Consider the following 70,276-nt stretch of genomic DNA (forward strand, 5'->3'; position numbering starts at 1 on the left):
CATTAAATGCAAGCAGCTGTCCATTGTCGCTACATGCTAGTTCAGAAGTGAATGATGCCACACTAAGGCTCCATCCATATACCCTTATTGAGTTTGGATTCTTTTGCCACAGCGGAAGTGCGTCAGCGGTCACCATAATAAGTGCTGTCTGAATAGTGCAGTCAGTAAGGAAGGAGGTAGGAAAAGGAGCCTCTATGCTTCCTCACACGGCTAGTTTAGCTTATAGGAACCTTGCAATGTCCCTTACTGGCGCAAAGGAGCCCTCAATCCTTTGGGTGACATGGCGCAATGGATTGTGGGAATCAGAGAGATCCACAAATATGTCCAGACAGAGGAGAGCTTGCACTTTGTAGATCATTTTTGGAAGCTGTAGACTCAGATTTGACTCCCATATTTCATGATAATTTCTGTCACGTAATAACGTTAAAGTTAAAGTCTGTCTGAAATTGGCACGATGTGCGAAGCTCCTTTCCTCCCCATGATAGACTTCTTACTGTTGACCCCTTGAAAGGTAAAGGAACTATAGAGAGTGTTCAGATGGATCAGGAAGTACAGAAAGCCACCATCAGGAATGGAATAATCAGAGGCCATCCTTCAGGAAGAAGAGAAAATAACAACAGAACAAAATGAAAAATCAACATGTGAGAATCTGAACATAAACTTACTCCCATCTCTGCCAGATGATCCAGACTGTTCATCCAAATCTGAAAATAAAATTTAAACATTTAAAATCACAAAGACATCATCAGTCTATAATGCGAGTCTCTGAAAGAGTTTCTCACCATGATCAGACGTGTGTGAGGGTCCAGGAACGGTGAGCAGCAGCTCTCTGGGAGCAGCAGAGAGAACTGACACTGAACATCCAACCTGTGTGCTGCTGGAAGCTGACAGCAGAGCTGTGGTGGTGACGGTGACGGTACCGTTGCTGTTGCTCACCCTGGTGGTGTTGTAGAGGGACAAGCTGAGGTTCTGCTGTGGAGCAGTCAGTGTTACAGTGGGAGCAGGTCGACCTGTGGCTGAACAGGACACAACTGACCCTGCAGGAGAGCTTGATCTGCTGACATCAAGGACGGGTCCATGCAGCTCTGGACAGAGAACAACCATCATGATCAGCATCTAGTTCTAGAAGTTAACCCTGTAATACAGTCTGCTTCTCACCATAAACCTTCATCCAAGTTATCCCTGTCAGAGCTCCATCAGGGAAGGTGTTGAACAAACAGAGATAACATCCTTCATCCTGCTTTGTAACACGCCTGATGACTATGGAGGTCTTCTGCAGTCCAGCCTCTATGAACTGAACTTTATCTTTAAAGTCAGGATTCACTGTTTCATTAAAATACTCGCTGTAGGAGCAGACATTCTTCTCTTTGTTTCCCAAGAGCTTCTGCCAGGTGACCTGCTGGACATCTTTAGTTTCCTGGAGGAGACAGCTGAGAGGAGCATCTTCTCCCACTGCTGCTAATACGGTCTGCTGGGTTTCGATCAAAGCTGCTAGACCTGCATAAACATGAAATCATGAGACCATTATTAACAGAAACAGACAAATTGAGGAAGCATAACTCTCTTAGGGCAATGGGCAAAAAAATTACAAGGGGGTCCTTGGACCAAGTTTTATCACACAAAACTGACAAAATCATAAACTATTAATTTTAATTATTACAACGTGCACATATGCTTGTTAGAAATTCTGTCTTTTAACACTATGAAACCACTACGAAACAACAAACACCTACTACAGACAGTAAATTAGCTGCACCAGAAAGATTCCTGCACATTAAGTCAATAATTTAGCATTCTTAGCTGTTCTTGGCTGTTTGAATACAACTTCTGAGTAAAAGAATATGGGAAGCTGTTATTTTAGACAGGTGGTTTGCTAAGCAAACAAGTTATATTCTAAACAGCCAGGTAGATGGCATTGGCCTGGCTGAGTTAAATTTATATTAAGATCTATTGCTTTGAGCTAAATAAGCCACAATATGCCATCACAATCACCAGTGTGTTTTTGTTTCTCTTCTTCCACTTACAGTAAACAACTTAGGCTTTGCAGCATAGGACTAACTTCCTTTGCTAAGTTAAAACTGCATGAGCATCATTATAAACCTCAAAGTTAAACTCACCACTGTTGTTTTAAGTTTCTTTCTTTTTTGTCTTTTCTGTATATTTTTCCTTTTTGCTTGCAGAAGGAAAACTTTTTAACAGAGTCGATGCTGCTATGCAGCAGGGGACTGGTGCTCATGTTTGACTAAGTAAGAACAGTGCAGGGGGGCATAAGAACCGCACTGTCAATGAAACTTCTTTCTTGTCATGATTCTGAATCTGATCAGACTGTTGGCCCTCTGGGGGAACCAAGCAATTGCCTCCCCTGCCTATTGGAACCCAGCGCCCCAAAAGACCATCACTGATGCTCTTTACAGGAAGTGTCAGAGCAGACTGCACGTATTTAAGGCAAGTTAGATGTTTTATTACAAGAGGCAGCAGATTTGTCTGTTGCACTTCTAACCTTAAAACATTAAAAATGTTTTATCAGTTACTAAAATAATCCATGATTTAATCAGCAGTCAAAGGTGTAAATCGTTTACCTCTAGCTGTCAAAGCATTTAATCTTAATCTGGTATAACCTGAGGATAATACATACTAGGTAAAACAGGGTTGAAATGCAACTTGTGCATGAAATAACTTCATTTAAATAGAAAAAATATAATCACAGCATAAAAAGTTTCTCCCACCTCCGATAAGAAGCTCCAGAGCAAAAAACCACAGGACTGCACAGGACACCATTGCTCTGCTTTTGCGCCAATGGCGACAAAACGAGGGAAATTCGAATTTGAACCAAACTTTCACTTTCACTTTTCTTTTCTCCATAAGGCTGCAAGACTCAAGATCGGCATCTAGTGGCCATTCCGTCCAAATGCGCATCTGTTGTCGTGCATTAAAGATATTTATGACCAAATTGCAGCTTTGTGATAGGACTGGCTCTAAATATGAGACACAGACAGCACTTCACGATGTTATAAGAAGGAAAAGGACTTTTAATCACAACTTAGGCCACTCGTGGAACCCGAAACATTTTTATTTAACAAAATAACATTAAATAAATGTAAAAATAAATAATATTTAACAACACGTTGAAAAAAAAATCCTTAACAACGAATATTGGGTAAAATTATTTGAAGTAAAATGGCACATTTGCTGCACTAAACAACGATTGAAAAAACAAACAAAACAAAGACAAAATTGTATAAGTTAGTTTTGCCTTTTCTGTGCAAGCAATAAATAACATTTAAACCACAACAAAGACGTGCAAACTGCAAGAAGAGAGCCAAACTGCAACCAATCATCCAAGCAACATAGAAAAAAATAATTTAATCTAAAAAAAAATTCAACATAGAACTTGAAAGGAATACTTAAGCAGTTAGTGTATTTACAGCATGTTTGAACAGTGCAGAATATTTCAGTGACAATATCTACTGTTTACTTTATGTTCATGTGACCTCCAATTGGCTTAATGAGCTCGGCAGATAGAAAATAGCATTAAAATAACAAAGCTTGTGTACAAATAAGAAGTCTCACTTTAACATAAAAACTCTAGGTATTTGTCTCTCTGGTGCATTTTTGGTTAAAACAGGTTTTTTTCTTTATTCATGAAGTTCCATGCAGTAGGAAGGGTAGCAAGACATTTCATTCAAGTAAGAGTAAAGGTACTTGAGTGATAACATGACTCAAGTAAAAGTATAAAGTACTGTGCAGTAAAACTACTACTAGAAGTACATTTTATTCAAAAAGTTACTCAAGTAAATATAACTGGTTACTACGCACCTCTGCTCAGAGAAGATACAAAACCTTACAGGAAAGAAGAACCTGTCCAGGGGACCTCCCCATTTTTTGTATTTCCACTGAGATTATTTCTGCCATACAACATCATACAACTCTGTCTACATTCCACATTTTATTACCTCAATATTCCACAAACATGCATGAGTAATATATTGTGCAATAACTTCAAATATCACCGTGTACAAGATAATTTTTTGATATTGTCTTCCAGCAGTTAACGATAACCCAGAATGTACATATTGCACCTCAACTAATTCAAAGTCTTTTGGAACATAATTTTACTATTCATTCACATTATTTTGCGCAGTTTTCTCTACATTTTACCCACATAATCATCTGTAATTTTCCTGCATTCTAGGCTGCAGGAGTTACAAACGTGGACAAACGGTGCCATCTAGGGGCCATTTGGACCAAATGTACATCAACGCCCTTGGACCGCAGGATAATTGTTTTAAAGCTTTCGGTGTCTCTGATCTGTGTCTTGTATTTCCAGATTTGATGCAGATGGGACTGCTATAAAAAATATTGAATCAGTCTCACTTCTTGATGGTATACGAATATGGTGCTTAACTTGTTAACAGATGCAACATTTCATGTTCTATGTACTGATACTGTCATGGTTTAGTTTTTGGTTGGGCTTCTGTTTTACATTAGTTCTCATTTTCCTTCCTCGTTTGGGTTCTAGTTATGTTTTTGACTTTATTTATTGTTAGTTTTCAGTTTCATCCTCCCTTTCTCACTCAGCCTTCACTTCACTCGTTCTGCAGTCAGTCGCACCTGTTAGCAATTAACTAATCAATCAGTCAGACTCTTTTCACCTGTCAGTTCCCCTATTTAAGTCTCCCTCAGTTCTCATTTCCTCGCTGGTCCGTCATCGTTCTACACTCTCTCCATGCCAGTCTCCCTGTGTGCCTTTGGAACCCTGCCTCTTTTGTTTCTCGTTTAAGGTTAGTCCTGCTACCTCCCTCTGAAAAGCTGTGAACACTGCCACCCGTCTCTGAGATGCTGTGGACACAGCTTCCCGTCCCTGAGAAGCTGTGAACACTGCTTCCTGTCTCTGAAAAGATGTGAACACCGTTACCCATCTTTGAGAAGTTATGGACACTGCTCCCCGTCTCTGAGAAGCTGTGAACACTGCTGCCTGTCTCTGGCTCCAAGGACTCTGGCTCCGGGCCGTCAGCTCCTGCCATCACCTACACCCCTGTTCCTGTGCAGTCCTGCCTCTTCGATCACATCATCCACCACCCATCATTCCTTCAATATAAACTCTCAATTTTTAGTCCCGTATGTTGTGGGACACAGCCAAACGATGAACTCAGACTCCACACGGGGCTTACCTGCAGGGGATGACGACCCAGAGATCCTCACCTATGTTGAGATGTGTGAACGCCTGATGAGGGAGAGGTGGCCCAGGAAGGCTTCAGGCCAGGACACTGCGACGCCGATCAGGGCCGACTCCACCCCCCATGTGGTCCTCTCAGGCATTGTTTCGGCTGATCCGGAGCTCAGGAAGGAGTGCCGCCCAGCTCCCCGTTGTCTCGGTCACCATCACTTGGACTCTCAGCTGGTTCCTCGAGTGAAGTTCTGCCTTCCATCAACCAGAACCCCACGAATCGAGGAGGACCAGCTGTGGAAATTTTGTTACTGTGACCGAGACGACCTTCTTCCCTGTGGGCCTGCTGTTGCCTCTGAAGCAACTCCAGCTTCCCCATCTGGCTCCTCCCAGCGCAAATGTCGGAAACGCCGGCGCATTAAAACCTCCGAGGGAGCCTTTTCTTCTCCGTCCAAGACCGCCGAGGGATTTGTTCCGCTTCCGCCCAAAGCTGCCCTGGGATTTGTCCCGCCTCCGCCCGAAGCCGCCGTGGGATTTGTTCCGCCTCCGCCTTAAGTCGCCGTGGGATTTGTTCCGCCTCCGCCTGAAGCCGCCGTGGGATTTGTTCCGCCTCCGCCTGAAGCCGCCGTGGGATTTGTTCCGCCTCCGCCTGAAGCCGCCGTGGGATTTGTTCCGCCTCCACCTGAAGCCGCCGTGGGATTTGTTCCGCCTCCGCCCGAATTCACCGAGGGATTTGTTCCGCCGCCGTCCGGGGCCGCTGAGGGAATTACTCCGCCTCCGTCTGAGGTCGCTGAGGAAGCCGTTCCGCCTCCATCCGAGGCCGCCGAGGGAGTTGCTCCGCATCAGCCCCAAGTCACCGAGGGAGTTGCTCCGCGTCAGCCCCAAGTCGCAGAGGGAGTTGCTAGGCGTTGCACCACGGCGCCCGCCTCTGACTTTCCTGTTCGGCAAGAGCCGTCGAACGCGGCATCTGAGCCGCCTGGTTCTGCCTCGTCAGGGCCGTCCTCCTCGGTCTGCCTCGGCCTGGTCGACCTCCTTGAGGACTCTTTGTGGCTTTACAGCCGTTTTTGCCTGCGCCTTTAAGGCCAATGCCTTTGTTATTTTGTAATGGTCGGCCTTAGTTTTGTTTTACTTAGGGTTTTGTTTTTAGTTAATTAGGGGGTTCTTTGATTCTTTGAATTCTTTAGTCACTGTTTTGCTTTTGTTTTTCCTGCTCAGTTTTAGGATTCTAGATTTTGCCTTTAGTTTTCCAGTTTTGCTCTTCTGTTCTTATTTTAGCTTTAATTCCCTAGTTTTTATATTAGTATACTTGTTCCTGTCCTAGTTTCCTTGTCTTGCTTTAATTTTCTAGTTTTGCATTAGTTTTATAGTTTTGCTTTAGTGTTTTGCTCCTTTCCTAGTTATCTAGTTTTGTTTTGATTTTGTAGTTTTTGCTTTAGTTTTTTTCTTTTGTGTTTTCCCTGACCCTAGTTTTGCCTTTGTTTTCAAGTTCTTGGTTTGATTCTTTATTTTTGTGTTGCGCTCTATGGGTTCCTGCGCTCTATGGGTTTCTGCGCTTTATGGGTTCCTGCGCTCCTTAGGTCCCGGCGCTCCTTAGGTCCTAGCGCTCATTTAGGTTCTTATTCCTGGTTGAGCTTTTCATGCTCCTTAGTCTTGGCTTGGGTAAAGCTTCTTAGTTTTTGTTTTGGCCTCCAAGTTTTTCTGTTCCCCGGCGTGTTAAGACGCCCCTCGCCCCCTAGACTGGCGACCTGTCCAGGGATCCAGGGTGTACCCCGCCTCTTGCCCATTGACACCTGGAGATGGGCACCAGCACCCCTCGTGACCCCATAAGGGATAGGCATGTTAGAAAATGAATGGATGGAATTTTAATTATGTAATTAATAAATAGAAAATTAGCACCAGCAAACTTCTCCATTCATCAGGCATCTTCTCACCATCTAAGATCTCACTAAACAGCCTAGTCAAAGACTCTGTTTCTGCCTCACCTCGACACTTTCATACCTCCACAGGTATATCATAAGGACAAACTGTCTTTCCACTTTTCATCCTTTTTAAAGTCTTACTCAATTCATCCTTATCAATCTTTGTTACTACCTTTATCTACAAAGGTTGCTTCTTCTGCTCTCTTCCACTTTCCTAATTCATCACCCCTTCAAAGTACTCCTATCTTTTCACACCCTATTTACATTTGCTAATGAATTTCCATCTTGATTCTTAATCACTCTAACCTGCTGAACATCCTCCAATCTGTCTTTCTGTCTCGCCAGCCTGTGTAAATCCTTCTCTTCCTCCTTATTGTCCAACTGTAAGCCCTTTGTTTGGCCTTAGCTACCATTACCTGTCCACCTGGCAACTGTCTTCAGTCCTCACTGCATACCATCTTCTTTGCTTATCTTTTTCTGAACACTCTTGCACTTCCCCGTTCCACCACTAAGTCTCCTTATCAACTTTTCTTCCAGAAGACACACCAAGTATTCTCTGACTTGCCTCCGTGACGGCATTAGCTGTAGTTGTCCATTCATCTGGAAGCAGCTCCATGGCCACCAGAGCCACATAACATTCTTTCTTTTTCAACTTCCACCACTTTGTCATCTTCATCTTCCTAACCATCAGAGTCCTCCTACACACCACCACCCAGCGATGTCTGTTAACACTCACCACCCACTACTACAATGTAGCCTGAAGTCACTGAGTTCCTTCAGGCTACAATGTCTACACAAGAAGTAATCCACCTGCATGCCCCTACTTCTTCTGGAAGGAAGTATTCACTACAACCAATTCTACCCTTTTTGCAAAGTTTACCACGTCTGTATTTTTTGTTTTCCTATTTTCCTATTTTGTGGCATGAGTGGCCTTTGTTTGACAATAGACTGACAGAAAATGAGGTTGAGAGAAGAGAGGGTAAAAAGGTGGCCAAGGTCCATGGGCCGGGCACGTCAAGGGCTAAGGCCTTTGATCATGGGTCGCATGCTTTATCTCTATGCCACCACCACACCCACCTTCTGCATTCCTGCTCTGGATACCAAACCTGCCCATCAGTTCCTCATCACCTCTGTTCCCAGCTCCAATGTGTCCATCTAAATCTGCACCGATCACCCCTGTCATCTCTGTTGATATTCAGTATCACTTCATCTAACTCTCTCCAGGATGTCTCCTTCTCCTCTATCTCACCCCAGCTGTGGGGCATAATTACTAACAACATTGTACATCACACCTTCAATTTCTAGCTTCAGACCCATCATCCTATCTGACGGTTTTACCTCCAGAGCATTACTGACAAGCTCCTCCTTAAAAATAATTCCACCATTTCTCTTACCTTCTACATCATGGTAGATGTAGCATATGCTGCTATAGCCCCAACATTCAAAGTCCCTACTCTCAGTCCTAGGCTCTTTCCTTTCCTTTTCTCTCTCTGCTTATGACCGGCACAAATAGGACACATTACACTGTGCCCCACTTGAAGCTGCATTTTTAAAACACTTCATGTATTTAGAGAATCTTAATAAACCGATTAAAAACAGAATTGCACCAAAGTCTGCATAAGATCCAGTGTCTTGGATACATGTGGTACTATTGACTAACAGCCATTGAGTACATGTGGTGCTATGTACTATAAAAGTACAGAAAATGTAAGTGTGTTTACTCTAGATTCAAGAATACTTTATTATCCATTGTTATTAATAACCATACACTGACATTAAATAGGTTGGACTCACCTTTGTCATTCAATGGCTGTTCCTTATTTTTATGAGTTTTACATTGTAGATGCATAGTGAAGACATCAAAACTAAGACTCAAAAGTAAACAAACTGATATATTATACACAAAATTGTTAAATAATTCAAAACTTCTGATATATTTTAACTTTTTCTACTCTACTCAAGTGCACCAGAATTGTCAAAGATTTGACAGGTGTTGAAACGTTTTCAGAAAAATTGAACTAAAGTTCGTTCGCCTCCGATTTAAGCCTGGTTGCTGTTGTGTTGACCTCGACTGATAATTTGCACAAGCATGTTGTGTCAGGGTTCTCTGTGTTGTTCTGCTCTAATTCTACTCCTCAGGTGTGCCTAGTTGGCTGAGGGGGCGTGGCCCACACCTGCAGCTCGTTGCAGGCGGCTTCCTCTGGCTTCTTAAGCAGAGCGCTGACAGATGGAAGACGCCAGAGCCTTAACCAGTTGTGGTACGACGTGGCCTGTGACCCAACTCCTGAAACCCTGCTCGTGAGTTTTTCGTCTTTGAATTTTGACTAATTTTGCATCTCCCTGTTTTTGTCACAGTTTTTGGTGCTTGGATGCACTCACCCGTCTTGACGTCTTGTCCGAAGAGACAGAGCTACAGAATCCTCCTGCTCAGATACTCCCCTCATACTCCCTGGATGTTACCCAGCAGGGCCTGATATTCCCCCTCCCGGATTCTGCTGGTTCTTCCCTCACTCTGGTCAATCCATCTGTCACCCACTTCTGAGGAGGCTCGCTCTGGATCCCTCACCAGTAACATCTGCCGCCCTCTGCCACTAGCCGCCTAATCACCAACAGAGTAGGATCACAGAGTTCCCTCGGCGCTACTTCTCCCCGGTTAGGTCCGCCCAGCTTTATGGTAAGCAGCGCAGCTTCTAGTAGTTCTCCTGGTTCACCTTTCAGAGTCACTTACTCTCCTTCTCTTTGCAGTCTCTCCAGCCGTGACGTTCTGACCCTGTCGACGTTGCCTGTAGTCCCGTCCGTTATACCTGCCTGTTTCCTAAATAAACATCTTAAAACTGTGCCTTGCTTCTCGATCGTATCTGCATGTGGACTCGTCATCTGAAAACCATGACATGTTGTACCTGCCATTTTCAATTGTAGGGAGATTTTGACTTGTCTTTCAACATTTTGCCCAAAATAAAAATAAAAGGCCTCCATCTGCATAAACAACCTGTGCTGGTGGGCCAAATCATTCTGGATTGCAGTTTGGTGCCACACAAAATCAGTTCAGGGGAACTGGGCCGCACCCTGGACACCCCTGTCTTACTTGTTGTGTATCTTGATTATTAGAACTCTGATAATTATATTTAATTCAGTTTAAATTAAATTGTTACTTTTTAAAGATTACAGAGGACAATGTAATACAAACAAGTTCAGTTTAATAGTATTTAATATCATCCTTCAAAATACTACAGAAAACCTTCCAAACAGATTCCTATTCTATTTGTACATGAATTGTTTATATTTGGACTTTAGTGCATTTATCCTGTAAGGATCTCTGATATTTTCTTTCAGCTGCGTACAACCAGCTGCTTGAATAGAGGGGAACAAAACAACAGGCAGAGAGATGTAAAGGTAAACAGGAAAAAAGTAAATCGACACAAAAGTGAAAGAAACATTGAATTTTAACTGTCGTTACTGTGATTTGCCTCCTGTAATTTAAGAAGACGTACAATCAAAGGTCTCTTGGCATGAGCTGTAGAAATGGGAATCTTCTGGTTTGACAAGACACAAAAGCTCCTGTAAACATCAGCAGACTGATCATTAACTCTCACCCCAGGCTGACAACAAAATTGTTCACCAAGAAAGTTTTTTTTTCACTGAAGATTGGGGTGTCAGTTGTTTTTTTCTTTCAACTCTTTTGACACTTGATCGCTGTCTGATCTCGCTCTCCTTTGTCAACGCTGTTTTCATCCTTTAAATAAAGATATTAGTTAAATTCCTCTAACAAAGCAACATTTTGGCCAAATCACATCAAAGGGTAAATAATTAAAAATATAAAGATGACAAAAAAGTAACATTTGAGTTTAATATGTTTAACTTCCAACATGATATTAAAGTAATTTTACAGGAGAAAAAATAGTTTCAACTATCTTGCAATACAGCTAAAGTCGTTAAAAAACAGAAATAATAAATTAATATTATAATAAAAAGAGAAAAGTTGTTTAATTAGAATGTTTTCTTACTCATTTGGGTCTTGGGTTGTTTTTATTGGTGTTTTGTTCTCCTCCAGATCCCTGAGTGACAGAAAAATGGTTTATAGGTTTGTTTTATAAGTTTTGAAGCGTTGAATACATCCATCTACTCTTGAATTCTTAATATTGTAAGTGATTTATTTGTCCCAAGACAACAAATAGAGTAAAAGTGGTTATTACCTGTTTCGCCTTTTCTGTTTTAGACACGGAAATATGAGGACAAGAACCAAAATGCAGGTCAGCCCAATGGGTAGAGCTACCATAATGATTTGAGATTTCCCTTTAATAAAAGCAAAAAGGAAAAACATGACAACAGATTAACATTTACAATAACATCTGCAGGTATTTTAGGGTATCACTACAGCAGCTTTGCACATCTACAGATGTATCTATTTTTAGCTCATTCTTTGCAAAGCAGGTAAAGCTCAGATGAATTTAGGTCTGGACTTTGACTAGGCCATTCTAATACATAAATATTAATGCAATGCAATACTAAATTTAAGCAGCTGTCCATTGTCACTACATGCTAGTTCAGAAGTGAATGCTGCCACACTAAGGCTCCATCATCATACCCTTATTGAGTTTGGACTCTTTTTCCAAAGCAGAAGTGCATTAGCGGTCACCATGATAAGTGCTGTCTGAATAGTGCAGTCAGTAAGGAAGGAGGAAGGAAAAGGAGCCTCTATGCTTCCTCACACGGCTAGTTTAGCTTATAGGAACCTTGCAATGTCCCTTACTGGCGCAAAGGAGCCCACAATCCTTTGCGTGACATGGCGGAAAGGATTGTGGGAATCCCAGAGATCAACAAAAATGTCCAGATAGAGGAGAACGCCCACTTTGTAGATCATTTTTTGAAGCTGTAGGTTCAGATTTGACTCCCATTTCCCATGATCGTTTCCTTCATATAAAAACATCGGAGTTAAAGTCTGTCTGAAATCCGCACGATGTGCGAAGCTCCTTTCCTATAAAGAGTATTCAGATGGATCAGGGAAATAAAAGTGCAGAAAGCCACCATCAGGAATGGAATAATCAGAGGCCATCCTTCAGGATGAAGAGAAAATGACAACAGAACAAAATGAAAAATCAACATGTGAGAATCTGAAAATAAACTCACTGTCTCTGCCAGGTGATCCAGATCGTTCATTCAAACCTCAAAATGAAATTTAAATATTTAAAATCGCAAAGACATAATCAGTCTATAAATGTGAGTCTCTGAAAGAGTTGCTCACCATGATCAGACGTGTGTGAGGGTCCAGGAACGGTGAGCAGCAGCTCTCTGGGAGCAGCAGAGAGAACTGACACTGAACATCCAACCTGTGTGCTGCTGGAAGCTGACAGCAGAGCTGTGGTGGTGACGGTGACGGTACCGTTGCTGTTGCTCACCCTGGTGGTGTTGTAGAGGGACAAGCTGAGGTTCTGCTGTGGAGCAGTCAGTGTTACAGTGGGAGCAGGTCGACCTGTGGCTGAACAGGACACATCTGACCCTGCAGGAGAGCTTGATCTGCTGACATCAAGGACGGGTCCATGCAGCTCTGGACAGAGAACAACCATCATGATCAGCATCTAGTTCTAGAAGTTAACCCTGTAATACAGTCTGGTTCTCACCATAAACCTTCAGGCAGGTTCTCCAGCTGTCAGAGCTCCATCAGGGAAGGTGTTGAACAAACAGAGATAACATCCTTCATCCTGCTCTGTAACATTCCTGATGACTATGGAGGTCTTCTGCAGTCCAGCCTCTATGAACTGAACTTTATCTTTAAAGTCAGGATTCACTGTTTGACCAAAATACTCGCTGTAGGAGCCAATATTCCTCTCTTTGTTCCCCAAGTCCTTCTGCCAGGTGACCTGCTGGACATCTTTAGTTTCCAGGAGGAGACAGCTGAGAGGAGCATCTTCTCCCAATGCTGCTAATACGTTCTGCTGGGTTTGGATCAAAGCTGCTAGACCTGCATAAACATGAAATCATGTGACATTTATTAACAGAAGCAGAAAAACTGAGGAGGCATAACTCTCTTAGGGCAACAAGCAAAAAATTACAAGGGGGTCCCCTTGGACCAAGTTTAACCACAAAAAACTGACAAAATCGTAAACTATTAATTTTAATTATTACAACGTGCACATATGCATGTTAACATTCTGTCTTTTCATACTATCAAACTACTACGAAACAACAAACACCTACTACAGACAGTAAATTAGCTGCACCAGAAAGATTCTTGCACATTAAGTCAATATTTTAGCCTTCTCAGCTGTTCTTGGCTGTTTGAATACAACTTCTGAGTAAAAAATATGGGAAGTTATTATTTTAGACAGTGAGTTTGCTAAGCAAATAAGTTATATTCTATACAGGTAGATGGCATGGGCCTGGCTGAGTTAAATCTATATTAAGATCTATTGCTTTGAGCTAAATAAGCCACAATATGCCATCACAATCACCAGTGGGTTTTTGTTTCTTCCTCCACTTAATTTACTTCCTTTTTTTGCCTCCAGAAAGATACGTTTTTCCCTTTGACGCAAGTTAACGCCACAGGCTTATGCAGTAAACGAAACAGCCTTTGCAGCATAGGACTAACTTCCTTTGCTAAGTTAAAACTGCATGAGCATCATTATAAACCACAGAGTTGATGCTGCTATGCAGCCGAGGGCTGGTGCTCATGTTTGACTAATTAATAACAGGGCAGGGGGGCGTGAGAACCGTGCTGTCTATGAAACTTCTTTGCTGTCGTGGTTCTGAATCTGATCAGACCGTTGGCCCTCTGGGGGAGCCAAGCAATCGCCTCCCCTGCCTATTGGAACCCAGCGCCCCAAAAGACCATCACTGATGCTCTTTACAGGAAGTGTCAGAGCAGACTGCACGCATTTAAGGCATTTTAGATGTTGTATAACAAGAGGCAGTAAATCTGTGTGTTGCACATCTGACCTCGAAGCCTAAAAAAATTTTTTTTAGTTACTAACACCCATCAGATTAATCTGTGATCTAATCAGCAGTCAAAGATGTAATTTATTTACCTCTAGCTGTCAACAAAGCATTTACTCCTAATCTAGTAGAACCTGAGGATATTACGCACGAGGTAAAACAGGGTTGAAATGTAATTCATGCATCATACAACTTTATTTAAATAGAAAAAAATATGATCACAGAATGTAAAGTTTCTCCCACCTCCGTTAAGAAGCTCCAGAGCAAAAAAACATAAGACTGAACAGGACACCATTGCTCTGCATTTGCGCAATTGCCGCCAATTTTCTTTCTTTTTTTTATTTGGACCAAACCAACATTTTACATTCTGATAGCAAAAAAGCAGCAGCCCAATTGAAACCATAGACTACTACCTCTACATTAATTAAATATTTATAGAAACATTGATTATTCATTTCTATGATCCTGCTCAGATTCTTCTGTATTCTTTTATATTTTTCTAATCACACCCCCCCTCCACAGTGGTACTAACGCATTGAAACTTTCACTTTCGCTTTTATTCATAACGCTGCTATGTGATAGGACTGGCTCTAAATATGAGACACAGACAACACTTCAGTGATATTATAAGAAGGAAAAGGACTTTTAATCACAATTTAGGCAACTCGTGGTGCCTGAACATTTTTATTTAACAAAACAACATTAAATAAATGTGAAAATAAATAATCTTTAACAACACATTGGAAAAAAAAAATCCTTAACAAGTAATCCTGGGGAAAATGAACTGAAGTAAAATGGCACATTTAAACAATAAAGATTGAAAAAAGAAACAAAAATTGTATAAGTTAGTTTTGCATTTTCTGTGCAAGCAATAAATAACATTTAAACCACAACAAAGACGTGCAAACTGCAAGAAGAGAGCCAAACTGCAACCAATCATTCAAGCAACATGGAAAAATAATTTCTATATATTAGGAGGGAAACAAACTCCTCATGAAGGCTTTTGTAAGTGAGGTAATAGTTCTCAGGACAGTTTGTGCTGAAACGAAACATATTCACACACGTGGCCACCAGATGGCGCCACAGGCTCAATTCGCAGTCAGGACGTCAGCTTGTTGTTGGACTATTGCACAACACCTACTTAACAGCTCCTGTTATTTCTGACACTGCTGGGGTTCCTCAGTGGTTGGTACATTCAACAAAGCCCGCCGGCAAAGCTCAGTATTAAAGTGCAAAGTGCTGCAGTTTGAGAGAAATGTGATCTGTCCCCTATTAAATTCAGTGGATTTGTCGTCCAGAAAGCCAGTGAAGCGTCTGGCTTTAGCTTATTCACGTCACCGGTGCAGCAGCCTCAGAGGTCGTTGTAATGCTTGGATGCTCTGCTGCCTTTAAAAGTGGATCAAACTGCAGTGAACCTGTCGGCGCTCTTCTTTAATCTGCCACAGAGAGAGAACAGAGGTGTTGAAAATGACGCATGTGAAGCGTTACGACAGCATCCGTCACGTCGCTCCTTAGCGAAAGTGAAATATCTCACCTCTTGTGGATGACTACTGTTGCCACAGCGATGACACAGATGAGGATCGATAGCGCTGAGATGATCAGAGCCATCTGTGACCGCTTCCCTGAAGAGAAACAGCACAGTGTTAGTCTTCGCAGAAATTAGTTCAACCATATTTCCCCAAAAGAGGAAGTTGGGAATCCCACTCTGTCTTATTGTTACTGTAAAACTCTGATTAATGAACCTCTGGGGTCAGTTTAGTAACCTCAGAGTCCACCCAGGGGGGGGCGTGAGGATCAGCCCTGCACAGCAGAGTGTGACGAGGGGTTTCCGTGAACATGAAACTGGGCTAAAAGTGAAACCAAAGCCTCGTGAGTCACAGCTCAGCTGAGTAAAAGGAAGCATGACTCGGTTTGATTTGTTTCTGTCTTTTTGTCCTCGCAGGGCGAGCACAGAGTCCCGGCCCAGGCACTCCTGCATGCGACCTGAAATGAATTTCTGGCATTTCCTGACTTCCTGGTTAGGCGAACACAATGACAGCCCTTCTGAGGCGGAAATGTCTGACGAGGTATCTGACATCACTACCGGGCAGTAGGGAACCTTTGGGGGATTTCCTCTGTATCTATTTGACTTCCTTGAATCAGAGGCAGGTATTTATTTCCACATAAGCAGGATAAGGAAACAATAACTGGAATTTGAACTTCCAAAGTAGTGGCACTCCCTGGTTGGTTCCTACTCAGATAGCAGATCAGGACACATCCCTGTTTACGGTACAACTCCCCACATGATGGCTTGTAAAAAACTGAAGTCCTGAATGCGTACCTTCCACTGGGCCTGGTTCCGGCTGGGCAGGGAGAATTAATTCTTCCCGCCGCTCTCCATTCTTTCCTTTGTTCAGCACACATTCCACACGTCCTGTCCAGTCTTTATCCACTGTGATGCTGCTACTGCTGGTGAACGTCCCGTTGCTGTGGCTGACTTCAGCTGTCGGTTGGAGGACTCTGGTGATGTTGGGCGGGATGTCCCAGTCCACCGTGGGTGCAGGTTTCCCCGTGGCCGAGCAGCTGAGCACCTTCTGCCCGCTTTTCGTGGTAGAATTGCTTGTGGAGACAAGCGTGCTCACAATTCCTGCACGGACAATTGGAAACCGTTACCTCTGATGCACACGGTCTGACATCCTGAATTAAAAAAAGGTATGAAAGCAGCAGCTCACCTTCCACCTTGAGGCAGATCTGCTTCCTTTTGGAGCCTTCGGGATAGGCGTTGAAGGAGCAAACGTAGCAGTTCTCGTCCTCCCACGTCACATTCTTCAGCACGATGGAGGAGGAGCTTAGAGACGACTCGTTGAAGCTCACCTTTTTTGCAAAAGGCGAATTTATTTGCTCCCCAAAACGCTTGCTGTACGTTGCCAGGTTTTCCAACAGCTCCGGTTTCAGGCCCCGCTGCCAGGTAACTTGCAACACACCTGAGGGGGAAAACACGCAGTGGTTACGCCACCGGTGACCTTTAAAGGAGGCCATAGCTCTTTATTTAGAGCCAGTTCTCAGGAAGAGCTCCGGATTTCCCTGTGATGGAAAGACGGACTCACCTGTGGGGTCTGCGAGCGTACAGGTGAACCTCGCCTCTTCACCATACATAACTGTGGTTGTCCCATGGGAGCTGATATCAGAGGCTTGGGCTGCAAACAGAGCACAGCTGCAGTGTCAGCTAACAGGCTAGCAAGATAGAACTTTTTTAATTTGCATGCATGGAAAATGACCACAACTCACTAAAATGAAAAAGGTGTGACAAATTTCAATACTACTACTACAACAACAACAAATAATAATAATAATAATAATAATAATAATAATAATAATAATACATTTCTTGTAGCATAATTTGGTATTATATGAAATGTATATAAGCGTAAAATATCAAAATATCAAAATAGATAATCAACATGAACAAAAGTAATAAATTAAGTGAACAACTACAATAGAAAAACATAATAATTAATAAAACTATTACTATAAAGGAAACTGTCAGTAATAGTAATAAAACATAAATAATAATAACAGGATCATTTATTGTTATTATAAATAAAACATGAATCCAAGATGCTCATTTAATTTTATAATCAATGACAAGTATAAAGAGCAATATAATATTCAAAGGAAATGTAAATCCTAACATAATATTGATATTATTAATTAGAGCGAAGAATATTTTTACATATTTTATATGAACATCAACATTCTTACAAATCCTTTTAAAACAGGGTTACAAATATCGTTTTACTATATGATAACATAATCTATAAATAATAGTACAGCCGTTACAGGTGATGTAAAAATGAAGAAGTGTAATATGTCACTGATGTATGTTTGTAAGGGAGTAAAAAAGCTGCTAAAAATATCTTACCTTCAAAAGCCAAAGATACGATAATGAGAATCAGATACATGTTGTGTCACTGCTTGAGCCCAGCTGATGAATGGCTTGTGTTTGGGGCTGGAGCTTTTTATAGGGAGGAGGAGGAGGAGGGGAAAATGAAACCTAACACATGGTTGGAGGGGTTTCTCTCCCATGCTGAATCATGACTTGGACGGATTTGGGGTTTTCTTCTTCCTCATATCTTACCAGAACTTACCTCTATCCAAAAATCCTGAATAGATTTTACCCTCAAATACGCCATCAGTGCCTAATAAGTATTTATTGCAAGGCAAGATGGAAGCTTAGGAGTCAGATTTGAACAACCGAAACTAGATGTGAAATTGTGATCTTTATCAGGCAAGCTTAATTTTAGGTCTTTTCTGCGAGGTTTATTTTTATATTTCCATTAATACAAGCAAAACCAACCCTTAATATGTGTTTCACAGTTTTCCTTTCTCGCTACGGCCAGTAAATGCATATCGGACACTTCTGTAAGGTGAATATTCACTAGACTGTGCTGCCAGTAATCTTAATGGTCAAAGGGGGAAAAACATTAACGCTAAAAGCAGAAGTTCCCTGAAGTTGTCTTCTGTTTTGATGCTCGTATTCCCTGGCGAGTAAATGACCACAGTCTCATTCTCGTGTTGATTAGGTGCGAAATCGATCCTGGTTTTTACCGCATGCACCGCTCCCCCCAGAGCGCCCTTCACAATCACCGCAGCAGAAATAGCACAAGCCTGGAAATGAATAGCTGGGGTAAAGTCTGGGAGACCCCGATATGTCGTGACGATCAACCCACAATATGTTACTTGACTCGTGTTTTCTTGTCTTTCCCATTTTGAACAGCGGCAGTAGCCTTGAGGAAACACCAAGGCATGGATTTCTAATTAATAATTATCCTATTAACAGGAATTCTGTTTCCCAAATTACTTCCTTTTTACCGCATCTGGGTCATAAGTATGGTGTTTGTGGTGAACAATGTGTCACTTCATCAAAAAGAAGAAAAAGAAAAGCCACCCACAGTTTGCGTAGCTCATGTTTGGTAAGTCACCAGAGTGCCGTCGTGACAAGATTATCATCCAGGTTTGATCATCTCACCATGTCTGCTGGTTCATGAAACCGATGGATGACTCCAGGGAATTTGCTCAAACATGTTACTGTAACTTGTGCAGTAGCTCTGGACTATCGCGTCATCAGTTTTTCCTCTGTCAGAACCAAGGAAAGGAGAACAGGAAGAAGCGATTACTGAGCAGCAGCAGCCTGCCGGCTGATTACAGACCTTACATGCGGTATACTGGTTGGATCATGCTTGTTATTACGGTAATGTGTCATGCAACAACGAGCTGATTACCAGGTAAACAGGAAATTTGCCAGACCATGACAGGTATTTGTGAAACATCTTTTCCACTGTTTATTTGAAATACATCCTCTAAAATCCGAATAACAACATCACAAATGAGGGGGAAAAAGTGCTAAAAATATAAAAACTCCAACAACCTGGTTGATTAAGTGTGCACCTCTTTATGCAGCTTATAAACTTAACATCCATTCTATTAAATCTGTTATACCATGGTCAGGGTGAATACTCGATTCTGATTGGCTGCAGGGTGTCCATTAAAAAGTGTTATAGGACACCTAGAAAAAAGTTCTGGTCAATTAGCCTGATTGTTATTTATTATTGCGCTGGTGCAAATGTTAGCAGGTAATGACAAGACCATTGATGCTGGTTACCTTGGCAGTGCGTCACAACGAGAGATATTAAATAGTTCTCTCAGCTGCTTCTTGTGAAAATGTTACAATTTTAATGGTGAAAAAAAACATTAAAGTATTGATAATTGATTTGATATTTATTTATTTTGTATGTGACCATGGTATAAGCGTAATAACGCCATACAAGCTGTCCATTAACAGAAATTAATGGAACTTTGCCGAAGTCGGACAGTTCACGCCTCCGTGTCGTCCATTCATTTTTAATGATGGCCACCTTGCAGCGCGTTATTCCTCACTTAACAGCAAACTTCAGCCAGACTAGCAGGAGCGTCTTGATATTTTCAGCCCTAATCTACAGCCACAGTTTTCAGCCAGGTTTCAATGGATCTTATTGTGTAAAGGTATCAGTCAGGAGAAGTGTATAAGAAATACCAGAGTATGATTATGTAGAAGTAAGTAGTGAAAATATGGGACTACCGTGACATTGCAGAAACTGGACGTTGCTCATTAGTTCGTGTAAAGGCAGAAACTTTGTAGAAGAATGCGTCATGGGCTGACAAAAATATTCGGGCTAAATTATAAAAGGGATTTTGTGCAGCCAAAAATCATGAGGTTGGGAGATTAGCAGAGGGGTGCAACAACAAAAAAAAAGTCCAGGAGTGAAGATCTTTATGTTTTCATTGGAGCTAAATCAAACAAAAAGCACTGAACAATTAAATTCAAATAACTAAAAAATAAAAAAAAAAAAAATCCACCTCATGGTCAAGAAGAAAAAAAAAAGAAAAATCAAGAAAGCTAAACCATAACCATTCGTCTGAAATGAGAAACCTCAAATTATTTCCCCCTGACCACCAGGCGGGAGCAAACAATGATTCAGGATCAGCATGAGAGCAGAAACTTAAACCAGACAAGCTCAGTCCTTAATAAACCAGCCCCCCCCCCCCCCCCCCCCACACACACAGACACAGCTGTGAGCCCTAGTGGGGTAAGATACACCAGCTGTGACCCATTTAACTGCAGAAAACTACAGGAGGGTGAGGGCACACTCAAATCACCAGCTTTAATCTGACCTAAAGAACACCAAAGCTCACAGTGAAACGCGTTGGTGGCAGTATTATAATTCGGAGGTTTCGTCAAGGCAGATAAAATCTTTGTTTTGGCCCCAGAAACCTTCAAGTGTCTGCTATAAAGCCGCAGACAAAAGTCACGGCTAACTCTTTTGTTTGTTTTGTATCTTTTTAGAACAACAAATGGGATTTTCAGTGGAATTACACAGCAGATATTTCACATCCAAAGTGGAAAAAAGTTTGACAAATATTATTTTGATCTCCTTTTTTACGTTACAAAACCCTGTTGTTGTTTTTTTTCTAGGTGTGTTCAAGTTTATGAAAACAACATCACGCATTTGGTTGTTGAGTAATTTTATTCCCACAACAGTATTTATGGGGAAGTTCTTGTTCAATTCCACAGAGAGTAGTCACGGTGCAGGAAAGAACCTAACAGCTGGGTGTGGGCAATATAATAATATAATTGCGTCGCTGTTTTGTTTATATTGATTTTATATTATCTTTGTACAAATAAATCTAACTGAGTAGATAGTTTTGATTTGGTGCGTTTTCCTTCATGGTCTGCCCTATTTCAGTTTCAGGCTGTATCATCAGCTCTTACTCAAGCAGTGACTATCTGGTGGTGCTTAAATTACACAGATAAGGTTTAATGTAAGTGTTTTACAGTGGGTATTGAAACTGTATCTTAAATGGATTAACTAGTGTGCTGTTATTGCTTGTATCCTGGAATAAACAAGACTGGGAAGTACCTTTGATCCTGTTTTGATCTGTGGTTTTAAACTAGAATCTGGTTAGACAGGCTTAGGGTTTAGTAATATTACTATGAAACCAGATCAAACTTTGTGCCCAAAAGGCTAAATAAACCAGATTGAGTTGTATTTTGGTCACAGGTGTCACTTCTCTCATTTTACACTTATCTCGGTCTGCCAGTAACCGATGGTCACAGCCTGCCAGTCAGTCAGAAAGCAACTTCTGTTTTCTCGTTGTGTGTGCGGAGGCTTTCTCTTAACAGCTTTTATTGGTATTAGGACTTTATATTTGTAATCGCACTGGTTACGCATTTGTTAATTCCTCGTAAACTGCCCACTGTTCCACGCTTCATTAAACATCAAGGCAGATGTTAGAAGAGCCTATTTGGTGCTGGTGCTAAGTATCCGGTGTAAATACCAAAAACATTGTGTCACAATTGGTCTCATTCCGTTGTAGAGGAAATGTTTTGTTTTCCTTTAATTTGAAATTTAATCAGTATTTGTCAGATTATATAAAGTATTTTGTGATTTTGGATGCTCCATAAAGAGATGATTGATGACCCTGGCTGATTCATTCGACTGAAAAATTAGATAAATTGGATGCTTTTTTTCAATTTTTATTATTAGGGCAACTGACCAGGGCGGCATCCGGTTAGGGGCATTCCTCTTACATGTTCAGTCAGCTATGGATGCCGCCCTGTTTTGCACGATGTGTAGAGATTTTAGGGAGTGTTAGGTGTACGGAGTGTAAGATGTTCACTCAAGGCGTTGTTTATGCAACAGCAGTCCCGGCGTATTTTTTTATAAACACAACATTTCAGGTAACTGGTCTGACAACGCCCAAGGCAAGTCACCACCACCAAGGAAGTTTTTGGAAAGAAAAATCACCTGCTGTGGTTCCCCTAAGAGTCCTTTCATCCATCATATGATCCAACGGTTTATGTTCAGCAGTCAAAATAACAACATCTACGCTTAGCTAAATCTGGGAAATGGTAATGCAAAATGTTCAAAGGTGATTGTTGAACAAGAAGGAAAGGCATAAACTTTGGCAGGTTTTATTTCTGCATGCTTGTTATATCGTATTTTCCATCATCACTTTCTCTTTCTCCTACAGTGCTGTGTTCCAGTCTTCCAGGTTAGAGCTTTATCATTACAGATGATTGTAGACAGATAATAACACGATGTGCAGAGTGACTGGAAAAGTTACCAACGGCACGCCAGGTAAATGAAAGGGTATTGCTTTGTGTTTTGTGCAGCAGCGACACGTATGCAGACAGGCTATGCTAAAGAAAAATACTTTGCATCAAGCCAAAGCATAAAACCGTCTTTACGGGGGTGTTTGGGTTGACGTCTGATGCTCTGACTTAATAAAGTGTAACTTTTGGATGAAGTTCTAAGACACTATAAAGATGCTTTTAGCAGGGATTCAAACTCTTCTCTGATGAGAGCAAAAAAATAGCGTCTGATTTTTTTCTTTGACTGCAAATGACTCAAGGTAGCGAAAGTGAATTTTGCAATATGTGATGGTTTTTGGCAGTCACTGGACTCTGATAAAATTCTGGATTAATTGCTGAATGTGCAAAAGGCGGCAGCATCTCCCATGTCAGCTGGTTCTTTTTTGCGCTAAATTGTGCTGCGGCAACCTGTTTTACTTACCCTTAATACTGCAAGCTCGCACATGTCTTGAGTGATGATCTATGCAAGTAATCAACAAACTTGACATGCAGGAAATGTGAATATAATAGATTGTAAGTGCTGCTTGCTTGCGTGTGTGGAAAAAGGAAGCTTGTGCTGCATAAGTAAAGAGTAGGGGGTTTCAGGTCAGACGCTCTTGACCTCATACTTCCTCAGTGGGGTTAAGTTGAAGGGAAAGTCAAAGTTAGGGGAACGCCAGGCTGCAAAAACATAAACAAGGAATCCTCTGTTGGACAGATCAAATGAAAGCTGATCTTTTTTTTTTTTTTTTTTTTTTTTTTTACATTTAACAAAAGATTTCAATTCCTGAAGGGCTGTATTCATATTACTAGCTGCTAGCTGCAAGATATAATCTAAAACAACCACAGCCTTCAAGAGCAGGTGATTCCATCTTATATATTCATCTCGTGCCCGCTCATAAAAGAAGGAAACCTAATCAGATGTCTGATCCGTGCATGACACATTTCACAACCCAGTTTACATGATACCCATCATCATTACTAAATAGTTCCACATAAAACAGCTTCCACTTTAGTGCAATCCAAGTAGCTGATTATCAAATCGCATTGATGTGTAATTAAAGCTTCCTGTTTTGGAATGCTAAAGAACCCAGACTGTAAAACGTTTGGCAGCAGGTTACTTATCCAGCATGTGACACTGAAGTGACAATATTTACAAGCAGACTAAAATTCCTTAAAGATTTAAGAAATTGCAATGAAGCCAATTTCCTTACAAAATACCTGCAGCAGTTTTTGATGTGGCAACAATGGCAGACGCCTAGGGGGGAATTAGGAAAGGGCGTGCAAGAATAAAGTTCTTTTTTTTTTCTCTCAGTTTCAGTCTGAGTGACTCTGAGGAAATGAGTTTTCAGTGATTGTGTGTGTAGACACTCCTAATCTCTTCATCAACCTTCAACAGGAGTGCCTCAGCCATACTTTGAGTGATGCATAATTCAAGAATTTCAAGAAATGATGTCCTTGCCCACTGGGACAAATTCTTGGGATGTTTGCATTGTGCATGAAGCCCCGAAGGAAGCAATACTAACAGGGACACGAAACATGGGCATGTCCAGTGCTGTTCGCAAGCCGCTTGGTGCAGTTCAGTCGAAAAGTGGAAGGTCGACAGGTTATGAGGGGGTTGCTCTCCCAGGGTCGGATTCGTACAAGAACCGCCTATTTCTGTCATTCCAAGCTGCAACTAAAGAGTATTGCAACCATTAGGACTTGCTAAATATCCCTGCTATAATAATTTAGATGTACTAAGGTTCAAAGGCAAGTTGATTGGATCTACTAAAAGTTTGCACTAATTTCAGAAATATACTCATTTCTGTTGATTAATATCTGGAAACGATCCAGCGAGTTTACAAATATTCTGGAATAAATCACTGATGGGGCCTGGTCACATACCATGACTTTATGAATGTTTTTATGGCAGTAGCTCACTCTGGTTTCATAAAAAGATTTTACGATTACATTATTGCGCCCTGTTGGCTTATTACGTTTTATTTCTATGCTTTACACTTCGCATTTGCTCTGCTTGTTAGTAAATGAAGCACTTTTGTGTAATATTTCTCAAAACAAGATCCCGTGACCAGTAGGATGTTGCGCTGAATTGTCACATTATTGCGCGGCATTGCAGGGACGGTCTCCTGGCTCTTACAGTAACTGCGTCTGTTATTGCCATCTTGCATTCTGGCAGCTCTGGCTGCAGGTGTCACAACAATGTTTATGTCTGCTGATCACGCCTGGTGCAAAGTTCCTTACAGGCTCAAAAACAGTAAGAAAAACAATATCAGGATGAATGTTTAACATAAATTCTTTTATATGAAGATGAAAATCTGTTTTTTTGTGGGGGATTTTTAATATGGTTAAAAAAAACCTCACAAGGCCCCTTTATATATTGCCAACATTGTTAAAAACCATTAGTTGGATTAATTGTGTGAAACAAGTTCCATTAATCATTATTTTTGTTTTAATTAATGTCAATGCAGCCTTTAGTTTTTGAAAAAAATGTTCAAATTTAACCCTCCTTTATAACAGAGGTGTCCAACAGTGGCCCTCAAAAGGGTTTTGCGCAGCCATTAACAATTTAATAATGGTACAAATATGAGCCGGTGTCATGGAGTGTGGGTTCTTTGTATTACCAAAGTGCAGACAGGCATTCGGGAGCAGCTTGATGAGAAGGAGAACTTTATAAATCACCAGAGGCACTAGCAGAACAGGATCCTGAGCACCGCTGTAAAAACAGGCAGTACAAAAGAGAAACAATATACATGGCAATTGAAAGGTCCAGCAGGGAGCAACGTGAACTGACAGGCATATTGTTAAATTAACTTTTGAAAGAAGCTTCTCTTCATCCGCCTGTTGCAATTGCAGAGTTTCATTTATTTTTGACTCCATTGTATTTTTACTTTGCTGGGACCAGGTCAGGTGTGCGCTGTTTCAGGATATGCCAGCAGGTGGCCGATACAGATAAGGACAAATCTCTGCCCTGGGTTCAAGATCTGGTTTTGCTGTCAGCATCCTTTTCCTAAGAATTACAGCAGTGCTCATGAGAGCCAACGTGAAGTGTCACATCTATTCAATTCAATTTCAATTTAATTTTACTTATATAGCACCAATTTACAACACGTCATCTCAAGGCACTTAAAGTCAAAATCAATAAATCATCCAGACAGGTTGGTTAAAAGGTTTCCTCTCTAAGGAAACCCAGCAGATTGCATCAAGTCTTGACACGCAGCATTCACTCCTCCTGAAAGAGCGTAGAGCCACAGCGGACAGTCATCTTTATTGTCCATGGTGTTGTGATATCAGCCAGGAGAGAGAAAATCCGACTGTTTCTGAAATGTAAGAGGCTACAGACTCCCTCCCCAGGGCACCGCCAATCATGGCAGGGGGTGCTATGTGACAACACCTCTATGTACCAAGCCCCTTGGACTTATCTTCCTTTTTGTCCGTCGAGGAGAGTCCTACACTGGAGAGACCAATGAACCTGTGCTCAAGCAGGAAGTGTGGCGAAGTCAGCAGTCTGTCTTCTGCGTAATCAGGCGCCAGAGCAACCAGCCGCTACAGCTCCTCCCCACATTTCTGAGCTGTTACAGCTCCATACTCCGACCCATAATCTGAGGTCATTGGGCCAATCATTGTTAGTGGTCCCAAGCACTTATTTTAAAACTAGAGGGGATCGCTCATTCCAGGCAGTGGCTCCGAGGCTGTGGAATGTTTTGCCTCTCTCTTAACGTTGTATGAATTCTGTTGATTCTTTTAAAAAGCAACTAAAGACGCTGCTATTCAAGGAGCCTTTTAATTAGACGCGCAGTCTTGTTTTATAATGTGTTTTTATATATTGCATTGTGTACTGTTTTTTGTATTTGTATTTTACTGTGAAGCACTTTGTGATTTTTATCTGAGAAAAGTGCTATATAAATACATTTTACTTACTTACTACAGAAACCAGTCTTTGTCATTTTTGTCAGTTTTACAAGAAAGCTGAGCCAAGCCCGCACGAGGCAGTTTCCCCGTAGCTGGACAGTCCCTAAACATTGGGAGCCCCCTCCCCCCCTAGCCGGCACCCACAGCCTTGCAGTAAGCGCGAGGAAATATAATCAACTAAATAATGGAAACAAAGTAATAAAAGAAATCCCAAACAATTTAGGATGATAACAGGTGGTCACCGTTTACGATCATTTAAGATGAGATTTACACTGATGCGAGGCCCTTTAAAAAACAACAAAGATCCAGATAGTCCTGTCTTGTCCTCCATTGCCAGTGTCCTGCAACTTTTAGATGTGTCTGTGTGTCAACACATTTTAATCAAATAGTTAGGTGATCAGAAGGACTTTGTAGACCTTCACTGCATGGCAAAGAGGCAATTCAGCCATTTGACTGAGTGATGTTGGACCAGAGAGGGACGCATCTACAATATTACAGGATTGGCTAAAGACATCTACACTTCACTTTGAAAGAAATGAAACACGCAAATGCATTTTGATGCCATCAGCTATAGAACTCCTTAAAGTGTGCACAAACAGGCTGTCCGATGGTGGAGGGACGGATGTTGAGCAAACCTTGTAGATAAATTTGTAGCTACTGCTCGTTTCATAATTACTCACATGTTGGAGAGATTAGAAATCTCTGAGGAAGTGGCGATCTGCAGCAATATCTCTGAACTTCTTGTCCGCGAGGCACAAAGTGTTCAGGGAGGGAAGAAACTAGATTAAGACAAAATGCTTCAAATTAGTAAAAACTTTTTACCCTATTTTAGTAATTTCTCATGACATTTCTAAAATGCCTCTTATTTTGTCTTTTTTATTCTCTATGCTTGATCATTGTGCATTCACAGAGGTGGGTAGTAACTAGTTACATTTACTCAGTTACATTTACTTGAGTAACTTTTTGAGAAACATACCTTTAGGAGTAGCTTTACTGCACTATACTTTTTACTTTTACTTGAGTCATATTATGTATAGTGGTGCGCCGATGCCATTTTTTGGCCCTGATACCGATACCCGATACATGGCTGTGCAGTATTGGCGGATACCGATACCATCTGTTTGAAATTGATGTGTGTGTTTATATATGAAGAACTGCATACTACTTAGGGTAGTAGAACTTTTTATTGCCTACCTGGAATGGGTGACAATAGTTGAATAAACCTTTGGCTCTCAAATGCCAAAATAGTGCAACTTTCATGAACTTATATAACATGTATAATACTAGTCGAGAGAGAGAAGGCTGCGTTCAAGTGACATACAAACATCAAAATGGTATCAGTGCCCTATTTGTTGGTACTTGCCGATACCAATACCACAATTTTAGTGCTGGATCGGGGCTCCGTCCGATACTGGTATCGGTATCGCAGCAACACTAATTATGACTCAAGTATAACTACTCTTACATGAACAAAATGTCTGGCTACTCCAACCACTGACTAACTTCATGAATAACGAACAAACTTGTTTTTAGAAAAATGCACAATACACAAAATAACTAGACTATGTTAAAGTGAGACTTCTTATTTGTACACAAACGTTATTTTAACTCTATTTTCAATCTGCTGAGCTCATTGAGCCAATTAGAGATCAAACGAACATACAGTAAATAGTAGATAACGTCACTGAAAGTACTTTGCATTGTTCTAACACATTATATATTATATATTATATATATATATATATATATATATATATATATATATATATATATATATATATATACACATACTCACATTAACTGCTGTAAGTATTCCTTTCAAGTGTTATGTTAAAAAAAAAGATTTAGAAAAGTGTTTCTTTTGTCTTTAGTGTTTTTAGTATATCTTTTGTCTTTAAATTACCAGATTTTGCACATAACTTTGTATTTTCGTCTGTCTGATTGCAGAATTTTTAAATATTAAATCATCAACTATTATGAATATTTACTCAGTACTTGAGTAGCCTTCTTACTGAATAATTTTTTTACTCTTGCTTGAGTAATTTCTTAGCTGACAACCTTTTACTTGAGTAAAAATATGCAGCGCAACTCTTACTTGAATACAATGTTTGGCTAATCTAACCACCTCTGTGCATTCAACATTTTAACTTCCTTAAATTGGCTGTACAGTAGATTTTGTTGCGCTCCATGAAGGCATCAGTTACTTCTTATTATGTAATAGACTTCTCCAAAAAATAATGCAGAGATGGGCACAATACCGTTGTCCCTCCACACCTCCAAGATCATTTTTAAGTACTTTGTAGATCTGTCTTAAACTTCAAGTATCCATGGGCGCCCCCTGCTGGCTTAGATGCACTAAGTCCAGTTGAGTTTTGCCTTTGGCTGGCTCTGTCTTCATTATACGTATGCAAAAGCAGGCCAGCACCCTGTTGAATATATTAATATAATTAGGCATTAACACAAATTGTTATGAAATAAACTGTACACCAAAAGATAAATACATTAAAAAGTCAAGACAATGTGTTAAATACGAGATTAATTGTTAGAAAGAATCTGAGCAGAATGGTCCTGACCATTGAGGCAGACTTGCTTTAAAAAAAATGGACTTCCTTTTTAAATTAATTACTATTGTCCAAATTAAAGATTGCAGTTAGTCAATATGTAGGTTTTCTATCAACTTGTAGATCAAGGAACCCCTTTGGTAACCAAATCTAAATGAATTTTAAGTGGATTTACATCCTAACCAATAGCAAGAACACGTGAACAAACTTAAAATACAAACCAAAAGTGCAGTTATCCCTCTGCATTTTGCTTGTGAAAAAATGAGGTTGATTTGATAATATTTCAAAACCTTTTCCACCTTTAATGAGACAAATTTCCTTTGAAACTAAACTCAAAGAAAATCAGTTTGATGCAAAACTAAAATGGAAGGTTCTGATGTAAAGTAAAAGGTTGCAGCAACTTGGATAAAACCTTGCACATCATTAAACTAATACTTTGTTTAACACCTTTATATAAATATAGATTTTTGGCAACTTTGTATAATTTTATTTGCATCTTTTAGCAACATTTAGCTAAAATCCTAAATAACAAATAAGTCTCAATTATCCAAACTTTTCAGTCAGGGTAAAGATACAAAAAATTCCACTTCAGCATCGTAAATTACATGATGTGCTACAGCCACACACCAATAAATAGAGAAAATATAGGACTTTACAAAATTGTGACATCAGAATAACGGAGCGATTTTGAAGGATAGGTAGGAATTTCTGACAGGTTCTGGTTGTGTTCTGTTTGACAACAATCTTTAACCTCTATAAGTCCAGACTCATGAGAAAGGTTACAAGAACATTTCATATACAGGCACTGTTGGTTTTTGATAAGAGCCAATTGGGTGGTTGCCCAGGGCGTCATCATAAGGGTCAACATGGAAAAATATGCACTATTTGAGGCAAGATTTGGAAGTAAATCTTCCAGATTGAACAAAAGGTTTATCCAGGGTTGCAGGGAGGGTAATGTTGTTGCTCTGGTTTGTATGTATTGACACAATTAAGCATTGTGTGGTATAGCTTGAAGGGTAGCCCAGACCAGTAAAAGCATGTCGTTGGACTGTCCGTCAAGCTAATAACAGCTAGCGTTAGCTTATATTGTCCTGGAAGTTTACAATTTCACTGACGGAGACGTGTCTGTGCGCTGCTGCCAGAAGAAGTGCGACAATTTGGGCAGATGTGAATGGCTCAGTGGAGGAAACCCTGCTAAAGGGAGCCCCAGATGTCAGCTTGTTAGATATTACATGAAGCTACAGGTTACTGGATCGCTTGAAAGCAATTATTGGGAAAATAGCAGAGGAATCATACAGACACTATGTACGTCATAGATGTGGCATACGTGGATATGGATAAAGGGGACAGTGAGTCATCTCAAGGCAGCATGCTCACAGTCTCGTGTTAATACACAATCTAACGTAACAGCCTGTCATGCTGAAATGCGTTGGCGGGAACCCTGACACCATACACAATACGAAACATGAATGTAGCAGCATCGTGCAGTGGGGTTACGTTTTAGGAACCCCAGTTAAGTTGGGTGATAAAAAAATAAAGGTTTGGCGTACGGAGGGGTAATGCCATATTATGACATGACAGACTCCAGCTCCCAGCATGCAACACGGTCACCCTGACGACTAGCTCACTGAGTCTTATGTTATTCCATGAAACTGACATAAAAGGTAAAAACAGACAACGTTCTCCCTTCTTCACTGGCACGAAGCCAACTGGGAAGACATACAGCTGTTTCTCCTGTTGGGTTTTCCCCCAAGTGGCATGTGATTCGATTTCTCGCTGGACCGAGAGTTTCTGAATCAAACTTCTCCCTGTATTCCTAAACAGGAGGTCGCGACTTTTAAACTAATTGAATTCATTTTTGATCCTACTGGAAGCCGCTATCTTTCAGCGACTGTCAGACTCCGCTCGCTCGTTTTGGCCAAACAAAGCGTTGGAGAGACCCATAGACTGTGTGGTTTTTCCTTTGTTCCTGGCTGCCCCCTCCTGGATCCGAGCTGCCCTCCCGCGCTGTTGGAGCCACGGACCTACAGACGAATTGAGATATCCTCACTGAGGCGACACCAAGTAACAAAAGGATTTTCCCTTTATTTCTCTTTCCCACCCATAAGGTGATATATTTTGTGCCTGGGCAGAACCTATTAGGAAATAGTTTTAATGCTTAATTACTCCAAAGTAAGTTTGATTAACTGTGCTGGAAATTTCTGATGTGTGTGCATGCATTTCATTTTGGCTGTGATGTTTCTCCTCCTTTTCTTCATCTTTCCTTCTTTTGGTCCGTGTTCGGTTTCCTGCATTTTCCTTTAAAGCGCCTTTGTTCTGAAGCGAGACCGCCTTCTGATCAGAAGTCCGCCCAAACTAGTCAGGTGCGTTAGATACGTCATTAGGGCCGCCCCCTCACCTGCCACGCAAGGCCGTAGGTCATATGTCGTCATAGTCGCCATCTTGGGGCGGGACGGTGTAGTTCTAAGCGGTTAAGCTTAGCTTGTTGTGGAGTACAGAAGCGTTCACCATCTGGCTTCAGGTCTGTTTTCGGTACCCCAGTGGTGCTATCTCAAAGCTATTTTGTCTTTCAGTGCTGCTATGTCAAAGTGCCGACTTCTTGAATGTAATGTCAATCAGTCTTAAACAACTGTGAATTGATTTAAGCAGTACCATCTCCCATTTAATCCAATTTTGACTTGTTTTATTTTCATTTAATTTCTTTTGCATGTTCTTTGAGTAGCGAGTAGTGTTTCCTAGTGTTTTATTAAGTAGAATAATTGCTGTAACAGGGAATTTTTTAGCTTAATAAAAAATAACTTGTGAAATAGTAATTGTTTGTGGTTATTTTGGTCCAGAAGTTGGTTGGTCTCTAAGAGCAAAAGAAGTATCTCTTTTGAGTTAACAACTGAATAACTGAGACATTTTCATTGGTTTGTGATAAAGAAGTAAGGGTTAAAACTCCAATTGCAAATATAATTTGAGTTATCAACGTTTGCTGGATAAGCCTAATCACTCAACAACCGGTCAGATCACACTGTCCCAGCATGAATAAAGTTCATAACAGATAATTAATAAGTGCATTTTTAGTGTTAATCATTACGGGGTTATAGCCTTTGGATCACAAACATTTGAATTATATTTGTTATAGCTACCATTTGAGTTTGAATGATCTATTATTAAATTATAATAGCAAATTATAATTATAAATAAGATTCATAATCAAACAGGTTTCTGGCATAACAGAGGTTTGGGTGGCACACTAGAAGTCAAATATTAACACAGAACAGACCCATCCCTGCTGCTGGATTTTTAAGTGTGGTTGGTCCGCTTTTTCCATCCAGCAAAAGCCTCGTGACATTTTAGTTTTGTACATAAATGTCCAAATTTTCATCAAATGTGTCTTTCGCTCTTGTTTTGTTGTCTGACTCTTCCATTTGAATCTGTATGTTTTAGTGGCATTCCCGTCTGCGACTCTAAACTGCACGAGCCGCTACTTTGATTGACTGATGTGATGAATTCATCTGATTGGATGAAGAGCGTTACCCAAAAGCGCTGATTGGCCACAGGCACAGAGAGCTGTGCCCTGAGGAGAACATTTAAGTAATCAATTGGAGACCAGCATGAAGTCACATGTAGGCCAAAAGGTTAGAGAGCCACATACTCACTCATCTGTGTGCAACCTTTGCACATAAATATAAATGTAGAATCATATATACACACAGACACAAAAAAAATAATAAGTTTGAATAAACCCATATCTGAAAGTAAACATGCAAATCAGTAAGGTAGTGATAGACGATAAAGAAAGTCCAATGTACATCTCTGACCGAGAAACTGAAACCGTCCTTTATTCTCCTAAATCATGTGATTCTACTGACTCACACTGCTGTTATGTTTTACAGATAACTGTATTGCTCAGGATGGATAATAAAAGTTGGTACAGTAACTACTGACAGCTCATGTGACTGACTTATGAATTTAAAATTAACAGAGATGAACAATGTAGCACATTCAGACACATGACATATTTGCTTGTTATTTATAATGATTCTAGGTATAAATGATACAATTATGACCAGAAAAATCCAGTATGAGAGTTTTTGTCTTTGCTTAATTTATTCAGACAAGCCGATAATTTTCTGTCAGCACAATGTTAACGTCCCCCATCCTTTTCCTCAGTAACACCTTTAAAATATTTTCACAATAGCCTAAATAATAAATCTGAAGTAGGATGGTTGTATACATAAATTGTTTTAATTTATTCTTACATTTTATTAGACCTCAAAATATAATACATATAAATGCATTGAGTTAATGAGATGACCCTGATCACATCTGAAGTATTTTCTCACACAACATTCATTATTTTCATTAAAAATAGGTTGTGCTCCAGATGACAGAGCAAAAACTTTGATTTCATTGCTGTAGACAGGAGTAACTCTAAAGCTGAGTGAACTGTATAAAATATACATTTAAAACCAGATATTTACATACACTAATAAAAGACAATTTTCTTTCTCTCATTGTCCGACATTAAATCTGACTAAATGTTTCATTTTAAGGTCAGTTGGGATCACCAAATAATTTCTAATTGCTAAAGGCCAGAATATTGATAGTTTACAAACATTTACTTTCCCAGATCCTTAGTTCCTCCATATTTTTACCTTTATTGGATCAAACCTTTTCAGTTTGCATACACAAACCTCTGTTTGCTGGATTAGTGGTCCGGTTCTTCTAATAGAACTGGTGAAACAGAGTCTGGTTTGTGGCCTGCCTTCCTAACACTGTTTAAGCTCTACCTACACATTTTTATATTGACTGAGATCAGAGCTTTGTGATGGCAGCTACAGAGCAGCGACTTTCAGACGTTGCTTTGGTATTTCAACATGTTTTTTTTTCCCTCACAATGGCATCTGTTTTACAAAATGCTATGTCACACTAGGATGCATCGCATTTGAGGTGTTGGCATAAAATGCGTCTTCGCGTGTGCCTCCATTTAACTAAGAGGGTGAATTGACCTTTACAAAGCCATGTTCTGTGAAAGCACAGTGAACTTAGTTTTGTATTTTGAATTTGAAGAACACACTAAAACACTTTTGGCAAATAGAAACAATTGTTAGAGTCCAAACTGACCTGAACCAGGATAACTTTGTTGTCCGACAGTGGGTAAGGATAAAAAATTTGCATCAAAATATTTAGTTCCATCTGTAAATGTGTCCATTCAAGTGGAGATATTTGCATATCGTCAGAATTAATTATTTGTTGTGCAGGAGAGTTGTTGAATAAAGTCCATTTTCCTTCTGAATGTAGGTGCTGTACGGCTCAATGTCAACCAAGTCCTGCAGAAAAACACATGCAGAAAAATAAGTTGTACAATATGCACGTATGAATAGAAGGTATGCATTAATTTTTTATGTCTAATACCTCATTTGGATGATAGTGGCTTGATTGTGGCTGCTCTCTGTTAGGAAATTAAATACAGAGATGCAAATGGTTATTACCATGTGTTTTTAAGACAGGAAATGCAAGTACAGCCTGTTATCTTCCATATACCACACTTAGAGTGAATCTGTGGCAGTTCAACGGTGTGTTTAGTTAGTTTACTTACAGAAAGCTGAACGTTAAATAATGTTAATGATCAAAATCAGTGCACGTAAAACAAATATGGATAGTGTATTTGTTTCTCACCGGCAGTAATGTTTTCGGTGAATATATCCCAGAATAACCAAAAGTAAGATGAGTAGGAGAACAGAAGCCGTCAAAGCAGAAGGAAGGGCCACTCCCGCAGAATGGCTCCAAACTTCATCTGCTGGATTATCATCAGAAAATGATCCTTTCAGGGAGAAGAAATATTGCTTGAGATGATGTAGTTAATGTAAGCTTGATTCAGCCGATAATAAAACGTTCTCACCATTAACTGTGATGTTGAGATGGAGAATATTCATTCCTTCAGCTTTTGAACACTCACAGGAGTAGCTCCCACTATCTGCTGGTGTTAAACTGGTCAGGTGCAGAAACACAGTTTGGTTCCTTGTTGTAAGAGTGAACCTGGAGTCACACTCATTAATAAAGTCGCCTTCATCCTTATACAGCAGTCTGCATTCCTCTGTGCTGTTCCTGTCCGTTCTGATCTTGCACACTATCAGCACGATGCTATTTGATGTTTCGTTGGTGCAGATTTTAATTAAATATGGTTCTTTCCCGGTTGTTTTCACATGAGACACTGCAAGTAGTAAAATATAATCAAAATGAAAGGGTGTGATTTTCATTTTACCGATAATTAAAAAAGTAATTCAGGTCTAATTGCATGTAACCAAGAGAAACTGAAAGTTTGCAGGAAAACAACTCAAAATGCAACTTGAAGAAAATCTCTCTACGTTACCTTCGCTGTCCAAAAAGGAAATAAAACACGGTAGAAGCAGTAAAAGGCTGATTCTCAGAGCATCCATCTGAGCATCTGCTGCTACACTGGGAGGGTTCAGTTTGCTGAACTGCACAGAGATCGCCTAAACTATCCTCTGAACTACCTGGGCTACACAGACCACAGACTTCTATCTCTCAAAGTGGGACAAGAGGATGTGACATTTTCTAAAAAGGAAACGTGTCTACATGACGATTGTCTTTGAAACAACAGAATGTACAAACTGGAGGTATCGCAGCATTTATTAATTACGTCCTGTTACGTCAAAGATTTGCTTAAAAATAGAACAATCAACTACTATTTCTATCAACCTTTAACAAATACTTTTTTTCTGAACTGCTGCTTGTTAGATCAGACAGTATCAGAGATGAAGGTACTGCAGAATGTCAAAATGTTAGACAGGACTTCCTGCCTTTTTTTCTGTATCATTGGTGGGTTGGTAAGACTAGATTTAAATGTCAAGTTTGCTTTGTGGTCTTCATATATTTAGAAGCTTGAAAGCAAGCTGTAAAGAGAAGAAAGCGGCATGTTGTTGGTTGATGTAGGTTATGCCCCATTCTCACAACGTGACAAAGCAACAAATATCCATTAGATGCTGCAAAAAAGTTTCTTTAGAGATGCATGGATACAAATACATATCTGACAATATATTAGACTCACTGATAAATATACATAGAGCCCTGAACAGTAGAATAACCTTACACTGAAATCTTTGGTGCAGTACATTAATAATTTATTTTCTATTCTCCATATTTAATGTTAAAAAGGGATAGCTACAAATGCATGAATTTTTCCTCATATCGAATTAAAATTAAACATGACAAATGACAATAAGTACTTTTAAGTGGAAGCAGAAAAAGAGGAGATGCAAAAAAAATCCACCAAGGAAGTCTGATGGAACTGCTTGAAAGAAGATACATGTTTTATCAACTGGAAAACAAAAATTTAACATTTGTATTGCAGTGTTTTTTCTTGAAAGTATAAAATAGATGGCAGTAGGTGGAAAATTTAACAAAACCTCTTTAAAATGGCATAGAAAAGGAAGACGTTGCCTTGTATTAAAACAGTGCGATTGGATGAAAAGATCTCCCATGAAGACGTCTGCAGATGTCTGAATGCGGTTTAAAGTGGGTACGCAGAATCTGCTGATGGTCTAACAGAGCCAGACTTTCACCTTGTTTTCAGAGTGTTTTCCAAGGTTAAACAAAGTCAAGCAACCTCAAAATCTTTTTACAACCCAATATTATTTTATGATCATAAAGCAAATAATTAACCCTAACAACTGTAATAAAACCTTTAAAAATATATAATGAGCTGTAATAAATGTATAGATTTCATAACTACTTTTATCCATCTGAGTTTCAGCTTGATGGAAGAAGGACAAGTTACAGGTGTCCTTCCAGACATTGAACGGTTGCTGGCGTTCCTACCAGAAAAATTGTAAAACTGCATTAAATAGACATTTTAAGACAATATAGCAGCTAAATGTAACAATCCCAGGATTCGTTTTAAAACTCTTAACTCTGTTCCTGATGGCAGTTTGACAAATGGTTATGTACCAGCCAGTTTTAAACATGCAGTGGTGGCACCATTTATTAAAAAGCCTGCCCTGGACTCCACATAAATGATACATTTTAGAACCATCTCACAACTCCCTTTTATGTCAGAAATCCTGAGGAGATTTGTTTCTAATTAATTGGTTTTATACTTGAATGAACATAACCCTTTTGAACAATTCCAATCTGGTTTCAATGTGTATTTATAATCACATGGTTTGTAGAAGGGTGACTGAGCGGGTATCCCACGGGAAGGCAGCGGCGGAACGAGCTTGAGCGATCTGCGGATGAGAGGCAGAGGATTAGACAGCGTTTAGAGGACGACGGCACGGGAGTGGAGATAAGAGCTTACCGCCGGGCACTGAGACCTATCCGGGGGGAGCGGAGTGGAGAGACGGACTCAGCGGGAGACTTCCTGGGATGGCAGCAGGTGACCGAGCGGCCGTGGGGTGGGCAGGTGGAGTCCGTGAGGGGCCCGAGCAGCAGCGGCGAGGGAGGTGGTCCGGAGACAGCTGGAGGAACCAGGGTGATCTGGTGGGAGTCCTCAGCCCGGCTTGGTAACACAAGGTAGCTGTGTTACCAAGGCTTGGTAACACAAGAGCCAGAAGACTTAACATGGGACGTCAGAACCAGACAAAGCGCTGTGAGAGGGATCCAGAGTGTGAGACAACCTGGGAGACACAGGGAACAAGGGTTACGTTTGAGAACGTGAGACTGTTGAGAGACAGTGGCCAACTGAGGTGTACCACTCAAGGTTAACACTCGGCGTCCTCCAGCTGTCTGAGTGCTGTCTTTATAGTGCAGCCGCACGCTGCTGAACGAGCCGCAGGTCTGCGCGCCACGCCCATCTGCCAACTGCAGTCACCTACGGAGAGAGTAGAGGAGGCAGAGCGGGCAGGAAACTGCACAGTACTACCTGCTGAGTCCTGACAGTGTTATCTAAATGCTGATGGATCTAACAGCCGATTTTGATACAGTAGACAATCAGATCATTTTACCTTGCTTGGAGGACTTGATGGACATCCATGGTGTTGCTCTAGAGTGGTTTAAATCTTATTTTACGGGGCAAAGTTTTTGTCTTTGGTTAAGTTCCATCGAGTCATCTATAGCACCCCTTACATGTAGAGTTCCTCAAGACTCAATTCTCGGCCCTTTACCGTTTTCGCTCTGTTTACTTCCCCCTGGCTTAATTATCCGTAAATATACTGGCACCTATCATTTCTATGTTGATGACAGCCAAAATTATATGCAACTGAAACCGGGGAATCAGTTCTCCATAATGCACTTTCTGGATTGTATTGCTGAAATAAATGCATGGATGACGTGGCATCTTTTGAATTTTATAAAAATCAAACAACAACAAAAAAAGAGGTATTGTTGTGTAAGCCCAGTGATGTTTCTAAAGTCCATGCTGGTCTGGGTCCTGTTAAAGATTGGGTTTACCGGCCTGCTGCTACATGTCTATTGAAAACCCATCTTACCCCGGTTCCAGATTTGGCTGCAAGTGAGAAAACATTAATCAAGAGGTAGAACAGTTTAATATGCATATGTAATTCATAGAAATAACCTAACAGATCTGTTTAACCTATGTTGTTTAAAAACAGAATGTCTTTATCAGGACACATCTGTGCTTACCAGAGAGGCCCGTGTAATAAACCTGTCTCCCTAGGAAGTCCTAAGCGGATAGTAGTTTGTAAATTTATGGCATGCATCTGTTAACCAGAGAGACAACTCACAGAAACCTAAATATGAGTGTAGCATGTAAAAATATTCCCACCCCAGTGGATTTTCTGCTCATAGAAGATATGGTAAAATACACCTGCTGCTGTTTAATTATGAGCAATACGGTCCTGAACATAATAGAATTAAAACTCATGTTTAAAAGGAACATTAAATAGCAAAACATTTAATAGATATTAGTATATTTTTCAAAACCGCAAACCTGTGCACTGGGATACGCTCAACTGGCTGCCTTAAGAAATTATTAACCAGCTCCGATCCATCTGCCAAGGGACTCAAAAATGTGGAGAAAAAGGAAAAATATGAGAACACAGGCCATCCAGATCACATCCCATTACATTTTTTCAGTAGTATATGGCTAGAAATAACTGTCTGTGTTTTACCTTAAACATGTTTGATACCAGTCTGTGGCTCCTGAGATGGACTCGGACTGACATGCAACAGATCAGGCAAACATGAGATTGGAGTTAGAACTTCATATTCAAGGCTTTCATGTGTGAAACTCCACATTTCTTCCCCAGTGTTGCAGTAGCAGATCGCTGTAATGTCGCTGCGAGCACCTCAGTGACAAAGTCCCCTTTTCACAACTCAGATGCTGATGAATCAAGTGTCTCCAATATGTGCAGAAAGTTCATACAGTCACTTCCCTTAACAGCTTGGGATCTGCGCTGTTCATGAGCGTTGGCCACTTTTCCAGGGTGCGGAAACATTGTTCATGGAAGCGTTATCCCCCTGCTGGGGTACTGACCTTCTGGATGTGAGGTCGTATTGGGACTTCATGCCAGGATTCGGTGACTCGATGCCAGGCTGACTTGCTGATGCGAAACAGTCACATGCCCAGGGCCAATGTCAGCAGCTGTAGGTGTTTGAAAAGTTCTGACATGTCCACCTTGTTTTTTCGGTCCTCTGCTCCTTTCCCCATGTCTGCACTGATCGCTACACTGCCATCCGCGTTCATGCTGCAGAATCCACAGACCTATAATGAACTAAAGGACAAACAAAACAGGAGGAAGTAGCCCCCCTCCTTTAATTAAATTAGAGACATTGCTTGGTGCAATCTGCCGCTTACTGTTACTCCCATCCTATGTTGTTTTCCAGTAACTGTAATTTTACTAACTTTTAGTAATTAACAAACTCAAGCGTTGTGTTTCTCCCCACCTCTTGAGTCACAGGCAAATGGTGTATCAAATATTGTTCCAGCGAGCGTATCAGGATTTAAGTTCATCAGCTGAGACACTGAAGAGGACACACTGTCTAACATTATTTCTCCAAATAATCCACCCATAATGGACAGAGTTGTTTTAGGATCCACACCTGTGTGTTTTATCCATCCTACTGATTTTTTCCAGTAGATGTTGTGAGTCCCAGTCAAACTTAGGAAACTCTGCTAAAGTGTCTAAAGAAAATGCTGTATAACTACATCTATCAAGGAAGAAAGTATAAAAACACTAAAGTTACATTTTAAAATGGCTCTAAAATCAGTTTTGTGCCTTTGTTTAGAAAAATTTTAAGTCAAATTCTGCCAGCCACGATTGATCACCAGCAACTGATGTTGAAATGTATATTCACCAGAAGTTGCACATTACCAAATGAACAAAGAAAAAAGATTCCTCGGCCCCTAAATTACTTTGTAACAAGGGCATCTGCATTTTGGTAGGACTTAGAAAATGTGGATACATATACTGAATAATTTGGGGACCGTCCTGTGATTATCCCGTAATATTTCCCGTTTCTACTAATTCCTGCCGTTCTGTAATATCAGTATCTAAAATAAAATGATGCAAGCCATTAACATTTGTCATAGATTCCTCAATTTTAGCTGCTTCATTTGAGGATGACTTCAAAACTGACTCATGACTAAATGCAGGGTTAACAAAATCTGTCAAACCAACCGCAATATCCTTTTGCTCACACTATTGAGGTACATTTTAATCTTAACTTTTAACTCTTTTTTTAGTTTTGCTTACTCGTGTTTTTCCCAGGCCTGCAAATGAGCAAAAGCTGATGGGGTTTACTACTCTCTATTAAACAGCTATATTGAAGTCTGACGGATTATATCTATTTATTTATCTATTATAACTAGGGCTATCAAACAATAAAAACCTTATAATCACTATTTAATCGTAAATTATATTTTATTTCTGAAAGTATATACATTCATTAAGCATTTTAAAATGCTAATTTGCAATAGATAACGTTAGTTAAAATTACACTCGTAGAGAAGGCATCTTCCCTTTTTTGTTTTTTTCCCAATTTATAATGCCTCAAACAGATGTTTAATGTCCTCCCAAATTTCCAACAACTTTTCCAAACTTCTAACCTCTTTCTAACTTTTAGGCTACAGTGTAAAATAAACATTTTCTCCAAAACTCACCAAGATGCAGCCGGCCGTGCGCTTCCCAATGCAACTCACCCAATCAGCTTGCAGCCAATTCCTCAAATCGCTTGTCTGCATTGAAACTTCACCTGCACTTCAACAAACATCATTAATGCATCAACCTTTTTTCCAATGATTTCCAAATTCCCCTTAGTTTTTTACCCATATTTTTACCCATCACTTTTTTTTTTTTTTTATAGTTTTCAGAATTAAACAACCAAGGCAGAAAAAAAAAATACCCATCACACTTTTTACTTAACCAAATGCACTCTGCTCCACAGCACTTCTCTTATCTTGGGGCCCACGCACGTGGGGAAATTGAAACCCTTATGAAGACACACACACACACACACACACACACACACACACACACACACAAGCAGAAATACACACAGAGACACCCACACTTTGCAGATCCGCAGGCCCCACCAATCTCTCCTTTCTCATATCATGGATCCCATTTTTACCGAAACAAAATTGTTAAACAGGACAGGACAAACATGACATTTAAGACAGCTTGCGCACACAGAAGGACCTCTACGCCCTGTCCGTTCGACGGAACACTTTGTTTAAAATTGCCTTGTCTAACTGCCGTGCTCAGAACCCAGTTCTGACGCTAGAGAACAATCCAATTGTCCCCCTGGGGCCCTCTTAAAATCTCTCATTCTTCTATAACAGCTTCACCATTTAGGATCTTAACTGTTCTTAGCCTCGACTTTTAGACGTTATGTATTCTCGGCCGTTCTCTATCGCTAAACTACTTTTGAGAGTCTCCTTTCTCAGGGAAAGTTTTCCATCCCAGCTCTAAATTCACCAGTACTCGTCAGTCTGGAGCGGAGGCAGCCAGCCCTCGAGACTCTTTTTTTGTCTATGTATTTTATCTGTTTTTTATTGTCTTATATTTTACAGCCTCAACATTCAAGTTTCTTGACTGTATGTTTTCTATTTTATCATTTCTCTTATTTTACGGTTTTCTGACGTAGACATACACATAAATCCCATTCAATCATTTCTCGGTTTCAACATATATTTCATTCAAACCTAGTTGTACTGTTCAGCCTCTGATATTTTGAGAACAGAGTATCTTAAACCACAGCACCACTTAATTTAGCCTACACATAGGGGCCGAGGAATCTTTTTTCTTTGTTCATTTGGTAATGTGCAACTTCTGGTGAATATACATTTCAACATCAGTTGCTGGTGAACATTTTGCCAATGGAGAAAAAATCTCCTTACCTTTTTTTTGGTCGACCTGTGGTGATGCAGAAAAGTCCTTTTTTCGTGTCCAATTTTCAAACATTTCCTCTGCTTACTGCCAAAATCCGGGTCACGGCACCATGTTAAAGATTGGGTTTTCCGGCCTGCTGCTACATGTCCATTGAAAACCCATTTTACCCCGGTTCCAGATTTTGCCGCAAGTGAGAACACATTAATCAAGAGGTAGAACAGTTTAATATGCATATTTAATTCATGGAAATTAAATATGGAGACAGAGTTTACATTACCAATCTAGATGATTTCACCGTGCGGTCGAGAAGTAAGTTTTGGACAAACATTTATCAACTTTAGAGCTCCTCCTGCAAGCTCAGGGGGAGGATGATTGACCCCCTCTCCTTCTGACAACCCCCTCCCCTGGGGCAATAAAACGCCCTGTTATTCTACCCAGCAACAGAGGGGAGACACCCCTTCTGCCTGACTAAGATATTTCTTTTAACAGTCCTTTATCAGATTATTTGACTCAGACAGTAACAAACCTGGGTGTGACACCGCACAATGATTTTAAACTTTATGCACAGATGAAATTTGTAATCAAGTCCACTTTTTATTATCTGAGACATTTGGCTAAAGTTAAACCTTTTCCTTCTTGGCATAATCTAGAGATATCAATTCATGCTTTTATTATGACTCGTTTAGATTAGTGTAATGGTCTTTATGTTGGGCTGAGCCAGTCTTTGATCAACTTCAGCTGGTTCAAAATGCTGCTGCACACATTTTTTCAATCATAAGGACCCCTTCTATTAAATATCTATATGCTCCCACTATCTGAGGTTATAGCAACAAACATAATTACTTACCATAACTACGCAGATGATACTCAGCTCTACATTACAATGTCACCAAGTGACTCTGAACCCATCCATGCACTGAACGGATGCTTAGGACAAATCAATATATGGATGGGCCAAAATTTTCTCCAGCTGAACAGAAACAAAACTGAAATTATTATCTTTGGACCTAAAGAGTCACCACACAGCTTCAGTTATTACAGCTACAAACTAGTGATCAGGCCCAAAATCTGGGTGTAGTGATGGGCTCAGACCTGAACCTTCACAAAGTCAGCCTTCTACTACCTGAAGAACATTTCCAGGATTAAAGGACTGATCTCCCAAGGGGATCTAGAGAAACTCTTCCATGTGTTTATCTTTAGTCGCATTGATTACTGCAAAGATGTCTTCATAGGTCCGCACAAAAAAAAAAAATCAGTCAGACAGTTTGATGTGCATTGATGTCTTCACCTGATATAATTGATTGTTTGTTACTGGTGTCACAACCAGTGACTGTTTCAATGTGTTTGATGTTTTTACGTTTTCATGATGTAACACACTTTGAACTGCCTTGCTGCTGAAATGTGCTATACAAGTAAACTTGACTTGACCGAACTGATACAAAGAAATGAGACTATATCACTCCTGTTTTGGCATCTCTAAATTGGCTTCCAGTTCGTTTCCAAATAAATGTTAAAGTTTTTTTTATTTGTTTCTAAGTGTTTGCAGGGTCTTGCCCCTCAGGATCTGTCTGACCTGATTTAAATGTATGCTCCCTCACGCTCACTCAGGCTGGCAGACCGGTTACTGCTGGTTGTCCCGAATCCAAAGAGGAAGACGAGAGGTGAGCGAACATTTTTAGTCACTGTGCCCAAATTGTGGAATAAGCTGCCTCTGCAAATCAGACAGGCTGACTAATTTCCTGTTTTTAAATCTTCTCTTAAAACACATTATTTCTCCATGGCTATTACCTCAGTTTGAGAAGTTGTTTTTTCTATTGTTATTAAAAAAGTTTATTTCTATTTTTATTAGCGTTATTATTTTGATGTTTTTATCAGCGTACAGCACTTTGATCAACGGTGTTGTTTTAAAGTGCTTTGTAAATAAAGTTGTATTGTATTGAAGTTGAAGACGCTCATCCCAAATACATGCCGAGAATAACATTGTCACATTCTTTGCTGGTGCAAGGCAGTGAGATTAAGATTTGGTGATTCTTTTGCTAGAAATGCCCAAAACCACGTTTCCCTTTTCCTTTGCTTTTTTTGTGGAGGACATTGTGTAAAGAGACCTGCTGCCGAGATTTCTGGAAAGATCCTAAACAATGATGTGAGTAAAAATGAAACAAACAATGTCTGTTACAGTTGCTGATGCCAAACCAACCTTCACCTACTTTCAGTACCAACTCTGATCTTAGGTCAGAGTGCAACAGGTCCATGCTACGCAGATATACACACTACCAGAAAACCTGTACATCTGTGTAATCCACCCTGTTATCTCAGAATCAAACGACAAGACGGACCGGAAGAAGCTGTCTTGGGAAAGTAACAAAAAGAGCTTAAAATTGGTAAAAGTACAACTTCACAGGAAGCAACATTTGCAGGAAGAAGCTGTATTGCAGCTGTTTGGTGCTCTCAATAGCCCTGGCTAAAGCAACGTTATCCATTTAATAGTTTATGATTACTTTTTAAGTCTTGTAATTCAGGTTACAATAATAATTCATGACCAGTAGTTATTGATTTTGTAATCATCAAGGGCAGAGTTTACGAGAATGCAAACTCGTTGATAGGCCAATCTTCGGCTATGTTGTGGCTCATACAAGTAGAGCCGCACAGCCTCATGTGTCCTGACAACAGAATTAACTTTCTCCTTATCACTACCTCTTAAAACTCCAGATTTTACAGGTTAACAGTTACTTTGTTGTTGGCTGAGTTTGTTTCAGTTATATGCTTATGGTGACCTGAGGAGATAGTTAGGTAGAGATCACTTGTCGGCTGTTGAAGACTTTTGTACATCTGTGTTATATTTGTCTTAAACAATAAAAACAGATACGATACAAACTATCTTAATGCAAAGTAAATAAATAAAATAAGTTAAGGGAATCTTCATCTTACCTCTATGAGGGGAGAAACATTTCAGTAACTGTTAAATCATTCAGTGCCTGTGATGAATTTTATTTCATTTTTGGCACATTTCCAACAGTTTCTTCTTGCATTTTCACAACTGAGAAGATCAATGTTCACATAAATATTATGACTGCTTTTGTGACATAATTTAGTCACTGCACCGAGGTGTCGTCATGTCTGTGTACAACACAGCCATCTTGTGGTAGATTTCTAGAGTACTTGCAGCACACACTAGGATTTATTTAACCATTCATTGTTCTGTTTTTAAAGCGGAAAGTCTGTTTATTGAACCAGAACGAGCGACTCGGAAACTTTCTCCAGGGATGGTTGATTTAGTGACAGGAAATGATTTGCTGCTGATTTAGGACACAGAAGGGAAGCTTTAGATTATGGTTTTTGTTAATGCATCAAGAGTGGCATTGCATGGGTTTCTTGGGGCCCCAAGCAAAACATTCCAAAGGGGCCTTTACATCAGGTTTCATCACATTAATCAAATCCAGCACTGACAAAAAAAAAAAAAAAAAAAATAAACTTTTAATTTTAATTACTACAAAGTGCACATCCGAATTTTTTAAATTCTGTCATTTAAAGGTATAGTGGATGATTTTTCTGGAAATGTAGCTAAGAAACGGTCATGTCAATTTTTGAATAATTGCCTATGTGCAACACTGACCTACCTGCTCTTCTGCTTCTTCAGTGGGATCGGGTAAAATAATCTTCCAAATACAATTTGCTTTGCAAAGGTCCAGAGGCAGACGGTTCAGGTTTCCAATCAGGCAGACAGAATCAGAACAAGGGACGGGCAGGCTCAGTGGCAAAGGCAGAAACAGGTCAGGCAACAGACAGGTAAAACAGGCTTGGCAATCAGGATGGCTGGAAAGTTCTCACCGAATGGTTTGAGACCATCTGACACTGGAAGCTGATCTGGACGGGGTTAGATGGAGGTGGAAGCAGGTGGGACCAGTGAGGGTTAATTGCAGGCAGGGTGGAGTTAGCAGGTGTGCTGAGCCTGACCATACAGTAACAGAGATGAAAGTACTCCTGGAGCTTAGAGGATGTGCTACTTTCAAATCCTACTAGTTCTCCAAAATTACCAAGTACAGTTTTAATGCTCACAACCATTGAAACAGTTTGAATGAAAATCAGTGTTTTATCAAATGAAAGAAAAATCTAGAAAATGTTATTGTAGGTCTTATGCAGATTTTAACAAAACCTTTTTTTAAACGGCATATAAAAGAAGATATTGTTATGTATCTAAACAACATGGTCTAACCAAGCCTGTCATAGTTAGAGTTCAGTCTTAGTGTTAGTTTTGGGTTCTGTTTTAGTTTTAGATTCTGTCATAGGTTTAGGTTCTGTTTTAGTTTGGGTATGTCTTGATTTGTTCTGAAACTGCTTTAGTTAGCCTGTTTTCACCAGCCAGTTATTCAGTCAGCTCAGTTCACATCTCAGTCACCATCCTATCTGTTTGCCTGTCACTCCCCTTTACCAGTCACCATCCAATCAGCTTCAGTTTACTTTCAGTCACCACCCTTCCTCTAATTAGCTCCACCTGTTCCTAATAATTAGTTTCCTACTCTGTTCATCTGGTCACTGCTCTATTTATACTTGCCTCCCTCCTCCGTTCTCTGCCAGATCATTCAAGCCTTTTGGTGAGTCTTATCCAGCGTTCTTTTCTGATTGCCTGTTGATGCCGACCCGATTGTCTCTAGTTATCTGAGCCAGCCCTATCCCTGTATCTGATTGTCCTGCCTGTTTCTGCTTGCTGACTTGTGTATCAGTCTTAGCCTGTTTCTGGATTTTTCTAGCTTGCCTGATCCCGTCTAGCCAGACTGCTTATCTGTCGACCAGTTTTCACCCACATTCTGTCTTTAATAAACCTTCTTTAATCATATCCACTTGTCTGGTTCGAATACTAGGTCCGTCTGTCCCCGTTCATGACAAAGCCAGACTTTCACCATTTTATCAATCTGCTCTAAGCTGCTCTCGTAATGGCTACACTATGCTCACTTTTTTATGATTACCTTTTAAGTCTTGGAATCCAGCTCATAATGACTTGGGACAATAATTGTTCACGGTCAGTTCTGAGAGCCCTTTGAGTTTCACAGACAACTTGTGGTCAGAAAGATCATTTTACAAATTAGCATCCATTAACTTGACCTGTTTCTGTAATCTGTTGATTGAAGAGCTTATAAAGCACAACATCCTCTGGCTGAAAGGCACTTTAAAATTACAAGAAAGTTTAGCAGAGGAATTTGCAGAATAAATAAAGGATTCAAGAGAAGGCCCAAGTTGCAAGAGACTGGTCTTATAATGGGGGTGGACCTTTGCAAGAGCAAAGCAAACAGCTTTGCAAAGATTTCACCCTTAAGAAAATGAAATATTTTTTTAAATACCATGGATAACAATGTTTTATTCTAATAACGTGACAGAGTCTGTCAACACAAACAAGTACATTTACCAATATTTACATAAAAGTATGGCATATTACTATTAAATACTGAATAACCAAAGAACTGAAACTGTCATGCAATTAATTTTGCTCAGCAAAATGTTGCAACTGAGAGTCGTGCAGTCCTTGTACGCCCAGAGCAAGAGTTGTGTCCGCATTCTCAGCACAAAGTTTGGCCTGTTCCCAGTGTGTGTTGGTTTCTGCCATGGCGGCCCCTTACCATTAGTCTTGTTTGCGGTGTTCCTGGACAGGATCTCAAGGTTGGTCATGTAGAGGAGGGTGTCCGGTTTGGGAACCTCAGGATCTCCTCTTTCCTTTTTGCAGATAATGTGGTTCTGCTGGCTTCTTTGAGCCATGACCTCCATTAAGCATTGGTGCGGTACGCCTTGTTGTGAAGTAGCCAAGATGAGAGTCAGCTCTTCTCTGTCTGATGCCATGGTCCTTGACCAGAAAAGGTGGACTCTCTTTGCCTCAAGCGGAGAAGTTTAAGTACCTTACCCCCAGATTCCACATCCTAACTGTACGTCTCCGCTCTGTTCCACGCCACTGCCGTGAGTCTGTGAAAAGCAACGGCTACTGTCTCCACGTTACTCCGTTTTGCTCTGCTCTGAATTCCTTGGAGCTAGAGGAGAGCGCATGTGAGAGTATTTCTCTCTGGCGAAGATGATAGTAAAGCCGCTGCTTCTCCGCATCAAAAGGAGCAAGTTGAGGTGGTTTGGACATATGATAAGGATTCTCCCTGGGCACCTTCCTTTGGGGGTTTCCTGGTACATTCTGCTGGGAGGAGAATGCCTTGGGGTCCCCTAGAATGAGCTGCAGGATGTTGCTGGGCAGAATGATGTCTGGGATTCTCTCCTGGACCTGTTGGCCCTGCGACCCAATCTCAGATAAGCGGAAGACAATGGATAGAAAGAATAGCAAGACAACTCAGCCTGTTTATAAAACTGTATTCAAAAGATGGGTTCTTTATTTAAATGTTTTCATAGATTTCATAATTCCTGTTAACTTGCAGATTTTCCAGGTTAACATAAACTTTGTTTATTTCAGTTTCATGTTTCTGGTGAACATTTTGGTAGAGATTGCTTGTCGGCTGCTGATAACTTTTGTGCAGTTCATGCGAGTCATCTTCATCCTAAACAATAAAAATAAGAAATAAAATAAAAACAATTTCAATGCAAAAAAAGAAACTAATTAAGGGAGTTTAATTTGCCCTCTATGCTGGAAGAAACATGGTGCTTGTGCCTCTCTCCCTTATTATTGCCGCCCTGGGCGACTGCCCACATAGCTCATATCAAAAACCAGCACTGGATGGATGGATGATGGAAAAAAACAAATGCATGTATTACTGGCTGGATGCTTCACGTTTTCAGCTCCAAATGAACTGTAAAACAGCTAAAAGTTGACTTCAATGACAGTTTATTTGCTGAATAGAAAATAATTCCTGTTATTTCTGTGTTTTCTAGTCCTATTTGTGGTATTTTGCAAAACAGTTACAATTGTGACCATCTAAAAATGGAAACTTATAAAGTAAGTATAATTACTCACTACAGTGGCAGCAGATCCATTTACAGATGATCCAGACGTTTCGGGTCCTAAACGGGCACTTAAAATACAAAGGGTACTAGATTAGTGCAAAAGTTTAATCATCTGGAGGTACGGTTTATTCAACTTCAAAGACAAACAGTAGAAAATCGAGCTAAGACCAAAAAGGGGCATTTAAAATCAGCATTCCTAGCTGTGTACTTTAATTCTAAGTAAAGGAGGACACTCTGGATGTTGCATTATTTTCTCACCGATCCGGATGTCTTCTGCAGATAAATCCCACAATTACTGAAACTATGATAATGAAGAGAACTGCAGCAGTCAAAGCAGAAGGAAGGATCACTCCTGCAGAATGGCTCCAAAATTCATCTGCTGGATTGTCATCTGGAAAAGACTCTTGTATGGAGAAACAAACATATTTTATTAGAATTGTTGTGAAATTTAGACAATAGGAAAATAACATTAACACTGAAGCCACAAGAATTGTGAAAAACTGCAGACTCCCTCTCTAGTGACTGCCACCTCAGCAGTGAATCCAGGCTCTCTCTGTTCATCTTTCTCTTTGTCTGTGGACATTGTGAAGATAAGCTCTACACTGGAGAGAAAAGGCCACTGGGGTCCGAATGGAGTTCAGGGACTCACCAACATGTGTAGGCCTGGCCAGCCTAAGTCTGTTTTCTGTGAAACTAACGTCATAATCAAAGCAGCTGTGCAGGAGAAAATCTGACCCGAGAGTCAAGCTGCTCCTCTGCCACGCAGAGATTCACTCACAGCGGCCTCTACAGCCTGAGAGCAGCCTACGGAAGATCCTGGGAGGCGCGGGATTCCCAAGGACTGAGAGCAGCCACTTCATCGCCCCCTGCCCCAAGAACCAGCTTCACCTAGGAGTAATTCAGTACAACAAGACGACCCAAAGTCGATCGAACAGACACAAAGGCAAAGGTTTGGCAGAGAAGTGAAAGGGAAGTCAGGATGGGATTACATAGTTCCTTAGTTTCTTTAATCTTCATTTTGGTTAGTAATTTAGTTAAATTTCACTGGCTTAGTAGAGAGGATTTGTTGATTGAAATATAGTGTCAATTCAGATAAACAACATTTTATAGTGATATTCTCTGGATATTCATTTATTTCTGTTAATAAATTCTTATACTTGAAGAAAAGTTGTATGCGTAATGGCACAACAGATTACATAGTTAATATAAGTTTGATTCAGCCAATAATAAAAATGTTCTCACCATTACCTGTGATGTTGACTGTGACACTAAGATGGAGAATATTCATTCCTTCAGCTTTTGAACAATCACAGGAGTAGTTCCCACTATCAGCTGGTGTTAAACTGGTCAGGTGCAGAAACACAGTTTGGTTCCTTGTTGTAAGAGTAAACCTGGAGTCACACTCATTAATAAATTCGCCTTCATCCTTATACAGCAGTCTGCACTCCTCTCCGCTGCTCCTCTCTGTTCTGATGTTGCACACTATCAGAACAATGATATTTGATGTTTCGTTGGTGCAGATTGAAGTGAAATATGGTTCTTTCCCGATTGTTTTCACAAGAGTCACTGCAAGCAGTAAAATGTAATCAGTGAGAAATGGTTTGATTCCGGTAATACTGTAAATTACAATTATGATGTATTTACACTGAACCAACAGAAATTGAAAGTTTGGAGCAAAACAAAGGCCTCAAAATGCAACTTAAAGCAAATGAGTCTCTCTACGTTACCTTCGCCATCCAAAAAGCAGGAAAAACACGGCAGAAGCAGTAGAAGGCTGATTCTCAGAGCATCCATCTGATCATCTGCTGCCCTGGGAGGGTTCGGTTTACTGAAATGCAGAGAGGTCACCTAAACTATCCTCTGAACATTCTGGGCTACACAGACCACAGATTTTTATCTCTCAAAGTGGGGCAAGAGGATGTGACGCTTTTCTAAAATGGAAACGTGTCTGACGTCATCACTTCACTCTGAAACAACAGAATATATAAACTCGAGGATTCTTAGCATCTCTGTTAATTAATGTTTACCCATCTTATTGGGTGAAAAGTGTGTTTCAATTTTTTATTGTGTGTTACATTAGCCTGCTAGGTCAGACGTTAACATAGATGAAGGTACTTCAGAACGTCGAGAGGTTAGACAGGACTTCCTGCCTTGTCTCTGCTAGATTAGTGGGTTAGTTAAGATGAAAGCCTACGTGTCCTGTTTGCTTTGTGGTTTCCACATATTTATAAGCTTGAATGCAAGCTATAAAGAGAAGAAAACATCATGATGCTGGTTAATATATATTATGTGCCTCACCACTCATAATTATGCCCCTTTCTCACAACCATGTTCACAATGTGACAAGCAAGATGCAACTAAAGTCCATCAGATACTGCAGAAGACTGAAGTCTCTGTAAAGATTCACAGATGCAAATACAGCTGCGTAACGTCATTCATAATTACTCATAAATGTACATAGAGTCCTTGACTCTGTATAGAGTGAACAGGAAAATAACCTCCTCCTGAAAATTTCCACATTTATTTTAAAAAGGGTATCTATAAATGCATATGTTTTTCTTTCAATCAGATTGAAATGATATTTGAGAAAAAAACAAGGGGTATGATCAAGTTGAGGTACAAACAGGCGGGATACACAAACAGGCATCAGTTCAGGAAATCTGGTGGAGAGAAGACAGATTTTCCAATTTGAGACAGTTTGACTGAAAGAAGATCTGCGTTTTATCAACTGAAAGCATACTTTTTTTATTTTATTTTACCGTGGTGGTTTTTCATTAAAGTATAAAAATGATGTAATAAAGTGCAAAATTTAGCAAAACCTTTTTAAAATGGGAGAGAGAGGAAGACATTGCCTTGTATCTAAAAAATGTGGTTAAAAAGCAAATGCTGAAAACATTTCTCGTCTGCTGATGTCTAAATGTGGTTTAAAGGGGGATGGGTCTGCTCATGGGCTAACCAAGCCAGACAATACTCTTGTTTTCAATCTGCCCTGACTAGCAGCTATGCTATACACCAAATTTATATTTATGAAGTCTTGTAATTCAGATCCTAACAACTAAGATCAATAATCATTCACAGCCAGTTCTGATTGATTTTTAATCATAAAAAGGTCAGAGTTGAGGAGCATGCGAACATGTGGCCAACTGCTCTGATGTTGTGGCTCATAAACGTAGGACTGCACACCCTCATGTGTTCCGACAACAGTGCTAACTTTCTCCTTATTGCTACCTGTTAAATCTCTCTATATATGTGGAGGATTTTAAATTACTGCTGCCATAACACTAATTCTTGGTTTCTTGATCACAAGAAGACATTTAGTTTATAGTTCAGCAAGACTCTGAATCACTTTCTGTGGCCAAGAGGAAAGAGCAAATTTCAACAATGGGTACACGTTGTAGGGTATCGTTTTTAAGAAGGGATAAAAAGGATGTCCACGAAGCCTCATAGTTTGACCTTCTAAAGACGTTTTCTTTACCATTCTCCATCAAATAAAGTAAATGTAGGGAACTAAGCACCCATTGGCTGTAACTGCTCTATTTAGGTAATAAATATGCAGGCAGAAACTGTTTAATGACACTCCAAATAAAAATATTACCATACCATACCATTGCAAAAATATATGTATATGTATATGCATATGCAGGAGCATATCAGTTTCCACTTCAGAGTACATAAACTGAAAACATCTTTTTATGGATCATTTTGGTTTATAAACTGTGTGAAGACAAGGCAAGCAGCATTCATTACATGATCAAATCACAAGAAAAATGTTAAAATAACAAAAATAAAGCAAGTAGAAGGCTAAAATATCAAAGAAATGAAAAGCAGTCTTGACCAAAATGGATAAACTGCTGTAATCTGTAACTTACATAGCAGGGATCTGAATTTACTGAATTTTCTTCATTAGTGTACTGAGAAAAGGCAGTTTAGACATTTGGACATTAACACGGCCTCATCAGTGCACAGCAAACCATATTCTACCCCCAATACCTCAGAAATTTTTTATTTTTTTCTCGTGGCCCCTTTAATAAATACCAAAATGTCGAAAGATACGTGTTAGGGATATTCCTGTCTGCGCCTTTGATTGACTGGTGCAACAAATTAATCTGATTGAATGAAGAATTGCACTGATTGGCCACAGGCACAGAGAGCTGTGCCCTTATGGCAATATATAAGTAATCAATTAGAGACCAGCATAAAGTCACATGGAAGCCATTTAAAAAAAATACTTATTTAGAATTACACACAACAAATTGCTTTAAATAAACCCAAAATGGAACGGGAATGCTTAAAGTTAAATGTCAGACACATTTTACGAGAGAATTAATGTGATACTTACTTTTTATTTTGTTATATATGTTTACTATTTTGACAGTTTTCCCTGCAATGTTGATGGGAGCAGTGAAAGCGCGCCCCCTAGTGACAAGGTACCACTTGTTACAAGGTAAATAAAAATCAATAACTGCTCCAAATATTCTCAGCTTTGACCTAAAAACATCAAGAGTCTGCTGGAAAACTGAAAATGGTGCAACATTTATTTTCAACCAAGCATGCATCAAACAAAGAAGTGCCCTCAGCAGAAGGAAAGGGAAGGTCTTGGAGTGGTCCAACCAGAGATCAGAACCATACCTGGAAGTAAACGTGCAAATTGGTAAGGGAGTGACAAATGATAAGGAAGCTCCAAATCAATAATTATCTTTGTATACATAATTTTATTTCTTTAATTTACTCTTAAATAAAAATATATGGATATAATAAAGTATATTCAAAATATACATATCAAAACCCCCTTATTCAAAATTTCTTCTCCGTATGATCCACTACAGTGGAAGTGACAGCTGGATACACCGCAGGTGTACGCCGAGGGCTGTGGGAGGCACAGTAGTGAACTCGGCCTACATACAGAGAGCGAGAGGTTAGTCCCAGCGACAGCAGAGCAGAAAACACGATGGGCTGAGAGGCTTACCGCAAGAGCATCTAGGATCCGCCCCAGGAGGAGGGTGTTGGAGGAGAGTGGACTCAGTCAGCAGCTCCCAGTGGTGGAGCGTCAGGATTTCGGTGGAGACGGTGGCCGTGAGGCAAGCAGGCAGGTTGATGGAGGGTGAGCAGGACCCGATCGGCTTGGCAGGTGAGAGCGGGCGGCCGGCTGTCAGCTGTAGCACCAGGAGGGAGTTCCTACGGTGAAACTTGGCTTGAGACTTCTCGGGATCGAGGGAGCACTTCGGAGCGGCATCCGAAGCTGTGGCAACCTGGAGCACAGGAAACAGATAAGCGTCGGGAAAGAGAGAGCTGTCATAAGACTGGCCAACTGAGGTGTACCACACTAGGTTAACACTCTGGCGTCGTTCAGCTGACAGCCTTCCACTTAAGTACTCCACCACCACGCTGTGGAACGAGGATCAACTGGGGGGCCACGCCCCTCTGCCAAACTGCAGCCACCTGTGAAGAGGAAAAAAGGCAGGGCCGGCAGCGGCCTAACCGGCGCTGCCCATTGAGTCCTGACAATTGATTACAAACATTTCCTTAGTCTTGACATTCCCAGATCCTTAGTTCCTTTATATTTTTACCTTTATTGGATCACACCTGGGCTGCACAGTGGAACAGTGGATAGCACTGTTGCAGCAAGAAGGTCCTGGGTTCGAGTGCTACCCTGGGTCTTTCTGCATGGAGTTTGCATGTTCTCTCTGTGCATGCATGGGTACTCTGGCTTCCTCCCACAGTCCAAAAACTGTTAGGTTAATTTGCCTCTCTAAATTCTCCTTAGGTGTGAGTATATGCGTGCCTATCTCCAGCTGTTTCGCCCAATGACGGCTGGAGATAGGTACCAGCACCCCTCGCGACTCCAACAGTGATAAGCGTGTAAGAATTTTTTTTTTTTTTTTTTTTTGCATACACAAACCTCTGTTTGCTGGATCTGTGGTCCGTTTCCTCTAATATAACTGCTGAAACAGCGTCTGGTTTGTGGCCTGCCATCCTAACACACCGTTCCAGCTCTACCCACACATTTTCATTTTGACTGACATCAGAGCTTTGTGATGGCCACTACAGAGCAGCGACTTTTAGATGCTGCTTTGGTATTTCAACATAATGTTTTTTTCCTCACAATGGCATCTGTTTTACAAAATGCACGAGTCTGTCTTGCAGCAAAAGCACCTACGCAGCATGATGCTGCTACTGTAACACTTCTTTTGATTTTTTTCCGTTATGTCACACCAGGATGCATCGCATTTGAGGTGTTGGCATAAAATGCGTCTTCGCGTGTGTCTCCATTTAACTAAGAGGGTGAATTGACCTTTACAAAGCCATGTTCTGTGAAAGGCACAGTGAACTTAGTTTTGTATTTTGAATTTGAAGAAAACACTTTTGGCAAATAGAAACTATTGTGTTTCAGTCCAAACTGACCTGAACCAGGTTAACTTGTACATAAGTAAGGATTAAAAATATAGTTCCACAAAGGTGACCATTCAAATGAAGTTATTTATATTGTCAGAATTAATTTAATAGTTAGGCAAGACGGTCGTTGAATAAAGTCCATTCTCTTTCTGAATGTAGGTGCTGTATGGCTCAATGTCAACGAAGTCCTGCAGAAAAACACATGCAGAAAAAATAAGTTTGCAATATGCACGTATGAATAGATGAAAGGTATGCATTTGTTTTTTATGTCTAGTACCTCATTTGGATGACGGTGGCTTGATTGTGGCTGCTCTCTGTTAGGAAATTAAATCCAGAGATGCAGATCTTTATTATGTGTTTTTAAGACAGTAAATGCAAATACAGCCTGTTATCTTCTATCTACCACACTTAATCTGTGGCAGTTTAATGGTGTCTTTAGTTAGTTTTATTTACAGAAAATGAATCATTAAAAGAAAGATTACTATCAAAATTCTTTATTGAAATCAGTATAAATAAAATATATTTATGGATATTGTATTAGTTTCTCACCGACAGTAATATCTTCTGTGAATATATCCTAGAATAACCAAAAGTAAGATGAGTAGGAGAAGTGCAGCAATCAAAGCAAAAGGAAGAGTCACTCCTGCAGAATGGCTCCAAACTTCATCTGCTGGATTATCATCAGAAAATGAGCCTTTATTAAAAGAAAAAGAAAAAAACATTGCTTGAGATTATGTAGTTAGTGTAAGCTTGATTCAGCCAATAAAAATGTTCTCACCATTAACTGTGATGTTGAGATGGAGAAAATACGTTCCTTCAGCTTTTGAACACTGACAGGAGTAGCTCCCACTATCAGCTGGTGTTAAACTGGTCAAATGCAGAAACACAGTTTGGTTCCTTGTTGAAAGAGTAAACCTGGAGTCACACTCATTAGTAAAGTTGCCTTCATCCTTATAAAGCAGGCTGCATTCCTCTCCACTGCTCCTCTCTGTTCTGATTTTGCACACTATCAGCATGATGATATTTGATGTTTCATTGGTGCAGATTGGAGTGAAATCTGGTTCTATCCCGATTGTTTTCACAAGAGTCTCTGCAAGCAGTAAAATGTAATCGGTAAGAAATTATCTGATTCCTGTAATGTGAATTAAAATTACACTTTACCAACAGAAACTGAAAGTTTGCAGCAAAACATCACTCAACACGCAATTTGAAGAAAATTAGTCTCTCTACGTTACCTTTGCCGTCCAAAAAGCAGGAAAAACATGGCAGAAGCAGTAAAAGGCTGATTCTCAGAGCATCCATCTGATCATCTGCTGCTCTGGGAGGGTTAAGTTTGCTGAACTGTAGAGAGGTCGCCTAAACTATCCTCTCAACTTTCTGGGCTACACAGACCACACATTTCTATCTCTCAAAGTGGGACAGGAGGATGTGACACTTTTCTAAAAAGGAAATGTGTCTACATGACGATTGTATCAGAGGTGAAGGTACTCCAGAATGTTGAAATGTTAGACAGGACTTCCTGCCTTGTTTTCTGTATCATTGGTGGGTTGGTAAGACTAGATTTAAATGTCAAGTTTGCTTTGTGGTCTTCACATATTTAGAAGCTTGAAAGCAAGCTGTAAAGAGAAGAAAGCGGCATGTTGTTGGTGGATGTAGGTTATGCCCCATTCTCACAACGTGACAAAGCAACAAATATCCATTAGACGTTGCAAAAAACTGAAGTTTCTTTAGAGATGCATGGATACAAATACATATCTGATGATATATTAGACTCACTGATAAATATACATAGAGTCCTGAACAGTAGAATAACCTCACACTGAAATCTTTGGTGCAGTGCATTAATAATTTATTTTCTATTTTCCATATTTAATGTTAAAAGGGATAGCTACAAATGCATGTATTTTCCCTTATATCGGATTAAAATTATACATGACAAATGACAATAAGTACATTTAAGTTGAAGCTGAAAAAGTGGAAATACAAAAAAATTTATTTCCCAAATGTCAGATGGTGCAAAAGTTAGCAAAACCTTTTTAAAATGGCATAGAAAAGGAAGACGTTGCCTTGTATTAAAACAATGCGGTTGGATGAAAAGATCTCCCCACAAAGACGTCTGCAGATGTCTGAATGTGGTTTAAAGTGGGTAAGCAGAATCTGCTGATGGTCTAACCAAGTCAGACTTTCACCTAGTTTTCAAAGTGTTTTTCTAGGTTAAACAAAGTCGAGCAACCTCAAAAGCTTTTTACAACTTAATATTTTTGTATTATCATAAAGCAAATAATGAACCGTAACAACCATAATAAAACTTTTAAAAATATATAATGAGCTGTAACAAATATATACATTTCATAATTACCTTTATCCATCTGAGTTTCAGCTTGACCGAAGAAGGACAAGTTATAGGTGTCCTACCAGACATTGAGTGGTTGCTGGCGTTCCTACCAGAAAAATGGTAAAACTGCAATAAACAGACATTTTTCAGACAATATTGCAGCTAACTGTAACAATATCACGACAACCGTTAACCCTTGTTCTTAATGTCCCTCAATCAGCTGGTTTGGATACCTCAGCTGAACTGTGTGAGAAATTCCTGAGCTTTTTTATTAGTAAGGCTGTGAGCATTACAGCCCTCATTGGTCCTGCTTCCCTTGAACTGTCCATCTCTCGTACAAATACTGCTGTTTATAATAAATTTGAGCATGCTACTCTTCCTCTTTTAAAAGACATTACTGCTCAGAAGTCTGTCAGTTCTCCAATCGATCCGAGACAACTTCATCTTTTTAAAGAGGTTTTTCTCATTGTGGCTCCTAATGCTTAAACATGTAGTTGTGACATCTAATTTTAGACCCATCTCAAAATTCCCTTTTATGTCTTAAATCCTAATGAATTTTGTTTGTAATCAACTGGTTTTATACTTAAATGAACATCACCTTTATGAATCTAGTTTCAAAACCCACTATAGTGGTGAGTCAGTGCTGTCAAGGGTTTTAATTACATTCTTTAACTATAGATTCTGGTCACTGTGTTATCTTAATATTGATGGATCCAACTGCCGCTTTTGACAGTGGACCATCAGATCCTTTAAACATTCTTGGAGGACTGGATGGACATCTATGGTGTTGCTTTAGAGTGCTTTCAACCTTATTTAATGAGGAGAATTTTTTGTTATGTTTGGTTAGGTTCTGTTGACCCGTCAGTAGCATCTCTTAAATGTGGAGTTCCTCAAGGCTCAGGTCTCTGCCCTTTACTGTTTCTGCTCTGTTTACTTCTACCTGGCTTAATTCTCCGTAAATATGGTGTCACCTATCATTTCTATGCTGATGACAGCCAAAATTATATGCAACTGGAACTGGGGAAATCAGTACTCCATAATGCACTTTCTAGATTGTATTGCTGAAATCAATGCATGGATGACATGGCATCTTTTGCATTATAATGTAAGGTCTGGGTCCTTTATCAGATTATTTGATTCAGACAGCAACAAACCTGGGTGTGAGAACGATTTTCAACTTTATGCACAGATGAAATGTGTAATCAAGTCAACTTTTTATAATCTGAGACATTTGTCTAAAGTGTGTCCTGGGTTTTCCTCTGGGTCTCCTCCCGGGGACATGCCTGAAAAACCTCACCAGGGAGGCGTCCAGGAGCCACCTCAACTGGCTCCTCTTGACGTGGAGGGTCAGCGGCTCTTCTCTGAGTCCTGCCCGGATGACTGAGCTCCTCACCCTATCTCTAAGGGAGACCCCAGACACACTACGGAGAAAACTCATTTCGCCCGCTTGTATCCAGGATCTCGTTCTTTTGGTCATGTCCCAAAGCTCGTGACTATAGATGAGGGTAGGAACGTGGATCAACCGGTAAATCGAAAGCTTTGCCTTTTGGCTCAGCTCTCTCTTCACCACAACGGACCGGTACAGCGCCCGCTTCACAGCAGACGCCGCACCAATCTGCGTGTCGATCTCCCGCTCCATCTTCCCCTTATTCGTGAACAAGACCCCAAGATCCTTAAACTCCTCCACTAGGGGCAGCACATCCTCCCCAACCCAGAGAAGGCACTCTACCCTTTTCCGGCTTAAGACCATGGTCTCGGATTTGGAGGCACTGATCCTCATCCCAGACGCTTCACACAGAACCACGTCATCCGCAAATAGCAGAGACACAATCCTAAGGCCACCAAAATGGATCCCCCCCCCATTTTGGTGGCCTTAGGATTGTGTCTCTGGGGGGGGGGGGGGGGGGGGGGGTCATAACAGCGCAGCATAACGGGTACTTAACTTGGCAGACGAGTCAAGACGGACGAGAAATGGACTTGACAGGCTTGGTGTAGGTGAAGGCTGAAGCAAACAGGACTTGACAGGCTTGGTGTTAGTATTGACCGAAGACGAGCCGGCGATGAGGAACAAACTGAGGTGAGTCTTATAGCCAGGTGAGCAGGTGTAGCCAGTCGATAGTTAATTAGAGTCTGACAGGTGTGCCTAATCAGGGCAGCACTGTGGAAGAAGGAGCCAGGAAATGCTTAGGGTGCAGTCAGCAAGGCTGCACCATGACACCAACGAGATCTAGAGAAACTCATCCATGTGTTTATCTTTAGTAGCATTGATTACTGCAATGGTGTTTTCACAGGTCTGCCCAAAAAAAAAAAAAAAAAAAAAAATCAGGCAACTGCAGCTGATTCAGAACGCTGCTGCTCACGTCCTCACTAAGACTAAGAAAGTAGAGCACATTGACCTGGTTCTAAAGTATTTATACTTGTGTTGCACCGATACCGATACCAGTGTCGGACAGGGCGCCGATCTAGCACTAAAATGGAGGTATCAGCATCGGCGAGTACCAACAAATAGGGCACCGATACCATTTTGATGTTTGTATGTCACTTGAATTTAGCCTTCTCTCTCCCGACACTCACTAGTATTATGTTGTGCCATAATATGCCATGATAATTCAATTCAATTCAGTTTTATTTATATAGCGCCAAATCATGAAACATGTCATCTCAAGGCACTTTACAAAATCAAGTTCAATCATATTATACAGATTGAGTCAGATTATACAGATTGGTCAAAAATGTCCTATATAAGGAAACCAGTTGATTGCATCAAAGTCCCGACAAGCAGCATTCACTCCTGGGGAACCGTAGAGCCACAGGGAGAGTCATCTGCATTGTACATGGCTTTGCTGCAATCCCTCATACTGAGCAAGCATGAAGCGACAGTGGGAAGAAAAACTTCCCATTAATGGGAAGGAAAACCTCCGGCAGAACCGGGCTCAGTATGAACGGCCATCTGCCTCGACCGACTGGGGTTACAGAAGACAGAGCAGAGACACAACAAGACAGACAAAAAAGCACAGAAGCACACATTGATCTAGTAATCTGTTCTACATTAGATGGTAGTAGCGGGTGAGCCGTCTTCTCTGGATGATGTCACAGTTAACAGAACGCCAGACCAGGAATCAGGAACCTATGAAGAAAAAGAGAGAGAGCAAAAAGTTAAAAGCTGAAATGACGACAGTCATTTCAATGTAATACAATGCAAAACTGGAGAACAGTAGACTGAAGAACAGTAGAAATCAGCAGAATGAGAAAATTAGACCCTGATGTCCTCCAGCAGCCTAGGCCTATCACAGCACAACTATAGAGATAGCTCAAGGTAACATGAGCCACTCTAACTATAAGCTTTGTCAAAAAGGAAAGTTTTGAGATTAGTCTTAAAAATAGATAGGGTGTCTGCCTCACGGACCAAAACTGGGAGTTGGTTCCACAGGAGAGGAGCCTGATAGCTAAAGGATCTGCCTCCCATTCTACTTTTAGAGACTCTAGGAACCACCAGCAGACCTGCTGTCTGAGAGCGAAGTGCTCTGTTAGGAACATACGGGGTAATCAGAGCTCTGATATATGATGGAGCTTGATTATTAAGGGCTTTATACGTTAGAATGAGAATTTTAAATTCTATTCTTGATTTAACAGGAAGCCAATGAAGGGAAGCTAAAATTGGAGAAATATGATCCCTCTTGTTGATTTTCATCAGAACTCTTGCCGCAGCATTTTGGATCAGCTGAAGACTTCGAACTGCATTTTGTGGACTTCCTGATAGTAAAGAATTACAATAGTCCAGCCTTGAAGTAACAAATGCATGGACTAGTTTTTCAGCATCACCCCTGGACAGAATGTTTCTAATTTTGGCGATATTCCGGAGGTGAAAAAAGGAAACTCTGGAAACCTGTTTAATATGGGATTTAAATGACATGTCTTGGTCGAAAACAACACCAAGATTTTTAACTTTATTACCAGAGGCCAAGTTAATGCCATCCAGATTAAGTGATTGATTAAGAACTTTATTTTTTGAAGACTCTGGTCCAAAGATTACAACTTCTGTCTTGTCAGAATTTAAATGCAGGAAATTTAAAGTCATCCAGCTTTTGATGTCATCAAGACATGACTGCAGTCGAAGTAACTGATTAACCTGACAACAGCCAGCTGCATGTATCGCTCCGCCTAGCTCCACTCACATACATCTGGGACACCGCCATAGGCATTGCCTTTACTGAAGGCTGGGCCTTATCAAAACTCCTTGCATATGATTGGATAAGCCACTTGTCTGTCATCTTTATCGACGTGCTATTTCAACCACCCACACCGAAGCTAACCCGTGACGCTGATGAGACCGACGCCGGAAAAAAAAAAACTTTTTTTTTTTTTTATGTGTTTGCGGCTCTAGTGCAGGGTTTCCCGCAGCGCTATCTTGGCGAGGCGGCCGCGGAGAGCAAGTCATCCACCCCCCCCCCCCCCCCCCCCGCGAGTCGGTCCGCCTCGCATAAGCAAATTCCTGCGGGAAACACTGTAGTGGCACACCTTTTATTGACAGTGAGCTGACAGGAAGAGGGGGAAGACAGGCGGCAAAGCGCCGCGGGTCGGAGTCGATCCCGCGCCGACCGCGTTGAGGACTAAAAGCCTCCCAGGGGCGCCTTTCCGGGGCGCGTCCGCGTACGCGCCCCGGAAAACAAAACTTGCCAAATCCGGTCGGGAGAAGGGCGAAAACATGGTTTCCACCAACAAAAGCCTTCAGAGCCGTTCTCTGATGTTCTTTTAATGAAACAATATCAGATAGATTGGACAACACGGAAGAAATAGCAGCATCAATGCTAACGCTTGCTTCCTCGATGCGAGCCGCCATTGTTGTTGGAATCTCACGGTGGCTTCTCCACTACGTCACATCCTTGAAACACCCGCCCTGCGTCCTGATTGGCCAGACCAAAAATTTGGTTGGGGAAATCATTTTCAATGAGCCGTGTCCCAGATGTATGTGAGTGGAGCTAGGCGGAGCGAGACATACAGCTGGCTGTTGTCAGGTTAGTAACTGATTGGATTCATCAGGATTTATGGATAAATATAGCTGAGTGTCATCAGCATAACAGTGGAAATTAATCCCATGCTGTCTGATAATTTTGCCAATCGGAAGCATATATATAGTAAATAGAATTGGTCCAAGGACTGAACCCTGTGGTACTCCACAAGTGACCCTAGAGTTTGAGGAGGATTTATTATTAACATGGACAAACTGGAATCTGTCCGACAGATAAGATTTAAACCAGCCTAATGCTTTTCCCTTAATCCCTACAGTATGCTCAAGTCTTTGTAGGAGAATATTGTGATCAACTGTATCAAATGCAGCACTGAGATCTAACAGGACAAGTATAGACACAAGTCCATTATCTGAGGCCATGAGAATATCATTGGTGACCTTCACCAGAGCTGTTTCAGTGCTATGATGAGCTCTAAAGCCTGACTGAAACTCCTCAAGTAGGTTTTTACTTTGTAAATGTTCACATAGTTGATTAGCAACTACTTTCTCAAGAATTTTAGATAAGAAAAGAAGATTAGATATAGGTCTGTAATTCACTAACTCATCTTGATCAAGAGATGGTTTCTTAAGTAAAGGTTTAATAACAGCTACTTTAAAAGCTTGTGGTACATATCCATTTACCAAGGATAGATTAATCATGTCTAAAATAGGACCACTGATCATAGGGAATACCTCCTTAATAGTAACACAGATTGAATCCTGAACAGTGGACGATTTAACAAAGAAAGTCCACTCTTGCTGCAAAAGATAAGGGGGGGGGGGGGGCAGGAGAAGCCTTTCTCCCCCCCTCTCTCGCTCGTCCCTTCTTCTCGGCAGGAGGTCAGCTGTGACCACCTCCTTACAGATAAAAGCCGCAGCACACCTCAGCTCTTACTCTTCTCCTGACTCCAAGCTGCTGGGACACACTCCTCCACCCTTGGACGACCAGCACTCCTCTGGGGGGGTCCCTCCTCCCTCAGGAGCCATGCATGGGGCCTGGAGCAGGCCCCGCGCTGAGTGAGAATGAACCCTTCTGAAACTCAGTTCCTCCCTGGCATAGGGAGAAACTGCCAGCTGATTCAAAGATAAGTCTCTCACTTCTGCTTAAAACAGATGCCGAAGTGAAGGAATCCGTCTGTGCCAGCTTTGTTTTGCTTCCTCAGTGGACGCCTGACGGAGCTGGTTTGCAGGCAGCGCAGAGCTGAAACGCCGGCAGCGAAGCCTTCCCCGCCGAGGAGAAATCTGCTTAAATCGTGACTGCAACCGGGGTCAGAGTCTGCCTGGAGGACCAGGCCTCCAACCCAGAACACGCCGTTAGCCACATGCTGCTGCAAGGCTAACGCTAGCCTGCCAACAGCCAAGCGCTAGCCCGCTAGCGCTAGCCAACAACGTCCCTCCTTCAACGCTCCTCCCGCGAATGGCTAAAACTGGACCGAACTGACACGAAACAAAGGACAGAGGTTTGGGCAGCAGGCTGAGGTTGAAGTAAAAAGGTTTATTGGGAAACGATTTGTAAACCATTGTACACCTGGCGTGTTGAACAAAAGGCTAACAATATAGCATTGCTAGCATTTGGTACCATGTCACTGTCGAGTGCGTTTTAAGGTTTTACCAGAAAGGTTACCTCCACAAGGGTTTCATACATTGATGGGACATTAATGTTCATGTTATCCAGCCATTCAATATGACTAAAATCAAAGCAAAAGCTTTCATTTGTTAACGCCGAGCGTCCGCTAGCCAACAGGATATTAGCCTTGCTAACATCCGGTTTTAAAGCATAAAGCGTAACTGTTCTGCGCCGCCATCCATGGTGTTATGAGCCTTATTACCGCATCAATATGGTATATTAATGCCGGTTTTTAAGACAATTTTGATAACTATAGATTTTAACCAGGTTAGCGACGATTGCTGTAGCGACCCCTAGCGGCTGGAGGTAAAATAGCATAAACAAAGGCAAGCGATTCTGAATTAAATGATTTTACTGGACAAACCGGTCCTCAGAATATTATTTTAACAAATAATGTTTTGTTCAACTTGGGCTTTGCATTGTGAATGGATTGAAATACATGGCAGATGTTTTTTTTTAACTCCATTCCATGTTTTTTTTTAATCAGATCTGCAGTGAACCAGGATTCACTGAAGTATTCTGATTATGACCAACCACTTTTGTTTTGTCTTTTGTTTGTTTTTGCTTGTAAATAGTTCCTTAGCTTAGCTTCTTTTTATCTTAATTTTTGCTTAGTAGTTTAGTTAAGTTTCACTAGCCTAGTAGAGAGGATTTATTAATCGAAATATTGTGTTAATTCAGATAAACAGCATTACATAGTGATGTTCTCTGGATGTTCATTTTATTTCTGTTATTAAATTCTTGAACTTGAAAAGAGGTTGTCACTCCTTTATTCTATGTGTGTGCAGGTTTTGCTGTTAAAAGATCGCTAGTGCTCAAATTCATCCCTTTCGACCATTGTCTTGATATCAGCTTAAGAGCTGATCATCACCAGACAATACTTAACAGACAGAGAGTTATTTATGAAACATTAAATAACTTTAAACAGTGTATAACTGCACAACAATTAACTATCGCTATTGGCCTGCTCCAGACCAATCTAATAAGAGCGGGCCAATAGCCGCTCTTAACCAATGCCAGGGGCAGCTTTTTAATGCGGTGGGAAAACAAACCAGGAGAAGAAAATGTCTGCGGTCTGGAAGTATTTCGTTATAGAAATGCCGTCGAGTACATTGGCTAAATGCAAGATCTGCGACCTGAAAGTTTCGAGAGGTGGAGTTAAACAGGGCAGTTTCAATACCTCGAACCTGATCAAACATTTGAAGTCGAAACATCTGAACGAACACAAAGAGTTCGAGACTGCCAAGAGAAACCGGGAAGGACCGCAGCAACAAACTCTGGTCAGTTCACTTCGCGGGAAAGAGCAGTGGGACGAGAAGAGTGAAGCAGCAAGACAGATGTCCGAGAAAATAACCCAGATAACTGTTCTCTGTAACCTGCCCCTGTCCTTCGTTAAATGCGTGGGCTTCCGGCTTTTTATGGCTCACACAGTACCTAAGTATAAGGTCCCAAGTCGCAAATACGTCACAGGGACGATTGTCCCTGCACTAAAAAATAAAGTGACGGAGTATGTTTTAGAAAAGCTAAGGGAGGCATGGGCCATAAGCTTTTTAACCGACCTCTGGACCAGCCAAGTCTCCCCACTTTCCCTGCTTAGCTTGACAGCCCACTGGGTAGACTTGGAAACATTCACACCGGAAAGCGTCATTCTTCATGCGAATGAATTCAAGCGATCACACACGGGCGAAGCTATTGCAGGAGCAATAGAGAGCATGCTGCTCAACTGGAGCATCCCGAAGTCAAAGGTAACGTATGTTTTCTAGTCTAGACTTTGAAAGAAATGCCGTAGTAATTTGCAGCAATAATTTGAGCTGTAGAAGTAAAAGTGTGTGTGTGTGTGTGGGCGTTAGGGTTGCCTCCTTTCAGAAACGAAAATAAGGGATGCCACCACCCTGTGTTTTGTTAATGGGAGGGAGAAAAGCTGGACGCTCAACTGCGTCGCGCCCACAACATTTAAAGTTGATATCCGCGCGATATTTGTAGTCATTCATGAAAATACGGAATAAATCCGCTAAATACGGGACGCATGATTTAACTGCCAAATACGGGACAATTCCGTATTTCAATGGACGGGTGGCAACCGTGTGTGTGTGTGTGAGAGAGACAGAGAGACTCATGCGGTACTTGTATTTGTGCGTTGCTATGGCGATGGAGTTGAGTGATGTTGCTGCTGATGCACAGAGCTAGGGAGGCTGACAGAAAGACAGGATGTTGTGGTTAATTTTTTTATAATTACATTATTATTAATAGTATTATTCTTATTATTATTAAAGGTCCATGCCATGCTTCGGGACAATGCAAGCAATATGAAGAAGGCAATGAGGGACCTGGGAGTCTCCAGCCTGGGATGTTTCTCGCACATAATTCAACTTGTGGTGCACAATGGACTGCTGTCCCAGAAAAATGTGAGCGATGCGCTGGCCAGTGGGAGAAAAATAATTGGGCACTTCAAACATTCCCCACTGGTCACATCAAGACTTGAAACTGTCCAGACGGGACTGGGAATGCCAGTCAAACGTCTGATCCAAGATGTTCGCACTCGCTGGAACAGCACCTTTTATATGACTGCGAGCCTGCTGAGTGCCATCTCACTCTATGCTGCAGACCACCAGCTCCCAGCAACACTGACAGCAAGTGACTGGACCTTGCTGGAGAAAATCAACACTATTCTGGCTCCATTTGAAGAGATCACAGAACACATCAGCTTCGCCACCTCCAGCACCTCAGAGGTCATCCCCTCAGTGGTCGTCCTGAAGCGTCTGTCGGCCAAACAGACCACAGAGGACAGCGGGCTAATAACAATTGAAGCAACACTTCTAGCAGCTATGGGCACAATATTCCAGACTGTTGAGGCAGAGCCCTTGTACTCTGTTGCAACCATATTAGACACACATTACAAAGACAGGTATGTTAGTTTAATTGTGAGCTGTATAGTGTAAACTTTAAACATCTTGTGTTAGTGTGTAATTAAATGCAGTGGTAAATAACAGCATATATGAGCCAACAGCTATAATATGCCATTCTGTTTACTTTGTTACTGCAGATACTTCACAAGTGCAGAGAGTAGTAAGCTTGCAAGAAGTGCACTGACCCAAGAGGTGGAGAAAAATGAGGAGTCATCACTGCAGACAACCACCACTGAGGCAGCAGACCCAGCCAGTAAGACCCAACGGATGACAGCAGAGCCCAACACAAGCAGCTGCTTTAAGGGGCCGTATGAGGAATTCCTGCAAGAGCATGCTGCTGAACAAGGTGGGGCCAGCAGCACAGTCACACAGGCACAGATAGAGACGTATCTGGCTGAGAAAACAATCCACCGCACAGAGATCCCATTCGAGTACTGGGGAAAGAATAAAGAACGGTTCCCCTCCCCGGCTACTACAGCTGCAACGTTTCTCTCCGCTCCCTCCACCAGTGTAGATAGTGAGAGGCTTTTCAGCACAGCTTCTAATATACTTGATGAGAAGAGGAATAGGCTGTCAGGAGATCATGTAGAAACACTGATATTCCTCAATACAAATCTGCCAATGTACCCGAGCTTGAACCCCAAAGACTTGAATCCTCCAGAGGACTAAGTAAACTGTCTGTCACTAATGTGAAATTTATTTTTTTCCATTGCTTGTTTTAGTTTTTTCAGTGTGAATTTTGCAGTTGGATCTTGTTGTGAGGATACTAGCATTTAAAATGGTCTTTTATTTATTTTATCAAATTCTGGCTGCATTTAGAGTAATGCACATCAGCCTAAACCTAATTTACAGGAAGAAATTATTTCTTATGTCAGTTCTGATTAATCCTATTTACCTCAGATTCTCCTTAATGCAGCTATCTCTCAAATATACCTCATATGAATATTATTTCTTATTTTAATATAATTATACGTTCTTACTGTTGCACTAATATTATACATGTTACAATTTTATGAAAGTTGCACTATTTTGGCATTTGGGAGCCAAAACTCAGGGCTTTTAAGAGTTTATGCCATTATTAATGTAATTTTAACTTTGTTACTGTTGCAATACTATTATACGTGTTATAATTTCAATTTCATGTTGCACTATTTTGACCAAAAGTTTATTCAACTATTGTCACCCGTTCCAGGTAGGCACTTAAAAGTTCTACTGGATTCACTTTGTATTAGTCTTTTTTTTTTCCTGCTTCACAAAGGTAGGCAGCAGCTTGACAAAGCCATGATGGCAATTATTTTACATCCAAGTAGTATGCAGTTCTTCACACACACACACACACACACACACACACACACACACACACACACACACACCAATTTCAAACAGATGGTATCGGTATGGTATCGGTATCAGTATCGGCGATACTGCACAGCCAGGTATCGGGTATCAGTATCGGGGCCAAAAAATGGTTTCAGTGCAACAATAATTTATACTGGCTCCCTGTAACTCAGGGAATAGACTTTAAAATACTTGTAAATCACTGAATGGCTTAGCACCTAAATGCATGAGAGACAGGTTGTTGGTGTACCCCAGACCACTCAGATCTTCTGGTTCTGGTCTACCCTGCATAGCCAGAACCAGAACCAAACATGGAGAAGCAGCATTTAGTTCCTATGCTCCACAAATCTGGAACAAACTTCCAGAAAACAGCAAATCAGCCGAAACACTGAGTTCTTTTAAATCAATACTGACAACCCACCTGTTTATAGTTGCTGGCGGCCATAATAACAGGAACACTGACCAACATATTTGATGTGTATTGATGTCTTCACCTGATATAATTGATTGTTTGTTACTGATGTCACAACTAGTGACTGTTTCAATGTGTTTGATGTTTTTTATGTTTTCATGATGTAAAGCACTTTGAACTGCCTTGCTGCTGAAATGTGCTATACAAGTAAACTTGACTTGACCAAACTGATACAAAGACATGAGACTATATCACTCCTGTTTTGGCATCTCTAAATTGGCTTCCAGTTCATTTCAAAAATGATTTTTAAAGTACTATTATAAGTGTTTGCAGGGTCTTGCCCCTCAGGATCTGTCTGACATGATTCAAATGTATGCTCCCTCACGCTCACTCAGGTTGGCAGACCAGTTACTGTTGGTTGTCTCGAAGCCAAAGAGGAAGATGAGAGGTGAGCGAACGTTTTCAGTCGCTGCTGCCAAACTGTGGAATAAGCTGCCTCTGTAAATCAGACAGGCTGACTCATCTTCTCTTAAAACACATTATTTCTCCTGGCTATTATGTCAGTTTGAGAAGTTTTTTTTATTATATATTTTTATTTTATTGTTTTTTATATTTTTATTAGTGTTAATATTTTGATGCTTTATTAATTGGTCATAGTTTTATTGTATTTTTGCCTGGTAGAGCTGGCTAGGGTATTTCTGTATTTTATTAGTTTTTATCAGCGTACAGCAATTTGGCCAACGGTGTTCATTTAAAATGCCATGTGAATAAAGTATTGTATTATATTGTATTGATGTTGAATACGCTCATCCCAAATACAAGCCGAGAATAACATTGCCACATTCTTTGGTGGTGCAAGGCAATGTGCTTAAGGTTTAGGGATTTCT

At 40.7% G+C, this 70,276-nt stretch overlaps 4 protein-coding genes, 2 long non-coding RNA genes and 1 pseudogene across 7 annotated transcripts in view; all 7 read right to left on the reverse strand.

The window, feature by feature from the left end:
- Positions 1–541, reverse strand: part of LOC110367944 — a 1,691-nt gene extending 1,150 nt beyond the window's left edge. The window contains exon 1 of the long non-coding RNA XR_004927952.1: positions 1–541. This exon is cut by the window's left edge and continues 309 nt beyond it. This is a non-coding gene — a long non-coding RNA (uncharacterized LOC110367944).
- Positions 542–735: 194 nt separating this feature from the next.
- On the reverse strand, positions 736–2,778 carry LOC118557714 (OX-2 membrane glycoprotein-like). The gene is made up of 3 exons (XM_036127919.1): positions 2,727–2,778; positions 1,159–1,497; positions 736–1,085 (listed from the first exon to the last, which is right to left on the reverse strand). The coding sequence occupies exons 1-3, from the start codon at positions 2,776–2,778 to the stop codon at positions 751–753; spliced, it is 726 nt and encodes a 241-aa protein (XP_035983812.1). The 3' UTR covers positions 736–750.
- Positions 2,779–10,283: 7,505 nt separating this feature from the next.
- Positions 10,284–14,326, reverse strand: LOC110367511 (annotated as a pseudogene).
- A 318-nt stretch (positions 14,327–14,644) lies between these two features.
- Positions 14,645–18,096, reverse strand: LOC105921752 (OX-2 membrane glycoprotein). Its single transcript, XM_021313561.2, has 6 exons — positions 17,918–18,096; positions 17,103–17,192; positions 16,728–16,979; positions 16,337–16,642; positions 15,551–15,638; positions 14,645–15,452 (listed from the first exon to the last, which is right to left on the reverse strand). The coding sequence occupies exons 1-6, from the start codon at positions 17,955–17,957 to the stop codon at positions 15,416–15,418; spliced, it is 813 nt and encodes a 270-aa protein (XP_021169236.2). The 5' UTR covers positions 17,958–18,096; the 3' UTR covers positions 14,645–15,415.
- A 19,215-nt stretch (positions 18,097–37,311) lies between these two features.
- On the reverse strand, positions 37,312–38,722 carry LOC110367729. Its single transcript, XR_002427681.2, has 3 exons — positions 37,845–38,722; positions 37,451–37,769; positions 37,312–37,379 (listed from the first exon to the last, which is right to left on the reverse strand). It is a non-coding gene; the product is annotated as an uncharacterized LOC110367729 (long non-coding RNA).
- A 10,062-nt stretch (positions 38,723–48,784) lies between these two features.
- Positions 48,785–51,577, reverse strand: LOC105922616. Its single transcript, XM_036128229.1, has 5 exons — positions 51,098–51,577; positions 50,619–50,936; positions 49,629–49,773; positions 49,381–49,438; positions 48,785–48,967 (listed from the first exon to the last, which is right to left on the reverse strand). Exons 1-5 carry the CDS (start codon positions 51,162–51,164, stop codon positions 48,806–48,808), a joined length of 750 nt encoding a protein of 249 aa, XP_035984122.1. The 5' UTR covers positions 51,165–51,577; the 3' UTR covers positions 48,785–48,805.
- A 3,560-nt stretch (positions 51,578–55,137) lies between these two features.
- On the reverse strand, positions 55,138–57,116 carry LOC118557824. 2 transcript variants are annotated; one of them, XM_036128232.1, is made up of 5 exons: positions 56,999–57,116; positions 56,542–56,853; positions 56,313–56,433; positions 56,041–56,077; positions 55,138–55,951 (listed from the first exon to the last, which is right to left on the reverse strand). In XM_036128232.1, exons 1-5 carry the CDS (start codon positions 57,063–57,065, stop codon positions 55,868–55,870), a joined length of 621 nt encoding a protein of 206 aa, XP_035984125.1. In that variant the 5' UTR covers positions 57,066–57,116; the 3' UTR covers positions 55,138–55,867. The 2 variants fall into 2 exon arrangements, with proteins under 2 accessions (XP_035984125.1, XP_035984124.1); XM_036128231.1 differs by having other exon boundaries at positions 56,313–56,457.
- Between the last annotated feature and the right edge of the window lie 13,160 nt (positions 57,117–70,276).

The sequence above is a fragment of the Fundulus heteroclitus genome, chromosome 24 (assembly GCF_011125445.2).
Source record: "Fundulus heteroclitus isolate FHET01 chromosome 24, MU-UCD_Fhet_4.1, whole genome shotgun sequence".
NCBI classification, from domain to species: Eukaryota; Metazoa; Chordata; class Actinopteri; order Cyprinodontiformes; family Fundulidae; genus Fundulus; species Fundulus heteroclitus.

What these genes read in the sequence shown, in the direction of transcription:
- LOC105922616 (XM_036128229.1), bottom strand. Translation starts at nt 51,164, where the DNA reads ATGGATGCTCTGAGAATCAGCCTTCTACTGCTTCTGCCGTGTTTTTCC. An exon ending in TGTCACAGTCAACATCACAG is followed by an intron (nt 49,774 to 50,618) that starts GTAATGGTGAGA and finishes TCTCCATACAAG; the next exon opens with AGTCTTTTCCAGATGACAAT. An exon ending in ATGGATCTGCTGCCACTGTA is followed by an intron (nt 48,968 to 49,380) that starts GTGAGTAATTAT and finishes TTTATTGTTTAG; the next exon opens with GATGAAGATGACTCGCATGA.
- LOC105921752 (XM_021313561.2), bottom strand. Translation starts at nt 17,957, where the DNA reads ATGTATCTGATTCTCATTATCGTATCTTTGGCTTTTGAAG. An exon ending in GGAACCAGGCCCAGTGGAAG is followed by an intron (nt 15,639 to 16,336) that starts GTACGCATTCAG and finishes GTTTCTCTTCAG; the next exon opens with GGAAGCGGTCACAGATGGCT. An exon ending in ACAGTAGTCATCCACAAGAG is followed by an intron (nt 15,453 to 15,550) that starts GTGAGATATTTC and finishes TCTCTGTGGCAG; the next exon opens with ATTAAAGAAGAGCGCCGACA.
- LOC118557714 (XM_036127919.1), bottom strand. Translation starts at nt 2,778, where the DNA reads ATGGTGTCCTGTGCAGTCCTGTGGTTTTTTGCTCTGGAGCTTCTTATC. An exon ending in TCTGGAGCTTCTTATCGGAG is followed by an intron (nt 1,498 to 2,726) that starts GTGGGAGAAACT and finishes ATGTTTATGCAG; the next exon opens with GTCTAGCAGCTTTGATCGAA. An exon ending in AACTTGGATGAAGGTTTATG is followed by an intron (nt 1,086 to 1,158) that starts GTGAGAAGCAGA and finishes TTCTCTGTCCAG; the next exon opens with AGCTGCATGGACCCGTCCTT.
- LOC118557824 (XM_036128231.1), bottom strand. Translation starts at nt 57,065, where the DNA reads ATGGATGCTCTGAGAATCAGCCTTTTACTGCTTCTGCCATGTTTTTCC. An exon ending in CTGCTTTTTGGACGGCAAAG is followed by an intron (nt 56,854 to 56,998) that starts GTAACGTAGAGA and finishes TACTGCTTGCAG; the next exon opens with AGACTCTTGTGAAAACAATC. An exon ending in CACAGAAGATATTACTGTCG is followed by an intron (nt 56,078 to 56,312) that starts GTGAGAAACTAA and finishes ATTTCCTAACAG; the next exon opens with AGAGCAGCCACAATCAAGCC.